This window comes from Lissotriton vulgaris, unplaced genomic scaffold (assembly GCF_964263255.1).
Source record: "Lissotriton vulgaris unplaced genomic scaffold, aLisVul1.2 SCAFFOLD_283, whole genome shotgun sequence".
In the NCBI taxonomy this organism is placed as follows: Eukaryota; Metazoa; Chordata; class Amphibia; order Caudata; family Salamandridae; genus Lissotriton; species Lissotriton vulgaris.
This window is the reverse complement of record NW_028254237.1, coordinates 577,512-642,186: the sequence shown is the minus strand read 5'-3', so window position 1 is coordinate 642,186 and position 64,675 is coordinate 577,512. Positions and strand designations below refer to the sequence as shown.

Genomic DNA, 64,675 nt, shown 5'->3' with positions numbered 1-64,675 from the left:
GCAATACTGCACTCTATGGCAATTCACTCTAAGCCACTACTCTATACCATTCCACTTTACCCTGCACCACTCCACTCTATGCGACTTCACTCTACTTGGAACAATTTGCTCTATGCGACTGCACTCTATGCCACTGCCATTACACCATTCTACTCCACTCTGCGCCACTCCAATCAACGCTGCACCACTCTACTCGAAGCCACTCTATACTATGCCACTGCGCTTTACACTACTACTCTATGCCATTGCACTCTACCCTGCACCACTATACTCCACCCTGCTATGCCACTCTACTCTAAACCACTGCACCCTACCCCAGTTCACTCTACACCACCTTACTCAAAACCACACTCTACATTACTGTACCTATGCCAATGACTTTGAACCACTGCACTTTATGCTACTACACTGTATAACATTCTATTCTATGCCACGGCACACTACATCACTCTACACCATTGGGCTCTACGTCACTGCACTCTCCGCCACTCTATTCTACTCTGGAACACTATACTCTACGTTACTGCTCTCTGCACCTCTCTACTCTTCAACACTCTGTTCTGCACCACTCTACGACACTGCAATCTACGCCATTCTACTCTGCATGGCCGCACTCTGCAGCAATGTACTCTACGCCACTGCACTCCATGGCATGCTACTGCACTCAACGAACTGTACCGCTCGACTCTATGCCACATCACTCTACTCTGCATCACTCTATTCTTTTGCTGCTAAATTCTACCCTGCACCACTCTACTCTGCGCCACTCCACTTTATGCCACTTCACTCTACGTCACTCTACTCTGCAACACTGCTCTCTCTGCCTCTATACTCTGCGCCAATCCGCTATACTCAGAAACAATCTACTCTGTGCAACTGAGTCTATGTTACTCTATTCCACTCTGCACCAGTCCCCTCTACGCCACTCCACATTAAGCCACTCAATTTTACACCACTGCACTCTACACCCCTTTATTCCAACCCAATACACTCTACACCATTGCACTCTATACCAATCTACTCTGCATCACTGCACTGTATGCCATTATACTCTACTGCACTGCACTAACTCCCTCTACACCACTGTACTCTGTCCCTTTACTCTGATCCACTTTATGCCACTGCACTCTACACCAATGCACTGTATGCCACTCTATACCACTGTACTCTCTGCTACTAAACTCTATGCCACTCTACTCTATGCACTCTATTTTGCGCCCCTCTATTCTATGTGATTGCACTCTACTCTGCAGCACTCTATGCCAATCTACTGCAGTCTGTGCCAGTGCACTCTAATCCACTACTCTATACCCCTCCACTCTACCCTGCATCACTCTACTCTACTTTTCATCACTTCACTCTACTCTGAACCAATCTACTCTATGCCGCTGCAGTCTATGCTACTCCACTCCGCTCTGTGCCACTCCACTCTACGCCACTGCAGTCAATGCTGTGCCACTCTAGTCCACACCATTCTACTCTACGCCACTGAGCTTTGCGCTGCACCACTATATTCCTTCCTGCACCAGTCCACTCTCAAACCATCTACTGTATGCCCCTGCACTCTATGTCAATGCACTCTGTCACTCTACGATACGGTAGTCTGCCCTATGCCTCTATACTCTTTATCACTGCACTCTATGTCATTGCACTCTACAGCACTTTACTCAAAACCAATGCACCCTAAGCCACTGCACCTACACCAACTACTTTGCACCACTGCACTTTACGCCACTAAATTCTATAACATTATACTCTATGCCACTGCACTCTGCGCAACTGCACACTATGTCACTCTACACCACTGCACTCTGCATCACTGCACTCTACACAACTTTATTCTGCTCTGCGCCACTGTACTCTGCATTGCTGTTCTCTGCACTCTCTACTCTGCACCACTCTGCACTGCAACACCCTACTCTGCAACACTCATGCCCCACATGCATCATTGTAGGAATTTGTGATTCCTAAATTGCGAAAATTAAGGAATCTCAATTTAGGAATCGCAAATTCCTATGCATTTTTGCGATTTCTTAATTGCGATTCCTTAATTGCGAATCGCAAATAAGGAATCGCTTTACATTGATTCCTATAAGCCTAGAGGCCCATAGGAATCAATGGGAAGGCATTCTCATTTTGCGAATTCGCAATTAAGGAATCGCAAAATGAGAATGCAATTTCAAGAGTGCAGCGTGTGGTCCAAAGGACCACCCCCCTGCACCCCTGGAATGTCACGTAAGTACATTTTACTCACACACATGTCCCAAGGGCATGTGTGTGTGTGTGTGTAAAATGTAAGTTTAAAAAATGCATTTTTTTTGCATTTTTGAAACCCTTTCGCAAATTACCATGAAGGTTTACTTCATGGTAATTTTCCCCTTCCTAATTGCGAATTCGCAAATTAAAAAATATCATGCATAGCATTTAAGAAATCTCAAAATTTGCGATTTCTTAAATGCTATCGCAATTTGAGAAATCGCAAAAAATTGCGATTTCTTAAATTGCGAAAAATGAAGAAAAAAATGATGCATCCCAAAAGAGGTTTTTGCATTCGCAAACGGTCGATTTTTGCGTTTCGCGCCGTTTGCGAATGCAAAAACTCTTGATGCATGTGGGCATATGACCCTGCACTCGGACACTCTACTCTGCATGACTGCACTCTATGCCACTGCACTCTATGCCACTACACCTCTTCAGTCTACACCACTCAATGTTATGTTATGTTACCAAGACTTAATATAGCGCAACAAATCTCCCCCAAAGGGGTATCTCGGCACTGAAGCGCAGACCTAGAGGAAGGAGGAAGAGAATGAGTGCTGTCCAAGAGACAGGTTTTGAGTAGCTTTTTGAACCAAACAAACTCAGAGCAAGCACAAATGCGAAACAAGAGTCTGTTCCAATAAAAGGACCCATATATAAAAAGGATCGGCATCCATGTGTGACAGTACGAATGCGTCGTGAGCAGAGCAAGAATTGATCCTTGCATCTCATATTTCTATTAGGCCAATAAATAGAAAGTTTGTTTTGAAGATATGCCGTCCTTTTACCTAAAAGGGATCTGTCTAACAGGCGCAGCTCACTTCCTAATAGGAAGCCAGTTCAGTGATCTGAGAATGGGTTCTGAGGAAGTTCGGGGTAGGGGCTTGAGAACAAGATAGGCTGCGGGATTCTGAACCACTAGTAGTCTTGGCAAGAGCGGTTCATTAGCTGCTACCATTAGGGCATTTTCGTAGTCTAAGCGTCTAACTACAAGAGCCTGTGTGAGGGTTGTTCTTGTATCTAGAGGCAGCCATTGGAATACTCTTCTCAACATGTGCATTATCCCAAAACAGGTGCTAGATGTAGCTTTCACCTGCTCTCTCATTGTAGGCCGTCGTCCAATAGATTATCAGCCAACCCTTTTGGGTTGAGGAGGGCTGCCTAATTTGGATGGCCCCCAATCATCAGACCGGTATTCATGGGCCTTGCTAAACAGCACAATTTCTGATATATCTCGGTTGAGCTGTAGGCAATTATTGGACATCCAGGAAGCCATTTTCCACATACGTTCCCTGAATTTCTGTTTATTAGAATCAGGGCTAGTCCCCATGTAAATGATTAATTGTGTGTGATCTGCATATGAGATGACACAAAAACCACAGGACCTTACTACTAGAGCCAAAAGTGCCATATAGATGTTAAAGAGTACAGGGCTCAATGAAGAGCCCTGGGGAACTCCTTTACCCTGTGACATACCCGAGATGTGAAGGGACCTAGATTGATAGTCTGAGTATGATTGCTGTGGAAGCTCTGAAGCCAACCAAGGGATTTACGTCTGACATCAATCTCAGAAAGTCTTTGAATCATGATGGAGTGTGGGATGGTGTTGAAACCAGCCGAGAGATCAGGCAGCACAAGCACCAGGATGGCTGGACAGCCCTCATTAAGGGTTATGGTATCAAGAACCCCCATCAGCACTTTTTTGGTACTGTGTAAAGCTCTGAACCCAGGTTGTGAGGGGTCCAGAAGAGTATTAGATTCCAGCTGCACTCTACACAACAGCACTCTACATCACTGCACTCTATGCCACTGCACATTACACCACTGCACTCTTACGCCACTCTACTCTACAGCTCTGCATTCTACTTTGTACCACTCAACTTTGCGCAACTCTACTGCATGCTACACCACTGCACTCCACACCACTACACTCTATTCCACTGCAGTCTATGACACTTCACTCTACACCACTCTACTCCACTCTGTACCACTTTACTTCACTCCACTCTATGCCATTGCACTCTAAACCACTGAAATCTACTCTGTACGACTCTACTCTATGCCACTGCACTCTACTCCACTGCACTCTATGCCAATCTACTCTGCACCACTGTACTTTACGCCACTTCACTCTAGGCCATTTTACTCCACTCCACTGCACTGCACTTCACTCTACGACAGCCCACTCCACGATACTCCTCTCCATGATGCTCTACTGCATTAAACTCTGCTCCAGTGACACTTTACTCCACTCTTTGCCACTCCACTCTACAGCACTCTACTGCACTCTATGCAATTCTACAACACTACTTCACTCTATCTCTTTATGCCACTCCATGCCACTTTACTCCATTCGATTCTATGACACACTACTCCACTCTACTCCACTTCGCTCTATGCCACTCCACTCTATGACAATCTACTCCGCTGTACACCACTCTACTCCACTCTATGCAGCACCCTCTACGCCACTTCACTCTGCTCTACACCACTACATGACACTTAATGCGATTCCACTCTATGACACTCCACTCTGCTCAACTCTGACACTGTGCTCCACTCTACACCACTCAACTCTATGCCCTTCCAAACTACAACACTCTGCTTCCTCCACAACACTCCACAGCATTGTATGCTATCCAATGACATTTCACTTCACTCCTCTCCATGTCACTGAACTCTACTGTACACTAGTCCACACTCCTCTACGCCACTCCACTTTAACCTTTTACGACACTCCACTCCATACCACTCTCCCTTACCCTACTAACTTTTACCCATGCTGAACAGCATCCACTCTGGTGTACAATATTGCAAAAACATATTGACACAGCTAATAGCTGTTTCCTAGGAGAGACCTATTGGCTTTGACAAAGCTTGTGCTTTTTAATCTAATCACAATAAAAAAAATTAACCAAATAAAACTACGCTTTAAAAGGAATATGAGGTGTAAGTGATCTATACAGAAAACTGGAATTAAATTTTTTTTAAAACAGATGGGCGAGTACTTCTGTGACAAACAGAAAACCCGTCATTATTCTAACTCTTTTGACAGACCTTCTTAGATATTCCACCATCATCCTTACTATTTTCAAGCACCATACCAAGATTCTTTGCTTTTGCCACCCTCTCAACATTCCACCAATTCCGTCCTTGACTCTAACAGCATTCCCACACACTCTGTCAATGGTCATGGACTGACCACATTTCTTGTACCCTTTTTTAGTGCAAATCTGATTTTTGATCTGTACAATGTCACCCACTTTAAAAGAAAAAATATGTGCTCTTCTTCTAGAATCAGATAAATCCTTCTGAATTTTTTGTATTATCTACATTATTCCAGACTAGACTATCAACATCATTGAATACCCCTTGTTTAACCCACTTGGACATCCAGCCTGGGCAATTTTTAGATGAAGGTTTGCGTCCTCTTAATAATTCAAAAGCTAATACTTTAGTAGTGGAATGAGGTGTTGTGTGGTTTTGTTTGTTTGTGATATTCCATAGTACACACTCAACCACCACCTGATTCATATGCTCAGCTAAACCATTTGTTTGAGAATGGTAAAGTGAACTCCTAAGGTGTTTGGCATCTCCCTGCCGGAACTGTTCATTTGCTAGCTAGACACCATTAGAGGATGTTGATAAGGATGGAAAATCTTCTCTTTCTTCAGTATTTAAGCTTCATTTTTAGATTGTGGTTCTCCCAAGAAGCAAACTTACAGCCACTTTAAATACTAATCAATTAAAAATAACATAGAATGTGAATGACCAGTGAGGGAATTAAAAAGCCAATTAAATCATCGCCCACCTTTTCCCACGGTTTAGATAGAAGCTCAATAGGTTGCAAGGGAGGAGTTCTAACTTTAATTCCCTTCTCACAACTGTTGCAAATCACACAGTCATTCACCTGCTCATCCATATGACTATCCATGCTGGGCCGCCAGAACACTTCTTGAATCCTATCAAGATGACCTTCATGAGCACCTTTGATAATCCTGTGTTGTAAACTATCTGGAGGTACACATGTTTCTCCTTGAATAAAAATGCCACCTTCAACTGAAAGATTTGTCACAAGCTTGACAAATGATTCACAAGAATAAATTACACTAGCTCTCTAGGCCAGCTATCCATGACAAATATTTTGACCTGGAATAATAACAAATCTATAGATAACTCTTCTCTCCACTAGCTCCTGGTAATAGCACACACATCTTCCAAATCAATGGCAGCAATAAAACGACTATCATAGTCTTCATCTACAACTTCTATAGCCTGATTATCAGCTGGTAATCAGCTCAGACATTCCTACTTCCCATTTTACAGGAAATGTCAAAAATGTACTGTAATAGGGTAGTGGAAAACTGGGCTATTCATGGTGGGTGATCTTTGATTGTATCACCTTACAGAATAGTAACTAATGGATTATAATCCGTGTTTATCAAAAACAAGTTGCCCCATACATACGGACTACATTTCCTTATGGTCCACCAACATGTTATGTTATGTTATGTTACTAAGATTTTTGAGCGCACAGCTGCCCCAGCGAAGGGGCGTCCCGGCGCTATAACTGGAAAAGCAACATAACAGGCAGAAACAGAAAGAACAGAAATTTTTAATAAGGCAGGGGAAAGAGATGCGTTTTAACAGCCTTCCTAAAAACCAGAAGATCTTCCAAGGCTCGAATGTGCCCAGGAAGTGCATTCCAAAGCTTGGCAGCCAATACAGTAAAAGAACGACCACCTAGTCTACTTTTTTTAAAGCGTGGAACAAGTGCTAGATTTTGACTAGCAGAGCGAAGACTGCGAGATGGCATATACAGGGTCAAAAGATGCTGGAGGATGGAAGGGGTGTCGGTTTTAAGAATTTTAAATGCGAAACACATTGTCTTAAACTCTATGCGCCTGATTACTGGCAGCCAATGTAATTTACAAATTGTACTACGGGCTGAACAGAATCGTGGCAGGCTTACCAGAGCCCTGGCAGCCGCGTTCTGCACCCGTTGGAGTCGCAGGACCTCCGCCTGATTGGCGCCTAAAAACAGTGAACTAGCATAGTCAAGCCTTGATGCTATGCTGGCTTGAATCACCAATTGGCGGGTGGGGGCATCAAAAAATTTGAGGATGGGCCTCACACCACGCAGGATGCCAAAGCATGTAGATGCCACCTTCTTAGTGTGGCACGAGAAGGTAAGTTTGGAGTCAAGCCACACGCCAAGGTTTTTGAGTTCAGAGACCGGTTTGGGTGGGGGACCCAACTCGTTGGGCCACCAACTCGCACCCCACAGATCAGGATGTTTCCCTAGCACCATCACCTCGGTTTTGAGGGCGTTGAGCTGTAGACAGTTGGTAGTGAGCCAGCTAGCAACAGCCCTCAAACCATCCGCAAAGTTGGATGCCGACTGGTCAGAGTCCCCATTAAGAACCACTGCCAGCTGGGTATCATCGGCGTAAGATACCATTGTGAGACATGCTAGTAACTCTTTTTCAGTGACAAAAAAATAGATTTTGTCACTCTTTAAGATGCGCAAATCATATCCTAAATTGTTTCCAACTCCATCCTTGACTTCTGTCAATATTGCTTCTAAATCAACCCTGCTAGCATCCGCTGTGATAATGTACTGCAGTTTTGTATCATGGGGTTGAAGGATCATTGATCCCACCATTTGCGACTTAACCCATTCAAAAGCTTCTTGGCACAATTTGTCGCCGTTAAAGATAACATTATTTTTAAAGGTTTCACATGTGAAGCATAGTTCACAATAAACCATGAGTAGAATGCACATAGACCAATACATGATTTCAGGCCTGCTTTATCTGAATGTAGTGATGCCTCAATAAAGCATTAACAAACTCTGGACCTGGTTTTACCCCATTCTCAGGCACAACATATTTTAATACCTGACACTTTTCTACTTTCAACATAATGCCATGTTCCTGCATGATACTTAAAACCGTTCCAACAACATAATTGTTTTCTTCTCTGGTGGCAGCATATATCGGAACATCATCTTGAAAAACGTTTACTCTTTTGACTCCTCTAAAAACAATTGGAACATGACCCGCTGGAATAGAGCAGCTGCTGAAGTCAAACAAAATGGCATTCTGCAGTACTGTAATGTACAAATTGGAGTTACTAATGCTGTGAGATGTCTAGACCCTGGACCAAGCACGACCTGGTGGAATGGTACAGCTACATCAAGTTTGGAAAGCAACTTAGATACCCCCTATCATGGTTAATAGTCCTTTTATCTTTGGAATCAACCTATATGGGTCTATATAGGCTCCAGCGATCTACACACTCTCTCAGCTTACCATTTTTCCTGAATGCAATTACTAACAGAGACACCCACAAAGAGGGTTCAATAATACCCTTATCACAGAGACCATTGGATTCCTTTTCTAAGTCCTTCCTGACACTAAATGGTACACCTCTTACTTTTTAGATGAACTGATATGATTCCCTATTTTACTCTTAGCTTGTAAGTAAAACCCTTAATGAAACATATTTTTTTGAGAATACTGAGGGAAAGTGTTTAACTTGATCTTCAGTGAAGTTGTTGGATTACAAAACAGACATTTGCGGCCAGATATACGACCCTTCCAATTTGCGAGTCACAAATTGCATTGTTTTGTAACTCACAATTTGTGACTGGCAATTGGAATTCACTACAGTGTCTCAGACACTGATTGGGATTCCTAATGGGGTAGCAAATTGCCTGCCTCATTAATATTCATGAGGCAGGTGCCTATTGCGACCCCTTTGGGAATGGCTAGCACTCCCAGGGATTGTGGCCTGCTAGGGTCTGCAGACCACCATGTCTGTGACAGCTTTTTAAATAAAGCAGTTTTTTTCTGAAATGCAGCCCGTTTTCCTTACAGGAAAACGGGCTGCATTTGAAAAAGAAAAATTAAACGTTACTGTTTCATGTTTTTTTTAAGTTCAAAATGATTTTATTGAAGTATTTAGTAGACAAAAGAAATAGACAAGTACAATACAAAAAGAATAAATCTTACATGCGTAAATGATTAAATGATGAGAATGAAATGCAGTGAGCCAAAAATGAAGAGGAAGGGAAAAGGGAGAAAAAAAAAGGGGGGGGGGGGTGAACATATCATAAAATCATAAAATATAGAGTCACAATTAAATTGAATACAAAAAAGATGGTAAATAAGGAGAAATTAATCACCAAAATGCATAAGAGAATACTTAATCATATCATTGCATAACATACGAATCAATAGGAGACCAAAAAGATTGAAATGACTGTGAATTGTGAGTAACGCCTTTTACTGTTTCATGTTTTAAGTGGTGGCAATGGTCCGTGGGACCACTGCCTGCTCTTAATAAATATTTTCACTGCCCGTCACAAAGGGGAAGGTGTTCCCTGGGGACCCATTCCCATTTGTGAGTGGCTTACCACCCATTTATAATGGATGCTAAACTGCAAGTGTTTTGCAGCTGCAAAATAATCTTACATTGAAGTGCAAGTCCCTATTAGGAAGGGATGCCCTTAGCACGCCCCTTCCTAGTAGCGAGTCGCATACCCTATTTTGGGAGTCAGTAATAGGTTACCGACTCGCAAAATAGGGTTTGTAAATAGCGCAGACTTTTTTTGCTGTCGCAAACAGGGTGATTTCCCGTTTGTAACTGCAATAAACGGTTTTACATCTGGCCCGTGATCCCTAGTATCTGGTCTCAGCACCATTGAGAATAGACTTTGGTGGAATCATTCAAGAATGGACAGCCCTTTAATCTCACCATGAATTTTACACAAAACTTTCACTGCCCCTAAACTCTAAAATGTCTTCACAATACCCAGCCAATACAATGTTATTTCTTTCAAAAGAAACAGGTGATATTTTCAAGTGGTTCCAGAGTTCAAGTTCAGGAATTTGTATAGCGCACTACTCACCCAGAAGGTCTCAAGGCGCTTGAGGGAGGGAGTGTGCATCACTTATCAAATAGCAGAGGCCTATCATCCAATGCTTCCAATGCTTCTTTAAATAGTTCCAGTGTGATCATTGTGATCCTAGCTTCTGAATTGATTTCTGTGTTATCGTATGAGAATGTTGGGAACTTTAGTAATAATCTTTATGCAAAGTTCTCCAAATTACACAAATTATAGCAGCATAATTTAAACTTCGGCTTTGCCTAATGGATGCATAGGAGTGTAGAAGCATGTATGGGTGTGGTAACATGAGATTTCGTGGCTGAATAGGTGACTGAGAGAATGCAAAGAAAAATGAGTGGGTGAGTGGAAGAGTGTGCATATGGCTAAATTTATTCATTAAGTATATTGTGCACTAAATGGAATTATCTGTATCTAGATGCAAGCAAAAGAGAGAAAGAGAAGGGATGTCAATTAACGTGAGTCAGAATGACCAGAACATCCACCATTTACAAAGTCTTTCAATAGTTAAACATGTTTATTTCCACATAGCAGGGGCGGCCTTAGGCATGTACAAGCTGTGCACCTGCACAGGGCCACCAAACCAATATATATCCTTAATATAATAATCCTTTGAGGATGGATACATATTTGCGTGGCGGCCGCTGGCAGGGATTTGGTGGCCTCCGGCTCTGTTCCACTTCCAAATACCCTGACCCCCCCCTCTTCACTGGCCTCTGCGCTCTGCCCGGCCCGGACCCCCTCTTCCGGGGACCCCCGACCTACGCTCCCCACCCAGGGCCACCATGAGCCTAGAGCTGCCTCTGCACATAGATTGTTAACACGGTCTAGTCCCATAGTGTAGCGCCCAATACAGAAACTCTCCTGTCACCACAAATGTATGCTTGATCAAGCATATAATTAACATAGTTCTAAACCATGAATATATTTACAGAGGGCTAAGATTTTAAAGTTCACCCTGAAGTTCATTGTAAGCCAAAATATGCGTCTGACATCTTCACCGTGCTCCACCCCACCAAGTCTTTCAATGCATAGATATTGCCAGTCCTCCCAGTTCAATGGTGCACTGTCCTATATTCTGCTGCCCTGGTGGCCTGCTGTCAGGACACCTCTCTGTACTGCCTGAGCTGTCGGGTGTCTTTTGCATTCACAGGTGCCCACACACCTGCATGTATAGCTCAACGTACCCAAAGCTAAAGAATGTGAGGCTAATTTTGTATAGGGGAAGAGAGAGCCGCCAATGTAGTCAACCCTGCATTTAGCAGGGCCATCAATCAATCATTCAATCGAGGTGCTGATTTTATCACTTTGGGTTATGGTGGACAGGCTCGTCAGTTGGCCTCCCATCCACAAACTCTTACCATCACCCAGGCTGTGTTGAGTGTGTCTCAGAAGTGTACCTTAGAGCCAGCATTTCAAGCAGCAGTGCTGCTCCTGTGTGAAGTGCAAAAACAACAGTTGATGGACAGAATGCAGAACAATGTCATACATTCACCCCTGTACAGAGATCTGGGCCTAAATCCATCGTTTTTTTGCACTCCATACCACCCCAGTTCAGACATGGCCATATGCAAATCAGATTTGATCCTGTGCCTCATGGGAACAGTCCAGCCCGAACTACGAAGCCATGTCTTCCCTTATCGGAACCAAGCATCCTAGGACCGGTTTCTGGCTATCAGCCTTCTTCAGCCTGGATAGCTTGACTCCAGTGATGTGGAGAGCCTGGGACTCACATCTGAGCATACCCAGCCCACTCGGGTGAAAATTGCAAAAAACACAGTTGATGGACAGAATGCAGAACAATGTCATAGATTCACCCCAGTATGCATCGTTTGTTTGCACTCCACACTACCCCAGGTGGTGTGGAGTGCAGAAAACTATGGATTTAGGCCCAGATCTCTGTACTGGGGTGAATGTATGACATTGTTCTGCATTCTGTCCATCAACTGTTGTTTTTACTCCTGTGTGAAGTGCAAGGTATGCGCACTTCCAACCATGCACCCATTCACCCACTCAGGGTCATTTTCAGACATCCTAGTGCACCGGGGGCCGTATTATAGAATGCAGCACATTTTCCTTGTTAGCGACGGGTGCACCTTTCAAAAGTTGCACTCTCACTAACAAATGTTTGTAATAGCATAGCGGTAGAGGGCCCACCACCATCCTGGAATCATAGTGTAATAGTTCCAATCTACAAGAAAGGAGATTGGGGTAGTCCGAAGAACTACAGACCCATCTCCCTTCTGGACACCACTGCCAAGCTCATGGGCCGACTCTTACTAGCTAGGTTGAAGCAATGGGCGCAAGAACACAATATCTTGATGCAGGCGCAGTATGATTTCCCGAAGGGGAAGGGAACTGTGGACTAATTCCTCAATCTCTCGCTCTGCATAGACAAATACACTAAAGCAAAAGGCGGGAGATCTACATGGCCTTTATGGACCTGTCAGCAGCCTTCGGCAGCGTGTCCCCCATAAGCTGTGGCCCATGATGGAGGAGATGGGGATTGACCCCCTGATTATCCGCTTCATTCGTCAGTCATATGCCAATGCCCCTGCCTGCGTTCAGTATGACATAAATGAGGAATGCACACGTTCATTTAAGATCGAGACAGTAATCAGGCAGGGATGCGTCCTCACCCCATTTCTTTTTTCCATCTACACAAACGGGGAGGAGGGGGCCCTGTCTGGCTCGTCCTTAGACGTACCTACATTCGACAACACCCCCCTCCCAACATTGGCGTATGCTGATGACGCAGAGCTCATCGCTAGGACAGGGGTAGCCCTCCAGAGCCTTATAACTTCATATGCTTCATTAGGTCTTAGCCTGAATGACACAAAATCATTCATCATTATAGCCGGAGCTGCTCGAGGAGCGGAATCCCCTTATTTCCATCTGGCCTCAAAGAAAATGGAAGTGGTTGAGTGAGTCCTTCTCATACCTGGAAGTCTTGTTTGGTAAAAACCCCTCTTGGACAAACCTGGCGGCAGCAAGAGCCCTGGGTAGGGAAAGAAGTCACCAAGCCATAAAGGGCTTTGCCAAGAAGCGGTGAGCCAGCCCTGCGGATACGATTAAAAACATCTATCATGCAAATACAAAGGCTGCGGAAACCTACGGGGCGGGGGTCTGGGGGGTGGCTCACATTGATCAACCACAGAGAATGGAAGATAGCCAGGGTCTCGCTCCCACGTTCATTCTCTAACTACACCGTAAACCGTGAACCAGGGCTACCTTACTTGTCTGGCTCCATTGGACTGGCACCAATCTTGTTGTGGCTTTCGATTGGGCTCAGAACCACTGTTAACCCAACACAAAGCATAATTGGTGCCTGCCTGAAGCTGGAGGGTCATAGCAGCACTGGCGGGCTCCCATACGTAGAGGTTGAACTGACTGCAATCGGGCAGGGAGAAGTATTCAGGGGTCCTGCCCCCTGCAGCAGAGTCCTACATGCAGAGGGCAAAGTTCGCCCGTAGGGAAAAGAACCAGCGCCAGAAGGCGTCTACTGCATATGACCAGGGGAAGCCCACCCAGCTCTCCCGTCCCACTATTGCCAGCACAGATCCGTCCTGCTGCGCTTCCGCCTGAACCTTATCGCCTTGATGCTTCGGTTCCGAGAGAGGAAATTCCAACGCGCAGCCCCGAGTCCATGTGCCCGTGTGGCAGCCACGCGCCCCAGTCGGACCTAGTATTGTTCGGCAAGTTTTATCAAACTGAAAGAGAAGCTTTTATTCTCCCAATTCTAAGGCGCTATGAAGTCAGGTGGCACTGTATTTTTTAAAGGCTCTCTGACCCTTTTGTTTGTTTTTCGGCAGCATCTTTTTTTGTGGGCTTCTATGGCAAAGAGAAAGGTGAGGGGTCTGTCGCTTTAAATGATTGTAACTATGTACAAAATGCATGTATATTAAGTGACCCTGGTCCAAGAGACGCCTAAAGCCCAAAAATATTTATAATGTTTTTGTGGTTTTAATATTATTTGTTTGATTATGACCTATTTGATGAAATTGTGCTTTTATGGTCTGTTTGTATATAGATCGATTATATATTTAATTATTATTGAACTAGTACAGACACACTGTGTGCTTTGCAAGGTGTGGAGGTTGCATGGATTTGAGCTTCCTGCTGCCACGTTTCTGGTATTTTCAGGGAAATCAAACCCTTCTTACCGGATCATAAAAAAGCAAAGCGCCAAAAAACAGGGGCCACGAGACGCTGACCTGCCAGCCCAGCCCTCCTGGCACTGCCAGCCCCGCCCTTGCCCAGCCCTCTGGCACTGCCAGGGTGCCCCATCGGCCAGGCCGGCCCTGTGAACAGGACGTACCCGGCAGCAGCCGCCTCTCCCCTTCTGCAAACACGTCCCTGTGCAAGGCACCCCGGATCTGACGCCACCCACCGGACGGGCGCACTGCCTACAAAGGTCACACCCAGTGCCTGACACACCCGCTGATCACACACTCCCCCGCACAGTGCACCTCCACGGGGAGGACACGCCCCCTCAGTGCACACATCCGTCCGGCGGACACGCCCCTCACTGCACATACCTGAGCCCTAGGTATGGGCTCCGACAGGGACACCCTCTCCCTCTCTCCTTCTCCGCATTCCTCGCCTGCGTCTCCGGCACTCTGGCACCCTGGGCTCCGCCAAGCACTCGCTCTGTGCTGTCTTCCTCCCGTGTCTACCCTTTCACGTTCACTCCCTTCCAAAGTCTTCCTTCCTTCTGGGTTTTCTTCAGACACGCACGCAGAGCACGTGCCGCACGCGCAGCAGCAGGCGAACATCCCTCACTCCAAGGATACGAAACCCGCCTGAGGCGCAAGATTCCCTGACACAGGGAGGGTCCGACCGATGCGCCACACCTCACCTCCCCCCAGGCGCGCGGAGCAGGCACGACTGTCACACATGGATGGGACACAGGTATGTCACAAAACGCCGCCCTGCAGCTCTCCCTCGCACAGACCGCCCGCAGCTGTGCAAGCTTCCCACACACACAGCACAGGCCTGCAAGCTTCCCTCACACACAGCACGGGCCTGCAGGCTTCCCTGACACACAGCAGGGACGTGCAAGTTTCCCTCACACACAGCACGGGAGTGCAAGCTTCCCTAACACACAGCACGTGGGTGCAAGCTTCCCTCACACACAGCACGGGGGTGCAACCTTCCCTCACACACAGCACGGGGGTGCAAACTTCCCTCGCACACAGCAGGGACATGCAAGCTTTCCTCAGACACAGCAGGGGCGTGCAAGCGTCCCTCACACATATCACGGGCCTGCAAGCTTCCCTGACACACAGCAGGGGCGTCCAAGCTTCCCTCACACACAGCACGGGCCTGCAAGCTTCCCTCAGACACAGTAGGGGCGTGCAAGCTTCCCTCACACACAGCACAGGGGTGCAAGCTTCCCTCAAACACGGCACGGGCGTGCAAGCTTCCCTCACACACAGCACGGGCCTGCAAGCTTCCCTCAGACACAGCAGGGGCGTGCAAGCTTCCCTCACACACAGCACGGGCCTGCAAGCTTCCCTCAGACACAGCAGGGGCGTGCAAGCTTCCCTCACACACAGCACAGGGGTGCAAGCTTCCCTCAAACACGGCACGGGCGTGCAAGCTTCCCTCACACACATCAAGGGCTTGCAAGCTTCTCAGGTCACACATATGGCAGGGTTACAGGGTACATCACAAGCACGAGCAGCGTAAACCCTCTACTCACTCACAGAGCAGGCAGAGCCGGGGCAATGCAAGCTTCCCTCACACACAGCACGGGCCTGCACGTTTCCCTCACACACAGCACGGGTCTGCAAGCTTCCCTCACACACAGCACAGGAGTGCAAGCTTCCCTCACACACATAACGGGCCTGCAAGCTTCCCTCACACACAGCACGGGTGTGCAAGCTTCCCTCACACACAGCACGGGCGTGCAAGCTTCCCTCACACACAGCACATGCGTGCATGCTTCCCTCACACACAGCACGGGTGTGCAAGCTTCCAAGCGTCTAGGTCACACATATGGCAGGGTTACAGGGTACATCACAAGCACGAGCAGCGTAAGCCCTCTACTCACTCACAGAGCAGGCAGAGCCCGGGCAGTGCAAGCTTCCCTCACACACAGCACGGGAGTGCAGCCTTCTCAGGTCACACATATAGCAGGGTTACAGGGTACATCACACGCACGAGCAGCGCTCACCCTCGCCTCACTCACAGAGCAGGCAGGGCCCGGGCAGTGCAAGCTTCCTCCACACTCAGAAGAGGCACTGCATCTACAGTAGCAGTGCAGACTTCCAGTACATACACCGCACGTGCGCATACCATGTAAAGCAGGGCAAGAGGCCACTCACTCAGAGTGAGTACTCCCAGCACAGGCTGCAGCAGTGCAAACTACACTCACACAGAACAGGCACCACACAAGCAGCCTTACACAACCTGTCAGAATGCACCTTAGCGCTCATGGTATGCACATTCATTCCAAGGCCTCTCAGTCGAGACTGTCAGAATGTTTCCTCTCCTTTGAAAGGCTTAACCCAACATTCTTCAAAACATCTCATCTCTTGGACCTCTCAACTACACTCTCTGGTAAGTGACTGCCTCCTGGCCTTTCGCGAAATCATTGTTTGATGTACTGTTTTTGGGGTTACACCGTTGCTTAATTTGTGCTGGTGGTTTCTGGTGCTCGGTACCGGCGCTTGTGATAGTCTGCCGCAAAGTGGCGCTGTGTGGCTAATTAAGAGATGACCACAGCAACAGGTAATTAATAATTCAAGATACATTAAAAGTGACTATTACCTCCCGCCCAAGCTATTCTTATAGCTTTGGGGGCCGGAAATAGTCTGACTTGTCGCACTTGTGTGATAGTAGTTAGTAGTTGTGTTGTGTTGTTATTATAATTGGCAGCACATCAGGGGCAATGTGTGGTGCAAACGGCAGTGGCCTCCTGGCAAGAGCCCGGGCACTTTTTTTTTTTTTCTACATATTAAAAGCAAACGTTTAGACTGAAGGTTGGGGAGCTTGGCATTTAAATACGTGCATACTCCGCATTCCACCTCTGACTGGCTGAACTACTGCCGCAGGAACCTCCTTCTCAGATGTTTTTCCCACCGGATGTTGGCGGCCAAAATACACCGTCTGTTATCTCTTCAACCAAATGTTGCGCTTCTTACTCTCAAACTGTGCCCCTGGACGCCACCGGTGACCCGCGAAGGGGAGACGGGGGACTCTGATTGTTGAAGGCCTTTGAGGGGCGCGTCTTTTGCTGCCAGAGTCTCGTGTACAGTGATGTTGACGTCAGCTCTTGACTCTGCCCGGATCCTGCCTGTGAAGAGAGGAATGAAGACACGATGTCACCTTTCTTCGTGAAACTGCCCAAGGCAAGTGACTTTCTTGCAAGTTGCACCCACCCCGCCCACAGGTGGATCCGCAAGGTTAACACGAGAGGGCCATGCCCCCTCTACCCCCCCAAGCCCCCAGCCCCCGAAGCCACCTGCTCTGTCCAGCTGTTAGAAACCATTAGCAGCGCTTCCTAACAATATGAATTTCGGAGATATTGCACTGTGAACCCCCTGATTATGTGATGCTCGCCTTCATTTTTTGATTGCTTTGTTGATAAATTGAGTGATTTTCCACCTATTTTGTAACCAAATATTCTCTCCTGCAGACCAGTTTGGTATACACAGCGCCAATCGCGGCAGGTTTGGGCTTCTGTATGTTATGCTATCTTACCGGGTATTTCTATAGCGCAATATTCGGCAATTGCTTGGCCTCCAGGCGCTTTACGTGAATGTTCCTAAACATTGCTGTGGGTTGGTGGCTTTGGGGTGTGAGCTATGCTCGTGGAGGTGTCCTGTGTGACCTTTCGACCTGACCCCTGTGAATGGTGTGAGTGCCAGAGGTCGGTTGTCTCTCCATGGAAGCCTCCAATAGTGCTTGGGTCTTAAGGGTCCTAAGGGTAACTTGTGTCACATAGGGCAGTGTTGTGTGCGGGTGACATATGACTCGTGTCTTCTGAGGCTACCTAGGAGGTTGTGTTTTAGGGTCTCTGTAGTGCAGGGGTCCTCAAAGTACCTCCTGGGGGGCCGCTTGACCCTCTGACCTTTACACGCGGCCCGTGGGCGGCTGCTTGCGTCACTTAGCACTGACAGTCAGAAAACTGTTAAACCAGAAATGTATTTACACATTAACGGCAGGAAAGGGAAAAGAAGCAATTGAGGTGTCCGGCACCACTTATCTCTAGAAACACCTTATGTCTTATATACATTGTGCAACTAACAAGTACAAATACGATGATGCCTCTTCAAAATTCAGAAACGTGTATTTTATTGACACATACAGAAGCGTTTCACCGTGGTGCACGAGATTAGATCTCTGCATTGAAAGGCCTTTATTAAATGTGATGTCTCAAACATGAACATAGATACATTCGTGCCTTCCTCGACCTGACCACAACATCTTTAGTTAACCAGGAGGTAAGTCAGGAGTTTTGTTCACTCTCTGTGTGGCTTAGATATTTATTTTACATGGAATAACATTATCATTTTTTAAACCAAACACAAAAGGTTTAGAATAGCAGACATCCTGAACGCATGTATTTCATAGTGTTTTCATATGTGATAATAAAGAAAAAAGCCGCATTGTGAAATAAAACAGTTGTCTAGTATCAAACAATTCGGTCAAAGTGGAGAAGCCGGGATTGATTCTAGATTTTCTGGTTTCACATTTAGGAATTCATGCACTAGATGGGTATCCCTTGGCCTCTCTCATTTTACATCAGAAGTTAACACTCTGGGGCTTTTACAAGCTCCTTGCGCCGCTGGTGCGTGACGTACCGGTGGTGCATTTTCCATCCCAATATGTACAAGGACAGGAAAGACCACCCTGCATGGCTTTACCTGTCCTTGTAAATACTACAGCCCCTTTACACGCAGCATTTTGCTTGAAAGGGGCGTTCCATGGGTATTGCTGTGGGTACCCACGCAACATCCGTGGAACCTGACGCATTGCCAGAATAATGAGAAACATGGAAATGCGTCTGAATGGGATGCCCTTGGAACGCCCCTCCCTAATAGCGAGTTGCAAACCCTATTTTGCAAGTCGATAATAGGTTACCGACTCGCAAAATAGGGTTTGTAAATAGGGCAGAACTATTTTGCGGTCACAAACTGGCCGATTTCCCGTTTGCAACCCCCAAAAAAATTTCGTTCATCCGGCCCTATTCGTGCTGGGCCATAGAGCCGCGTCACTTGAGAGGGAGTTCTGCCGTTTGACGTCTGATCCAGGAGTCCACAAAATAGAGTCATTTCTCTGAATTTGGCTTTTGTAGCAAAATGTGGTTTTGTGTTATTTCTCATTAGTTTCTTTTTTTTTACCCGAGAGCACAACTTGGCAAAGAAATCTCATGAGATACCAGCAGGAGACCCAGTCACCTGCTGGTATCCTGAAAGACTTTTATGCAAGGAGTGCCCAAAAGGTTATGGGGAATTATGTAATGCGACATTTCATTAAATGTTGCAAAATTTAGCATAATGCAGAATTTTTGCAAATTTTGCTTGGGTAAGTACAATTTTGGTCAAACCTTGCCTGATTCTGCCTTATAAACATTCTAGAGAATATCTTTGCTGCACCAGGCCCAAGAGAGCTGTCTAACTTTAGATATGTTCCCTGGCCAAACCATTACTAGGAGGTGAAAGTTGTGTACACTGTGTCACCCAAAGCCAATCTGTTTGAACCTTTAGTGGGATCTGTGTGAACCGGCTGTTGCTCTGCTCTCATATATTACGGAGAACGCTGCACCCCGGATGCTATCAATATATTCTGGTGATTGCATTTTATGTGACTATTTTGTAGTGTTTACTTTTGTGGTGTTAGATGTATCTCGTGTGAGTCGTGTTGACTTGAGGCACAACTGTGTGTATTTACTGTTGCAATGTGTATAACGCCTTATATATCAATATTACATTCTCAAAAAGTGGTCGCAAATTGTGCACTGACTTTTTTGAATTTGAATAGCAATTTGCGAACCTATTTATGTTCTAATAGGCCAGTTCACCCAATACCAAGCCTCAGGGTGTCGCAGAAGACCTGCCTCATTAATATTCATTAGGCACATCACAAGTTGGGACTCCTTGTGATTGCCTGTGGGACTCCGTGGGTCCAGTCCTGGGCCGTTCCATATTGGCACTTGTAGATTCAGTTTTAACACTGTGTTAGGAGCACGGCTTCTTTTGTGTTTGCGGGACACCACAAGTCTTTCTCCTGGGCTTGAGCGGTCGACCTCGAAGCGGGGGAACCGGGTTCGAGTCTCAGCAATGACGCTCAACCTCCTGTGATTCGGGGCAAATCACTTAATCTCCCCATGACCAACAAAAATGAATGTGTCCTTGTGTAACGAAACTGGTGCTATGTAGAGCGCTCTGATACCTGATGTCTCGGGTCTAGTTTGCGCTATATAAAACTCTAAAATAATAATAATTATAATTTAGGAAGTCATAGCTATCATTGTGTTTGTCCAGTTGGTTCAATGGAGAGATCTCTAGACCCCAATTCTCTCTTCACTGAAGCTCCAAAGAGGCCCAGCTGAATGATCGCCTCCGCCAGGAGCGCAGCGATGCTGCAGTGACAGGGATACAAGAAACTGCATCACTTACCAGTGCGGCTGGCAGCGGTGGTCCTAGAGTGGGGCAGCTGTGGTCCTAGAGTGGGCCAGCGGTCCTAGAGTGGGGCAGATGTGGTCCTAGAGTGGGGCAGCGGTGGTCCTAGAGTGGGGGAGCCGTGGTCCTAGAGTGGGGCAGCGGTGGTCCTAGAGTGGGGCAGCGGTGGTCCTAGAGTGGGGGAGCCGTGGTCCTAGAGTGGGGTAGCTGTTGTCCTAGAGTGGGCCAGCAGTCCTAGAGTGGGCCAGCAGTCCTAGAGTTGGGCAGCTGTGGTCCTAGAGTGGTGCAGCTGTGGTCCTAGAGTGGGCCAGCGGTCCTAGAGTGGGGCAGCTGTGGTCCTAGAGTGGGCCAGCAGTCCTAGAGTGGGCCAGCAGTCCTAGAGTGGGCCAGCGGTCCTAGAGTGGTGCAGCTGTGGTCCTAGAGTGGGGCAGCGGTGGTCCTAGAGTGGGGGAGCGGTGGTCCTAGAGTGGGGGAGCGGTGGTCCTAGAGTGGGCCAGCGGTCCTAGAGTGGGGCAGCGTGGTCCTAGAGACGGGCAGCGGTGGTCCTAGAGTGGGGCAGCTGTGGTCCTAGAGTGGGGCAGCGGTCCTAGAGTGGGGCAGCGGTCCTAGAGTGGGGCAGCTGTGGTCCTAGAGACGGGCACACTCTCTCCTGTCTTCTCACACACAGGTACCCATCACTTGTGGAGGAGAAGTGATGAGTCCGGTGCCCACCGCAGCGAATCACACACATGCGACTCGGCTCTGCCACACCTCTTCTTCCTATTTCCACATCTAAATGTCTGGCATGTGTCCTTTCAGCTGGTTTCTTGGCGCAGTTATTACTGGGCCATGTAAAAATTCTGCTGGAGTAATCTGGGTAATTTTAGTAATTCTGCGTTACTCTTTGATGCGGCGTTAACAATAGTTACATGATTACTCCTCCTCGTGTACTTAAGAGTCATTTGCGGGACAAATCCTACAGCAAGAACACATTTAGTGCTGGTTTTTTATCACAAAATGCATGCTCGGTCCACTTTGGATGCGAGAGTGCAATTTGTGCTATAAAAAAAGAACTAAATGTAGGAGTAAGTTGGACAATTCTACACCGAGAGCACATTTAGCGAGCGTGAGTATGAACAGACGATCCTGCTCCATGTGTGTTCTGTTGTATTTACCTCTATTTCTTGGCGAAAAATGCATCCTCGGGTCCATTTTGGATGTGAAGGGGCACTTTGCGCTAAGAAATAGCTCTGAACGCAGAATTACCCTTTTCGCGAAATTCCGCTGAATCTCACGGAATTCCGGGGTCATTTTGCATGATTATACTATACCACATTGCTCCAGTTATTCCCACCCCTACCTTGAAAGTGAGTTCAGGAATGCCCCAAGATAACACAGGCTGTCAGTAGCCAGTTGTTGTTAGGGTGAATACAGCACCTAAAATGCAAGTCAAGACTGCTTCCCTCATTGGCGGTCAGTTAACGATGCCCTAATGGAACATCACCTTAAAGTGCAGTGGAAAAGGCGTATTCTTCAGAATTGTGTCTTATTGTCAAGGTCACACATGAATTCTCACATCTAGTTCAAGAATCCACATCTGGAGTGATGTGCTCAGTTCTGGAGGCCTCCTCCTTCGGGGGCTTGCATTCACTTCTTGGAGAGTGGTGGTCAATTCTTGAATCTTTACTTAGGGTACAATCTTTAGTTTTTGTCCCTCCTCTAGAGTGCTGTGCCCTGTTAGGACTCTTCATCTGCAGAACTGACTTCAGTTCTTCGGCCTGGACAGAAATGCAGACACTGGTACAGAATAACCAAGGATGAAGCTATAGACCACTATTGCTTCAAGCTCACACAGTAGTTATGTCCACATGACATACTAGACTCCGGCACAACTGCGTGACATCTACCCACACACCCCAGCGAGCTGAGGCGGTGCCACTGGGTGAGGCAGGCTCTCTTCATATCCTCTGGCATTACAGAGTGGCACATGCATTCCAGCTGGAGTTGACCCATGCAGTAGGCATATTTATTTTGGTTTCAAAACCCTCACACTAAAATACAATAAACTGGACATCCCGCCAATGGGAGTGAAAAAGAAAAAGTTCTTCGGGCTGGGTACAATACTGACCAAGAGGCGCACAGCCATACACTTGGTGAGCCCTAGAGCGCCTACCATGAATGACAGGAAACAAGGCTCGTTGGAGTAGACCGCCACAGAAGAGTCGCATGTGAGACAGGTACGGCATGACGAGCAGCTAGTAGATGACCTTGTAATGTGGGTTGGAGATGATATAGGAGATCTCAGACCCCACAGGACGCTACTCCCAGAATCGATGTAGAGTGACCACAGAGGAGGGGTTGCTCATTTTCCTGGCCACACCTCAGGTTGGGCACAAGGACTCTGCACACGCAAGAAAGCATTTCCTCATCTTGGATTTTAAGAAACTGGTGCACTGTGGGATTGTTTACAGTAGGACAAACAGGAACTAATGGAAAAGTGGGTAAGGTTGTCCTCGGGAACTGTTACCCCATTGATTACTCAGGAGCCAGGACTTGCTCCACCTGCTAGCTAGTGAAAACCATAAATGTGGCACTCCAAGGCACCCTTCTCAGAATTTAATACTTTCTGGGCCTTTAGAAGAACAAAAGTAGGACTCGTCCTGTTGCTTGAGACCTGAAGGGCTGGACCTACTCCCGTTAGTACCCAGGACAAAGAAGTGGACTCCAGGGGTCAGTTAGCTCATCTATTGCGTGGCTGCATGGCCACAACAAGCTGTAAGAGGCCTTTTTCCTGACTTGACCACCTCACCAGTTGCAACTGGACCTGGGCTGGACCCTGCTGGTGGCTTCTGCTGGAAGGAGTTCTGACTCATCAGTGCTTTCCCTCAGGTGCTGGGACACTGGGCTGTGTGTAGCTGGACTTCTCTAACAATCTCTGAAAAATTGTGACTTAGAGACATTTTAGAGTTCCCCATGTAAAGCCGACAGTTTAGTCCCGCTATAATATTTTGACTTCCATTTCAGATACTGAGTCAAAAGGTAAAATTGTTGACCAGGATAAATCCGCGTAGCTTATCGAACCCTCTCTCCATCATGGTTGGCCTGAATTCAGTCACTTACAGGAAGTACTTTCTGTTGGTGCTTTATTTTTTTCTTGGTGCTTTTTCTTATATTTTTCTACTAAATGTTTAAAACTTCATATTTATGCACTTTTTACCCTATTATTATAAGTTGGAGTTGGATTTTTTTTTTGTTCCTTGTTTGACATTTTAACTGCTTTGGTGCTTCTAAATGCTTTACACATTTTCTGTAATTTGGCCGGTCTGCTCTGTGTCAAAGCTTCTCGGGTCAGATTCAAACCTTTATTGAAACCTTTGTCTTGACCTAAAAGGTTAGTGACTTCACTACTTGCAGTGAACTACCATCTACCCCAGTTAATAATGTACTTTCTTGCAGGGGGCTGTATTATCAAGCATATGGCATGGGTTTGTATTAGGGTAGCCACAGTGAAGAGAATACTGCTGCCAGGAAGGTAAAAGCTCAAAAGGAAAAGGTACTCACCTAGCAATTCAGCATTCAAGATAACTAACACCCAGGACATGAAAATCATGCATATGACAACATTATTCCTATAGGGAATGTGGTGTAAAGCACTCACAAGTCCACAAGATAAGACTGGAGGTCAGTAAGTTCCCCACCCACAGTTGTTGTTATAGACTCTAACTGCAATTATTCAAATGTAGGATATTCATTTTATTTATTTATTTATTTTGAAAGTTTTATCGAGCGCGAACCAGACCGTTCCGGATATCAGAGCGCTTTACAGGCAGTGAAAGTTATACAACACAATACAAAACACAAACATACCTGTACATAGTGTGCATACATAAAACAAACGAGAGAGGTAGATCAAATCTGCATCTTACGTGGAGAAGTGTGGCTCAGGGGTTAGAGGCGGCAGACCCGGAACCTGAGATCGGCCCTGGACCAGGGTTCAATTCCCCGCCTCGACAGGGGTTGGGCTCAATAATTCCACGGACTCGATAATTCTCGCCCCGGTGCCTACTCGACTCACGGGTTCACACTCTGCGACTCTGGGCAATAGCTTGCTTAATCTCCACAACGGCCCTTGCGGTGGGATGCCTGGCTTTCACCTTGTGGATACCCTGCTGGGGTATCTCACAGGGGAATACCAGGATGGGTTCCCTAAGCAAGCGCATAGATGCCTGCGATGTGGGCGATTTGCGCTATATAAATACATGTACATTTACATTTACGTTGTGCAAAATAAGATACAGAGAAAGGTGCGGGTCGAGAGAGCATCAGTGTCATGTAGATTGTCTGTTTGCACCTATATCGTTCATGGTATCTTTTGGTGATGTTCATGTGAATTTTTCCATGAGAATCGCCTTTACTTCCTTTTTGAACAATGCAGTGGATGTGGTAAGTCTGGTTTCTGGGGGTAGTGCATTCCAGATCCTAGGAGCCATCCCTGAGTAGGAGCGTTTGTAAGTTTCGACTTATTAAATCTGTGTGGCTTCAGTAATAGGCTTTATGCACTTCTTGTGGATCTCTTCACCCCAGAGATAGACAGCCTCTGAGAGAGGTAGCTGGGTGTTTTATGGTGAATTGAATGGCATAATAATTTTGGGAAATTCGCATAACAAGCTGAACTTGAAATTCCCTAAATTATGCAAATATGCCAGGGTAATTTAAATTTTGCCCGGATTTATACACATGTAGATAGAGAGGAGTTTTGATTAACACGCAAGAAGGGAAACATAGGCAACACTTAACGGACGGTAAGTAAACAATCACAGGAGGTACTTGAGAACTAAAGCAGCTAGGGTAAGAAGATGGTATACTGTAAGGTGGAACTAAGGAAGCAGGGAAGAAGGGAAGTGACTGGAAAAGGAATGTCTCCTGAAATTGGCAACTTCAAGAAATAATGATGCGCTAAATAGGTCTAGCCCATGAAAAGAGGAAATACGCAAACACTACAGGACAGGGCTAGTTAAAGGAGCAAGGAATGGGCTATGGCTCAGGAATCCAGGAATAAGGAATGTGTGGAAACACACGGCCAATCAAACAGGAGCACTGCATCAATGACCACCAGTGGACTGAAGGAGTCAGGCGCTTCCAGGAGCTCACTGTTGAAAACATGTCTCAAGCGTGATTAACCCCTTGGGCGTGCCTGGAATTCCCCTGTGGTGCTGCCGCATTCCACGTGTGCGCGGTTCGGATGGCCCATGCCCGTCCGACGCACACGCCCACCGTGACGTCGAACGGCCAGGCTCTGTCCCACGCATGCAAGGGGTTAAGCTAGCACCTGCAGCCAAAGGTGTACTGATTCCTCCACTCATCCTGGGCCTGTAGGGGTGGAAACAAAGCTGTCAGGAGCAATTTCTAGGCATTGGAGTCTTTGGCAGGAAAAGAAGATGGGGTGCCACAAAACCTGGTGTGGAACTGGAAGGTGACTTAAATCCACAGCCAATTCCAAGAAGCTGAAAATGAGTATTGGCATGCGCTTCAAGGTCAAGGGTTGTAAACGTCATAGTCTTTTTAAGGAATTCCATACTGGCTAACACCAAACCAAATATGAATCTGAAATTAATAGGAATTTCAGGTGTTTAGACAGAATATCGGAAACAAAACTAAGTGTTCGGACGGGCCGGGCTAGTGTTGCTGAGTGGCTGCAGCAGGGAGCTGTGCACTTTCAAAATGCATGTCTCATTACTAAGGTGTCTATTTGTATAGCAGGCAGATCGCCACCACCATAAGGGTGGTGGCGATCCGACCGCCATTTCCCACCGCCCGCCTACCATTTCCCCCGCCATATTACGATGGCGGGGGGGGGACCCTGGTGGACGGAAAGACCGTCCTCCGGTTTTTCACCGGTCGGACAGGCAACCGGGCAGAAAAGGGCTCCAATATGGTGGCGGTGTCTGCAAGACACGGCCAGCCATATTAGGATGAATGCGGAGACATGTCTTTTCATGGCAGCATGTGGTGTCTGCCTTAGGTGGCCCGTTGCGGACCCCAGGGTGCTTGGGGTGGGGGGTGCACTCGGGCGGTACCTATGGTACCCCTCCACATTGTCATGGACAAGGTGGCAGGCACCGCGCAGTGCCTGTCACCTTGTGCATGCCAATGCACGACGTGCATTCACAGCATTGTGGCGGGCGGTGCTGTGAGCACTGCCCGCCACAATGTTATGAATGGGGGATGCCACCGCTATGGTGTCAGTGGCATCCTAATGGCCATAGCGGGACCGCCGTACCTCTGGTGGGTGGTCCAGTTCACCGTTACGGTAAAGTCCACCCGCTATCGTAATAGGGCCCCATGTGTCAATTGGTATGAATATCAAGTGTGTACATTTTATTGTTTGTGTAATGACAGCTTGGTGGATGTAATGGACATTCTCGCCATGTTTAACCAGAGGGGAGTGTATTGGACTTTTCAGAAACCGTCTGCAATGCACTGTGTATAAGCATACTGTAGACCCGTTTATTGTTTTGACATTGCAATAAGTTTTTATTCTCTTTTTTTCTTCCTAATAAAAACCGTTTAATCAAGAAAAAATGCATGTCTCTTTGGCCGGTTGTCTTGGGATGGCCAGGCCGACATGCACATTTTAAATTTCTTTAACCTAGCTATCTCAGACAGCTGGGTTAGAGAAAGCGCAGGCCTCCAGTGCTTTTAGGAGCGCTGAGCGAGGCCGCTCAATCCAATCCTGGCGCTGCTCTCATGCTGTGAAAGCAGCGCCAGGATTGGGTAGTGCAGTTTCCTGCATCAGGAGCTTCCTGGAAGACACACGAGAGAGGAGAACGTTGTGCTATGAAGGAAGGTACGTGAGTTTTTTTTGTGTAGGCCCCCAGCCTCAGTACAAGGCAGGCGCTACTGGTAGTGAATCGTGACATTTAATAGCATCGAGGGCTCTGGACTGGGAGGTGGAGAGGCCTTTTACATTTTGATTTCTTCCTGGCCTGTAAAACAGATCAGATATAAATATTCACAGGTTACTTTTGAATAGGGCACCCCTGGCTCCCAAACTATGCTGCTTCCTTGTTGTTTTATTCTTTTCAGTTTTTGCTTCCCAAAATGTACTCCTGTTGGAAGAAAGCCCCTTTTGAAGTCACAGTCCATATGCCCAGTATATTGTTCATGTGCACTGTAATGCAATTTTCCACGCGCTATAGCCAAAGTACGCATATTTTGACATGTGCTCTGCACACTTACATTTACTCCTAACTGTATCCAAAGTAGCTGAACGGATTCATACCAGGCCAAGAAAAGGCACTAAAGATGGCCGGGCAGCCATGCCTCACAAGTGAGGTGCTCGGTCAGCTGTTTTGGAGTTCTGTGTGAAGACAATTCTTCAATGAGATATACCATTTTATTGGTAAGCAAAGCAATAGTTGGGACCCCCTCTTGTAACTTTTTAAGAGTTTGACTCATCTTCACCAAAGTGGGCACTTTTTTCGATATTATACCATTTTTTGCTTACCCAAGTTTGGCGCAGATTGGACAACCGGCAAATTTCGTAAGGATGCAATAATCAGATTTTCTTTGGAGTGAGTGACTTTACTTTTACTAAGATGTGTATGTACACAATAATATATGTGGATCTGAAAATATGAAAAATTGTGGTTGAGGTAAAATTCACTAAGAAAATAAAAGTCTTAATTCCATATTAGTTGCATTAAAAATGTAAACGGCAAATATTTTTCATGATGTTGACCAGTAACATATGTCAGGCAAAGATTTTTTCACATTATTTCTTTGTGAAAACAAGACATGAAATGTGTGGGTGATAAGGCTCTTCAATAAGGGTTTTTCTTTGTTAATTGAGCTTGATTATTAAAGTCTAATATTAAAATGTTTGATGAGAAGGTGTGGCAATAGCCTACCTTGAGTCAGGTTTATCATCACTAGCTAAAAGAGTCACACCAGATCTAAAGAGATCGTTTGTCTCTAGCCTAGTCCAATAGAGAACTCTCCATCTTTTAGTGGCTATGATATTTGTGGTGGAAAAAAAAGAAAGTGCATGGATGATGGTGCACCAGCTTTGGTGCAGACAGATCTCAAATCCAGCTGTTAAAGGAGCCTACCCTGGAAGAAAAAAGCTGGAGATTCCTATAAACAAATAACAATACCAGCTTTCTGTACAACTTGTCGATCTGATATAAAGTGTCAGCACTTGCAACAGCCTTCAACTATGTTAATTACCAATTTTCCTAGATTTCATAACTGTTAAAATTGCTACCCACTTCAGGTCAGCTCTAAAAACAATTAATCTAATAGACTACCTTTAAGGATTAAGACAGCAACTGCATAGATCTGTGTGTGCAGGGCACCATAAAGTCAGAGGTTTACATTTGGTTATGGCTGACTCACATCTTCATCCAAGGGAGATAGAAAATGAGCTGAAACAGTGACAATTCCAAAATATATTCCATCCTACCTTCCAAGCAGACTAAGGCTTCCATCTCTCTCTTTCCTTCCGTCACATCAACTGAGGCAAACAATGTGGGAGGTTTAGGCCATGCCAAACAATGAAATGCAAAAAACACCCTGGACATGATCGTTCCATGGTTGGATTGGAGTGTTCCATCCTCTGAGTGCGCCCCAGTTCCACCTATTGGAAGAAGAGGGGAAGTGATGTAATGCTCCTCTCTTCCACAAATCCAGTTCAAGAATTAAATGGTTAAGTTCTGCCCCCTTGATCGAGTAATATGTACTCTAGGGTTGTGACACTATTGCCACCAGCATTGGCAAAGCCAACAAGTCTATAATTGGCTTTATTTCTATTAATTAAGAATAAAATATTTCAAACGCATCGTGGATGACTGCAGGTGTGTGTACATGGGCAGGTGGCCATTTTTCAAATGTTTTGAAGCAATTTATCAATACTTATTTTTCCAAGGTGGCCATGTGTTTAAGGTATGTTGATCATCAGAATGGTAAAAAATGATAAAACATCCAGGACGGAGCGGCCACCCATCCATGAGCATGAATGTGCACGCATTCACACACGTTGGCAGCCATCTTAGAATTGTTTTTTCGCTTTCTTTATTATTATCATATTATTTTATATGAACCGATGGCCATTTTTGAATGGTAACATAACAATCTCATATCCACAGGATGTCGAGGTGAGTAAGCTAGCTGGACAGCATTGTGAACAATAAATTAAGGAACTTTTGTCCTGAAAGCCCTGTCGCTGAAGTTGACTTTTTATGTGAGGTGAGCACATTGTGCATAATGTTGCTACTCACACAGAATGAAGTCAATGGCTGAAAAGCGCTGACTCATTGCTCCATGCTGTATACTGTAGTGAGCAGAAGAAAAGTGTGATAAAAGTCTGGTGAGACAGCTACAGCTGTCTCAAAGACCAGATGGAAAAATAAGTTATTGTTCAACTTCTAAACATATGGTTAATGTGTTCTTTTGAATGATAGCATGGTTTAGTGAGAGTGCATTTGTCGATTGATGTTTTTAACCTTGACCTGTGTGTTTTTTCAATGATTTGTTTTTATTATATACCTCGTGCAACAATTCCCTACAATCATCTTTTAGCAGCATTTGGTCTGAATAGCAGGTTACAAGAAAAAACAAGCAATGGCAAAGCCAATAGGTCTCGCTCATGGGAGAGCTATTGGCTTTACCGATCGGATAGGGGTGGGAGGGGATAACAGAAGGGTGGGTGTTAGACACATGTTGTTATTAGTGGACGGCACAAAAAAAAGCAAATGAGAAAAAAAGCTTTTCTGTGTTTTTTGCAATCTTGGCTCCAAATTCTCTGAATTAATACAACAGATGGATTTAGTGCGATCTGCTTTGGACACTCAGGCCACCGAGCTATTTTACCCAGTTATAGAATGAAAACAGAGGGAAATATCAGGTGTGGGGTGCAGGGGGATGTTATTTTAAAGAGGTATTTTGCCCACTGTTGGACACCAGAAGGTTCTGACAAACTGTTCTGAATCTATCCTCTGGGTAGAAGGAATGGTAAGAAAGAACGACTGCTTTGCTGTCATTACAATTACACTAAAAAAGCATCACGGTCATGTTTTCTTCCCACCGGCCAGCACATTCCCGGTATGTGACAAATCAGCTGGTTGCAGCTTCTCACTAAATAGCACTTCGGAATGTATGGCCCTGTTAGGATAAACTCTGCTATTCCAAAAAAAAACAAGAGATTTTCAAGCTGTACAGGTGACATATAAACACAGAAAGCAAACAAAAAAATTAAATAGCTTAAAAAACTCAAAACACGCTGCAAACAAAAAGAAACATAATAGTTTTAAAACGCCTTGCAGATGAATAATGAAATAAAGCTTTACTTTATTATTATTATTAAGACAGTCTTATATAGCGCGTAGTTACCCTGGGGCATCCCAGCGCTTATCAGAACAAGGCAACGCTAAAGTGAGTTCAGGGTCAGCAGTTAACAGAAAAGATGAGTTTTCAGATGTTTACGAAAACGAAGGAGATAAGTCTCAGAGCGCAGGCTTGAGGGGAGAGAGTTCCAAAGTACCGCAACATTCACAGAGAACCTTCTTCCCCCTGTGCGGGCCTTTTTACCAGATGTTTTTGGTTTGAACGAAGCGTTCTGCTAGCCTTGTAAGGAGTAACCAGATTCTGCAGGATGGGAGGGCCTTTACTCTGCAAGATTTTATGTGCAAGACAGAGAGATTTGAATTTCACCCTTTCCCGGACCGGTAACCAATGCAGTGCCCTCAGTGCGGGTTTAGCCGACCGTGACATGGGGATATTATTGAGCATTCGTGCTGCAGCATTTTGAATTTGTGGTAGTTTATTCAAAGTTGCCTCGGGGGCGCCCAGGTAATTAGCATTGCTAAAATCCAATCTTGATATGATCAGCCCCTGGATGAAAAGCTTCTGAGATGGTGGGGGAAGAAGAGGCAGCACTTTGCGCACAGATCTGAGGAGGCCAAAACAGACACCTGCCATTTTAGTAGCCTGGGTCCTAAAGGAGAGGTCTTGCTCCAGCCAAATCCCAAGACTCTATTATTATTATTATTATATTTAAGTTTATAAAGCGCTCAGCTACCCGAAGGTTTCCCGGCGCTAAAACCAACTAATAAAGAGGGGAAGTCAGAGGGGAGGAGGCTACATGTTGAATAACCAATTTTTCACCTGTTTGCGAAAGCTAAGATAGTTGGGCTCTTTTCGTAACTGAAGGGGAAGAGAATTCCATAGTGAAGGGGCTAGCCAGGCAAAAGAGCGGCCTCCCATTCTGGCTTTTCTGATTCTGGGCACTGAGAAAAGGTATTGGCTAGATGAGCGCAGAGTGCAGGGGGGGCAATGGTGGTGAACCAAGGATCTCAGATAAGGTGGGGCCCGGCCAGTGTTTATTTTGTGCATGAAACAGAGAGCCTTGAATTTCGTGCGGCTTTCGATACGGAGCCAGTGTAGTGAGCGGAGGGAATTAGAGATAGGAGAAGTGTTGGGGAGTTTGCAGAGCAGTCGTGCTGCCATATTCTGGACTGTCTGCAATTTGCGGGTCACCTCTTTGCTGGCACCCAGAAGAAGAATGTTGCTGTAGTCCAGCCTAGAAGTGATTAAGGCCTGGACTACAGTTTTCTGGGTGTCCGCAGGCAGCATCCAGATGATCTTGCGCAACCACTTAATGATTGTGATGCAGGTGGAGGAGGTTTTGACCACATGGTTTTTCATTGACAGCTGGTCGTCAAAGATCACGCCTAAGTTGCGTGCTGATTTAGAAGGGGTAGGAGGAGTGCCCAATTGAGTGGGCCAGTGTTGGGGTCCCCATAGAGTGGTATTGTGGCCAAACAGCAGAAGTTCTGTTTTTCCACCGTTCAGTTGCAGTTTGTTGTCCAACATCCAGGCTGCGATGTTTCTCAATCCTGAACATAGAGCGGATGAGGGGGCAAGAGAGTCAGAGGAAAGAGAGTAGATGATCTGGGTGTCATCTGCGTAGGAGTAAATAGTGAGCCCAGCTTGCTCTGCAACAGACGCCAGAGGTCTGACGTATAAGTTGAAGAGCAAGGGGCTCAAGATGGAACCCTGTGGGACTCCATACGCAGATGTAAAAGTTTGGGAAGCGGATGATGAAGAGAAGACTTGGAAGGTTCGGTCGGATAGGAAACTGACAAGCCAGTTGAGGGCTGAACCGGTGATGCCAGATGATCGGAGGGCGTTGACAAGAATGGGGTGGGAAACCGTGTCAAATGCGGCGCTCAAGTCCAGCAGAATGAGTGCCACGGTTTCCCCCCTGTCAACACGGTGACGGAGGTTTTCTGAGACTCCCAGCAGAGTGGATTCCGTCGAAAAGCCTGATCGGAAGCCGGATTGTGACGGATGTAGGATTCCCCTTAGCTCAACGTGGGTGGACAGTTGAGAATTAATGTGCTTTTCTAAGATTTTAGAAAATACCGGAATAAGCGAGATGGGACGGAAGTTGGCTGGAATGCTGGGGTCGGCATTAACTTTTTTTAATAACGGCATAATCATCGCGTGTTTCCATGCGGAGGGTACAGTAGCTTCTCTAAGGGAGGAATTTAGAAGGTCCATAATGGGTTCTAGGGAGGATTTGTCCAGTTTTTTTAGAATTTGAGGGGGAATAGGGTCCAGTGGGGAACCAGATTTGATTTTACTGATGATGTCGGAGAGGGTCTCAATATTGAGCGGATCCCATGTGTTGATCAGCTGAGTGACCGAAGGACAGGTATCAGATGGGGGCCTAAGGTCACAGGAGGGCGTGGGTGGAGAGGGGGGGATCGATGAAAAGTGGATGGGACTATGGTCCTCTGGTGTCCCTAGATCGGAAGATGAGATTGTGGCAGGTAAGTTGGGTAGAGAGGGAAGGGGAGATGAGTTCTCAAAATTTGAATAGATGTTATCAATTTTGGCGACAAAAAATTCGGCCAGTGAGTTACACTGTACCTTGTTGAGACATGGAGGTTTGGGCTGACACAGTGCGCCCGAGAGTTTTTGTACTGCCTTGAAGAGTGCCTTTGGATGATTTTTTGCTTCAAGGATGGTATGATTGACATGGTCAGCTTTAGCAGTTTTACATAGGAAGTGATATTTTGTTAAGGCAGCTTTATAGGTTTGCTTAGAGCAGGAGTCATATTTTATGCGCCATTTGCGCTCCAGGCTTTTACAGATGTTTTTTTCTTTTTTTAAGGCTTCAGTAAACCAGGGTGCAGGTGGATGATGAAAATTGTGCGTTTGCATGTGCAGGGGTAGGCATGCGTCGGCAGCCTGTGCAAGCCAGCTGTTTATAGCGGCAGAAGTTGCAGTACTAGTATCTTCCATGAAAGGTCTAGTTTTCTCGAGACAGGAATTAAATTTGTTCAGGTCCAATTTGTTCCAATTTCTGGATAATCTAGGTTCTGTAGGGTTAGAGGGAGTGGTCGATTTCTGACCAAGTTTAATAATAAAAGACACTATGTAGTGGTCAGACCATACAATGGGAGACGGAGCCTTACAGTCAATGGCCTCTAGATTAGAAAGGATTGGGTCCAAAAGATTACCTGCTTTATGCGTAGTGCCATAGTTGTGTAAAAGAATGTTTAAAGCAGCCAGATCTTGTAAGAGATTGCTACTGATAGTACATGAAGGATCATTCAGGTGTAGGTTGAGGTCGCGGATAATGGAAAAATTTGTAGAGCTCTGGATTAGCGGTGCTATATACTCCGGAAGGGAGGCTGCCCAAGAATTCGCTGGGCCCGGGGGGCGGTAGATAAGCAGCCCAGAAAGAGTAAAATTGGGAGAAAGTGAAAGCTTGAACAGACCTGCCTCACAGTTGGGTAACACAAAGTCTTCCCATTTGCAGGAATATAATCTGTTGTACACTATGGCTATACCTCCACCTTCTTTCTTGGGCCTATTTTTCCCAACATAAGTATAGTTGTCTGGGAGAGCGGCGGCAATATCCGGGCCAGAGTGGTCTTTTAGCCATGTCTCTGTGAGAAAGAGAGCTGCAGGTTTCTCCGAGACCAGAAGATCGAATATCTCTCTCTTATGTTTGCCCAGAGATCTACAGTTTAGACTGATCAGTGTTCTAGTTGGGGTCTGGTCAGTGACTGTAGTTTTGGGGCGTAAGGGAGGGAAGTTTGAGGCGGCTATGTTGGTTGTAGAGGGGAGAGAGGTAAGAGGGAGCCCGCAGATAGAGCAGGCACAAGGGGCGCAGTGAGGTTTCAAGGTAGTGCAGTGTTCGTGCTGGGGAGGCATGAGATTGAGGAGGGTTTCCCTAGAGTAAGTGTAAGATAGCCCTGGGAGTAAAGGGGCAGGGGCCGTCAGCCCTAGTCCCGGCCCGTCGCGGACGGGCGCAGACGGGCTTGCCTTAGGCGCGCCTTCGGCGCGCAAACGGCGCTCCCGCTGCGCTCGTCCGCTGCGCTTCCTAGGGTTGCACATTTATATCTAGATCTCTTCCATGGTTTTAGGAGGCGAGCCCAGGCAGCTAGGCCAGACAGTCGAGGGAAGTGAGGGACCTTTATGACCCAACAGCATAATTTCGTTTTTTTGAGCCGTTCAGCTTTAGTGCTGACTCCCCCATCCAGGTGTGAACTTTGGATAGGCAGGAGTGCAGTACGTGGGGACTTTCAGTGGCCTGGGAGAGGGCAAACACCAGCTGGGTATCGTCGGCATAGCTCACGATTTTGATGTTAAATGGAGCCACCACATCCTCCAAGGGGGCCATATACACATTAGTAATGTGGGACTCAGGGAGGAGCCCTGCGGTACTCCACAATGGAGGTGAATGGATGCCGAACGTGCATTGCCTTCCCATACCTGAAAGGTCCGATCGCTAAGAAATGACCGCAGCCATTTCAGCGCATTCCCCCGCACCCTGACATCTGACAGCCGCTGAAGTAACAGTTACAGAGGACACACAAACACAGATACATAAAGCAAATAAATAATTGCATACAGAGAGCAAATAAAGCCAACACGCTGCAAACAGAAAGGAAAGATATATTCAAAAGTAGCTTTAAAAAAAGCTAACGCATGCTGCCTTGCAGTTGCATAAAGAAGGCAAAATAATAATAACAAGAGGTTTTAAAGCTTAATAGGCGACACGCGAACAAAGGCTAGGATTCCATAAACACTAGCATAAAGCAAAGAAAAAAGAGTGCAGAAAAGCAAACCTACAAGCAAAAAAGTGTACGGCTATAAGCAATTGGGCCATGCTCTGTGTGAGGGAGCAGCACACAAAATGGAGGAACATTTGCAAGAGAATGACCACATAGAGGCAGGGATTTACAAATGATGCTCAGAATAGAAAATAAAAAGCAATAGGCTAGCTGTAAGCCCACAGAGTATATACAACATGCCTCAAAGACCACAGAGAGAGAATTGCATGGGAACTGCTGTCCATTTGAGCACAACATTTTACTCCCTTTGAAATTCCAGATGTTTATGGGACTCAGAGTGGGCCACTTAGAAAAAGTGAAAACTGCAGTTTTAGGTGCTCATAAAAGGGAAATGTGTTATTTTTAGGGGTCTGTGAAACCACATAATATGCATTGCTGTAATTATGCAAAATGTCAGAAAAAATAGACAAATTACACTTAATTAGGCAAAATGCAAAACTGCCACTTGGTACAGTCCTTTAGTATAAAATGCATCCTCATATCGACTTTGAACATAAACATGCATTTCACTCAAACAAATGCAAAAAACCTAGCTTAACAGCATAATTTCAGGAATTTGGTGCATCAAGAGTCATGTAAAATTACTAAAACTAGGCTAAATTGTGCTGACATAACAAAAAAATTGCCGGGGCCTAGTTGTTATATAAGCATGACGGTGTTACAGGCTGAGAAAAGGGAAGCATGTCCCTCAATAGTTACCACTTATATCAAGGTGAAACCTAGTACCCATATGGGTGGCTCTGTTTGGCGTTGACGAGTAGTCTACTAGAGGAAGGATCTAGAGGTAAGAAAGCAAGCAAATTAGCAGGGAGTGCCAAGCACGAGCTGAACCATCACAAAGTTACCATGTAAATTGTGCAATAAAAGTCATGTAAACATACAAATGTGATGATCGTTAAAAAGGAGGTACAGGTAACTACTTTCGTAAGATCATATAATCTGGTCAAGCAGGAATGGTGGTATTGATTACAGTTTTTCTGATACTACATATCCTGCAGTTCAGCCACATGGTGGGTATAGCTTTCTCTGTCCTTTTTTGACACTAAAGCCAGTGATTTGTCTCTGATTACGAGTTAAGGTGCCTCTTATCGCTCCTGATAAATAATGACCCCGCAGAGCTGTTATTCAGGGAAAGACATGTGGATTTTGTTGGTTAATGCACTAAAATCTGCATGGTATAGGAAATACCATGTACATTTCCCCTGTTAGATTTTGGCAGGTGTGATCTGCCTAAATGTAACAAAGTTTGAGTGATTTAATGCAACCGATAGGTATTGAATTTATTAAATACAACCAAACTTATAATCCGGACCCGTGCGCCAACAGGGGTTTACAGAGGAGTCGGAATTCACCAACTCACTCATTATCAGGTCCTTGGTATTTAATTCTTCCAGGGGGTGAATCAGTACACTGGGTTACATATCACTTGCAGAATCAAGTTGACATAGGAAATCCTTCAAGAAGAAATTTCTCAACCTAAAATAGGACAGGGCAGAGGTGACTGGTCCATAGGGGGTACTGGAGCGGTGCCCACCAGCATCTTCAGAAAAAGAAAGGACCCACCACAGTTTGGGCTGCAGGAATGTAAGGAGATGAATTGACAGATTTCATAGTTAGTCTGATTACTGTTCCAGTGAGAAGTGCGCATGTCAGTGCACTGGGCAGGAGAGAGCAGGATTCCAGATGGACTGCGCATGTGACAAGGCATTAGACATCCTGCGCATGCCCAGTGTATAAATATAGCATCCTGCTCAGGGGTAAAGTGTTTTCGACACAGTCGCCCCATGTCCTGTCATATGCCAGGATATAGTGGTGAACAAGTGTCAGCCCCCAGTCTTATCCTGCCTTCTGGTTTGACAGTCAACATTCAGCTCCTGATCTAGAGGTTCAGGGCCTCAAGCCGCTAGTAGAGGAGAAGATCCATGAAGAGGCTGGCCTGCAGTAAGTTGACTGGAAAAGTGGAGGTCGCCGGGTTAGTACTCATGCTTCATTTCAGTTCATTTTAAGAGCTTCCTCTTTAATGACCGGGCGCATGAAAAGTACATAAAGTCATGTTAAAAGTTGCTTTTCTTTTTGGTAATGTTTTGTAAACTACAGTTAGCATTGCGTGTCTGCAAGGACCCCACTTAGCTTTCATAAAGATCTAATCCTATTTAACTTTCTTTTTAAATCAAGATTTAGTTTTTTCTATTTCCTAGAGGTCGGTGAGCCACTGAAAGTTCGAGTCTGGCTCAGGGCTGAAGCCTGGCTCTGGCTCAGCTCGAGGTCCTGTTGGCTTTTTTGTGGCTTCTGCTTCCCTCCCTCTGCACGAGATGTGGTGTTATGGCCAGAGCTGCTGACAATGGACCAGGTTCGAGTCTCTGCGTCCGCTCAACATCAAATGATTCTGGGCAACTCCCATCGGGCCCGATTATGAGTTTAGCAGTCCATGGGACCACCGAACCCGTGGTTGCGGTGCAGAACCGCTGCACCGGCAGCCAACCACCGTATTTTGAATTTGGCGGTCAGACCGCCACAGTACAACAGCAAAGCCCAGGGATCATGGATCCCACGGTGGTGGCGCAGCAGTCAGAGACCACAGTATGCTGGTGGTGCCGATGTGGCATCACCAAGCATATTACGAGTTGGCCACCGAGACCTTTTCAATGGATGTGAGCTCAGTCATGAAAAGTGCAGCGGTGAGGCAACTCAGGGGACTTTTACAGGCCCCCCTGTGGCTGGTGTGCATGGGGGTGCATGCAGGGAGGCACATGTTTGCACCCCTAGTTCCTGCACAGGAAGTAATGCATGACATGTGTGTCGCTCCAACAACACTGCCTTTCTGTGGCTCTACTTTGAGCCTTAGGAAGGCACCGACGTGGTACGGTCGCCCCAGGACCATCCGCCAGGATTACAACTCGTAATCTGGCAGGCGGACTGTCTATGGGTTTGGTGGTCTAGGAGCAGAGAGCTGGTGTGGCATCCTCATATACCTAGGAAAGGCAAGGTTTGCCTGGCACATTACAAAAACGTTTGTTAGATTTCAAGCTAATTTATGTGGAGCTTGCGCTCCAAAATGTACAATTTATCCCTATGTTTTACAAAATGTCTGCAGCGGAATACCCTCGAAGTAGGCTGTGTGCTCTTGCACTGTGAGCTTGCTTGTTCAAGTTTTAAGAAAGTATTTACATGCCACCACTTTTGAAGTTCACCAGCCGCCACTGGACAGACACCCTACATTTGAAATGGTTACTCTAGCTTCCCCTGAAAAATGAAAGAGAATGGTTTCAGGAGCAGCTGCAGATGCTCAGGCAATCGGTGAAGGCATATCTTGGAATTGTTGCAGGTCTGCAGGCTTCTTGCATTTTTGATTACCCCCGGGGCGAGGGTCAGATGGGCTGGCCCAGAAGATGCTGTGGAGCCCTGTGAAAGTGAGCAGAGAGCGATGGCAGTGGTCTTTCCAATTGCTATGTCACCCAACAGACTGAACAATCTCTAGCATAACTCTCCTTTCCGACCACTTTCACAGCACTCAGTGGGTATTCACAATGAGCCCATCTGAACCTCAGCTCGTGGGGTATTAACAAATACAGGACCAACGGGCCACTGTGCTGGCTAACGCCTCTTCTGCTGCTTGGAGAAAGAGCTCAGCAGACGCCACGAGCAAGGCTGAGCCAGGAGCCATTTATGAAAAGTGACGCATCGCTGAGTGAAAACAGCGATGCAGATCTTTTCACTGCGCCCTCCTTGCAACATGCAACATATTAACAGTATCATTCATCATGTCACAATGGAGTTACAGATACGTATGTATTTCTGACATATCTGTAGGCCCAAAAAGGACGCATTTCTGGAGTGTGTCACAAAAGTGACACAACTCCATCAATGTGTCATTACACATGGGCAATTCCCATTTCAAATGTGCCAGCGTCAGCCTTACGCCTGCTATGAGGCAGGCGTAAGATATTGATGTATTTTTTTTACCCCAAACCTACTTTGCCGACGTTTTTTTATAGCAATATAATCTTCATTACTTGCAAGAAGTTTGCTAAGTTATAAAGGGTTGAATACATAACATCTTCTCAAAGTTCGCAAAAGAAATAAAAAAGAAATTATATTTTGATACTCTACTTGGCAAAACCAAATTTGGAGCTTTAAAAAGATGAATACCAATATTAGAGCTGAGATATTATTGTTATATTCTTATTTAATTACTTGTTTCATAACCAGCTGACAGAAACATTTCAAAATGTGCCATGTGTTGCTGAGTATTGTTGTGTTACGTGCACACAATTTTGCTTTATGTTTTGCCTGGGGGTGAAATATTAACTTCCACTGGCAGAATTGGTGGCGTTTTGGCGACTCTGCATTACTCTTGTAATGCGGGTTCCAGACAAATTCTGCCAGTCGCTGTGCGGTGGAATTGTTTTGTGAGCTAAACAGTAAATGGCAAGAGAGATTTGGCATCCACTGGCGTGATTTTTGGTCGCTGGAGGAGATCTGGGTAGGTTTTTCCAACGTGGGTGGTTGCGGCCGCTCGCAGTCAGAAGGCTGCCTCCTGAGTAGAAACTCCACTCAAGAGGCAACAAAGCACCATCAGTAGCGGTGTCCTCTGGAGTGCCCTGTGGTGCCGTTCATGCTGAGTTTTCAGCATGAAATGCGTTCCCGGTGATCAATCGCAGTGTGAGTCGCATTCTATGCCTATTTATGACCATTAGCAGAACTCTGCAGAATCTCAATGAGTTTTTTGTAACTCTGCGGAATTCCGCTGCGTCAAATTCCATGACTTCCGCCCACACCTAAGAATACCTGCGACCTCAATATCTGTGCACATCAATTGTAGTGGATATGTGTGCTCCAGCTTCAATATCTGTGTACTTCAATCATGGTGGACATGTGTGACATATGTGTTCCACCTTCAATATCTGTGTTCATACAATCAAGTAACACATCTGTATATCCATTATTAAAAGGAGAAAGCAAGGTAGGGGCCACAACATACCCTTGCTGGACCCCTTTCTTCACAGTAGTTCTGGGAGTAAGTTCTGTATTTAGGCTCCCACCTGACCTAGGCATAGTTCATAAATTCAAATACATTAATGTATCTAGTAGATCAGCAGGAAACCCCAGCTCTCAAGGTGCTTCCCATAACTTACTCCGCGGCACCATATCAAATGCAGCGTGGAGATCTACAAAGCCCGGGTGAAGGCTGCCCCGTTAACGTCCACTATCTTCCATTTAATCAAAAGCATTGGTCAACCATACCTATACCTTCCTAAAAGCAGACTGAAACTGACTAAGCATGTTACTTTCTGTTAGCCAAGGTGTAAGATTGTCTAAGACTTACCTGAAACACATCTTTTGCTGGCTGTCCATTGCGCTAATCAGGCGATAGTTCCCTCAAATTGAACAATTGGCACCATCACTGCTCCTTTCCATGTGTCAGGGGTCGGAGCACATTCAAGGCATTAGAAATGGCATTTATATAGGAAACCCATATATCTGGTTTGGGCTTAAAGAGGTCAGTTGGAATTTTATCAAGCCCAGGCACCTTCCCTGACCCCTGGGCTTCAACAACTCTTCCTATATCTTACAAAGGAAATAAGCTCTAGAATTATTTGATGCACCAATATCATGGTGGGTAATATCTATCGTACAATCAGAGTTGACTGTAACCAGGCAGTCACTGTGAAGGGCTCCAACATAATTTACCCTCATATCTGCTTATATGTATACTTCTGGTCCATTGAAAGGCTGTTAGAAAGAGCCATCTATCAATCCATCAGGGGAATTGTAAGTGCGCTACTCACCCGTGAGGGTCTCATGGCGCTGTGGGGGGGGGCCCGCAGATCTGCTTAGATGAAGAGCCTGGTCTTGAGGGTCTTCCTGAAGGTGTTCACGGAGGGGGCATGTCTTATGTCTGCCGGTAGCTCGTTCCAGGTCTTGGCTGCGATGGGATAGAAGGATCTTCTACCTGCTCTGGCTCTGTGGATGCGCGGGGTTTAAGCTAGTGCGTAGTTGGTAGTTCGGGGATTTGCTTTGGGTATGTGGAAGTTGATTCATTCGTTGAGGTATTTGGGTCCGTTGTTATGTAGCCATCATAAACCCTACGGTGGTGCCTGGGTAGGCACCACCCTCATTGTAGGGATTACATCACGACTGCTAGGCCGACGGGTTCCTTGAGCCCGTCGGAATCAAAGTGGTCTTCCCCCACCTATGTAGCCGGACCAACCGCATAGTAATGAGGCGGTGTGGCGGCTGCTTCAGATGTTGGTGGGACCGACACCGACGTGACGTCGATGTCAGTCCCGCCGATATCATAGTAGGGCCCTATATTGTTACTTTCACCTTTGTTTTTTCAGCAAAATCCTATGTTTTTTAAACATTTTAAGTAATATTTAATTACATTTGCAATTCCTAACTATAACGCCACTTTACCCTTTCGTTTTTTTAGAATATCTCTATATATTTATTGGATCTTGTGTAGTGACGAGGACCGTATAGGTGGTTTTAATTTGCTTCATGGTAATAGTGGTAGATGCCTAAAGATAGTGGTTTATCAACATGAACACTTGGGAAGAGGTCATAAAAGCTGAACTAAATGAACATCAATAGATAAACAAAAGGTCAAAGTCCTGAGCAGCAGTCATGTAATCGAGCACATATAAGTCCACACAGTAGTCTTCAAAGTTGATCTTCTTTGTACTTTATTCCATAACTTGTTTGTATATAAATCAGCACTCCAATCTTCATCAACCTCAAATAGCCACAGATTAAGCCAACAAGTCTTTATGGATTTAACCATAGACCTCCTCAGGGCTAGAACAAATATATACATCAGCCACATTACAACATGTACAACCCATTTCTGGTGATTTGTCTTAAAGTGCTACAAAGGTGTAAAATAAAGTACAGGTGTGGAATAAAGTGCAAAGAAGATCAACTTTGAAGACTACTGTGTGGACATATATGTGCTCGGTTACATGATTGCTGCTCAGGATATTGTCCTTTTGTTTGTTATATATATGTGACCTGAGTCTACATTCTTTGAGACCATGGGGTGGTGGTTGTACAATTCCCTTGGAGCACTCTCATTAAGAGAAGAATCAGTGCATACTTAGCTTCATGACCTTGCGCAGTTTATACCCTACAGCCCGTTCCCTCGGATATGGACTTCAATAGATACTTGGTATTTGGTGTAGGCCTGAGTAAAGTGTAAATAATGTCAGCAGGGTTTTTAAAAAAATGAAGAAGTTCTGATGTGTTTTATCTAGGAACCCGAATCAATATTGCTATTTTATGCCCTTGTACGGCTATAATCAATAATATCCCTATAATGGCATAAGAATCAGATCCATATTTCAGTAAATCGCCCTTGCAGTCCAAGGCACGGCAAAAGCTACTTCCTTGGATTCCTAGAAAGCACAACGAGTTCTTTCAACATACCAAACCTCCAGCAACATGGGAAATCCCCACTTGCTTTGTTTTGATTTGTAATAGAACTCCTTCAAGCACTGTAAGCACCGCCAGTTCTAAGTGACATCTTTATTGGCGTCTTATGTCCAAATCTTACGTCAAACTTGGCTCCTTTCAGGTATAAATATACCAACGTTGCCTTAAGCAAACACACGGTGGTGGTTTTGGAGCAGAGCAGCAAATCTACTTGCCGAGAGCCCAGCTGATGCGAGAGCCCGCGGACGCTGCCCCTCCTCTTTGACGCGCTGAGAAAGACGCTGTATTTTTCTCCTGCCGAGAAAATCCAGCTCCGGCTTTTCCAGCCTACCCTTGCGGGTGACTGGGATATCAAGTCCTGAGAGAGAGATACCAGACCTCCTACATTCTATTCCCAAGGTACAGTGCTGACTAAACCCTTAGAGAGAATTCTTGTATCAGATTATTGGCAAAACCAACTTAACTTAAACTGCTACTTACATACTCCTTCCCACGTGTTAGGCTTAGGTCAGGTACACCGGGGTAGGCGTATTTTAGAAGCACCAGTTGAGCACGTTAGCCTATGTATATATGTATGTATATATTTTATCCATTTTAAAGTGTCTTATGGCTAAGAAACCATATCAATGCTTTTACAGTATTATTTCATAATACTCCTTTTACTGTACGCACTTTACGTTATATTAAGTGTTGCAATTGTGGCAATTCATTTCTCTTGCATGAGAAGGATGACTGTTCAATAAATAACACCTTTTATTGAAAACGCCCGTCTCTCTCTTCTCTGCACTCTGGTGAAACTAAGAACGCACATCTGACTGAGTGAAATAGCTGTCTATTGTTTTCACACGACTCTAGAGATTTACTCTTATTCTGAGGGAGCAAAGTTGTCATGTTTATGCGGTTTAGTTTCTTAAATTCAACAAGTAAGACATTTAGACAAATCTAAACATGTAGTCAATCTCCGAGAATGAGTATATGTGCATGGAGATACATAGGTAGAAACACAGTCTGTTCTTGGTGTGGACACTTATGCTTTATTGTTCCATTTCAAAACCAACACGTGTTTCATCGCAGAGAACAAGCTGCGAATCTTCAGGGCTGGATTGGAAAAACCTTTAGGACTAAATACAATCTGTGCGGATGTCTAGTCATCTGTCATTGTTAGGTAAATGAAATTTAAAGGAAATGGCCGGTCAGTGTGCTTGACTCTGTTCCGTGTCCTCGTAAGAAAAAGTTATGGTAGATGTTCGGTGGGAAAAACGCCCAGTTCGGGCGTGGCGTGGAATCTTGGTTCGGAAGTCCAAGTAATTTAGCGGGTTGTATGACATCTTGTTAATCCCCGTGTGAAGAGTTAACCGGGAGGAGAGCTACGTTGATGGTGGGCGGGTACGCCGTCTTGTCAACGTAGGCAGCTAACCTTGTAGTTGTCGATCTCCCTCTCTTAGGTTTCCCGGTTGCCGTGTACCAGATATGGACTGTGTTTCTACCTAGGTATCTCCATGCACATATACTCATTCTCGGAGATTGACTACATGTTTAGATTTGTCTAAATGTCTTACTTGTTGAATTTAAGAAACTAATACTACAATTACAATCTACTCACTGAACTGTTTGAGTGCAGGGGCATAGTTGTTTTTCTATTGTGAGTGGATCAGCTTTCTGGTCCACATTTGAGCGGTTCAGAGGTATTACGGCTCGCCTCATTGCCTAAACTTATTACCAATTAAAACAATACCCTGCGGCCACTAAGGAAGTGCGCCCAGTAATTCTGGAAAACTAAAAGACCTCTTAGCTGTTTTTATGTTTATGCGGTTTGTCGGAAGCTGAATCCCTTCTTGTCTGACCAGGGAAGCTGATCCCTTCCTATTCATTCAAGAAAGTTTCCAGTGACCTCTGAGCTAGCTGGCGCAAACCTAAATTAAGTCTAACATAGTCAGTAGAGACCTAGAAGACCTCAGTCCTACGTCTACACTGCTGTTTATGTTATTCCAATGCGCAGAGCCTATAGGGAAAATAGGAACTACACTACATGGCGCCCAACGTTTGGTAAGGCGATAAAACTAACGCAAGACGTTAGAGTAACTCAGTCGTGCTTTTTCACACAGACCCTTTTTCCCGTAAATACTCCAATAGACGTCTCTCCAGAGGATGGTTGGTGTAGGTGTTTTGTAGCTTATTGCATCGGGTTATTCTCGGTTTTAACTTGTTGCTTTGGTTGTACTCAATCATTTGTTTTGCTGGTGAGTGGGTCATGATGGATACCTTGTTGTTTGAGTGGGATGCTCTAAAGATCATTGTTGTCTAGGGCAAGGCAGATGTTTTTTTACTATGGGCCTCAGATATTGAAGGCCAGTGAAGGGACTCTTCAACTGAGCTATTAAGTGTTTGTGATATAGGGCAGGGTGGGAGAGGTGTATTGCATGAAAGGCAGCAACTCTTAAAGAAACACCCATCCAAGCCACGCCTGTGCCTAAACAACACATCTCTTTCCTTTCCAGATGGAGTCCACGTCCATTCCTGAAACGTAGCACGCTGGGAGACAACTATCCGGAGCGTTCACCATGTGAAGAGCATTCAACAAGATCATATTTTCAGAGAAAAGCATCCTTTCAAAGATATTGGGCTCTGTAACTGAGCCGGTGGTCAATGTCAGATCTGCCATGTAAAGTTTTCACTTATCAAGAAAACAGCAGTCAGCACATCCATATGTATTTATTTTACATTTTTTAGAGTTTTATATAGTGTGAACTTGACCCAAGAGGGTATATGAGCGCTTTACAAACGGTGAAGGAGGAGGAAACTGGTGTATCACATACCAACAAGACAACAACAATCTCGAGAGTGGTACAGGATGTGGCAGCTCCCAAGGAGGCGGCGGAGAACCACCTCAGGTCCCTTTCAACAAGTCAAAAACAAGGTCATAAATTTGCGAGATAAACACAGGAGTAGTCAATGCGCCATGGTGGGGTCCCGGAGAGGAGAAATCCAGAAACCAGTACCATGTGAATGAGTAGTAGAGCATCGAGAATGAAGCGTGCATGCGCTGTTGATGCACGCGCTAGATCCGTGGTTGGAAGACCTCTACACTGCTCCTCTACGCTCCGCAATACCGCGGTGTACCGAAAGGCAGGCTCATACCAGGCTGATCCAGTCATACTTTCATGTTCTCGGCTTGTTTTAAGTTGCCTGTGGACAGTTATCAATGAACACAGGCAGCTAAAGCAAGTCTGGAAAATGTGAGCTAATATCTCATGGAAATGATTTGTTAATTTGACGATGATCATTGGACGCCGACAGAACAACAAGATCTAACAGAAGTAACTACCCAGCCGTAAATCGATCAGATATTCACCGGCTGGAGGAAAGATCCTATTGAATAACAATCAAATGAGTTTATCTAGACATGAGTTAGATCTTCCATCAATGCATGAATACAAGAATAGGTATGTCAGTAAATTATCTGCGAATAATGTGATGCTGTAGCGCATTGATAGATCCGACCCGTCAGCTGGCTATGGGTGGAGGCTCTTACCCAACTAGATCTGGAGTCACCCAAGACTGCTGGAAACAGAAGCTCAGTCACCATCTGTGGTGTTGGAGGAAGGAGAAGACTGAGGTATGATGTTGCCTGTTCCTCTCCAACTCCTTTATCTCAGATGTGATGATGGCTTCCAGTCTGTTCCTATCTGGTCGCCTTACTGCACGTGTCATGTTCCATTACACCCCCGGTGACGACACAGCAGATCCTGGAAGAATAGGAATAGGAAGAGACGCAGTATCCTGTGACTGACCTTCAGATGTTAAGGCAGGGTACTGACATGTCATCCATGATCTTGAATCCTTCTGAATTGTCCATGTGTGCCGTGCTCCTCACCCCCTGTATTTGCTGCCATGTTTAGTGCATGTTATGCCCGTATGTCATGTTTCTTATTTGTTTTGGTTTTGTCACTCCATTCCTGCAGCTCTCTATTACAGTAACAGGAATGATCAGATGTAGAAGTAAATTGAAGTTTGTTTCTCTTTTCCTTCATTTATACTGTCCTGAATGAATTTCTGAAATTTTATATATATGTTTAATCACTTTTAATCACAATAAACATACACAGCCGCTTCCATGTTCCGTATGTTGCACTTTCATCTGTTACAGATCAGTATAATGAGAGGTACCCTTTCACACCTGCCCCCCTCCATCCATCCACTGTGTCATATCCCTGAACCACTATTTCAGGAAATCTGCATCCAGGCCCGGACTGGCCGTTGCGGGCTCCGGGCAATCCCCCGGTGCGCCGCAAGGGTGGGGGCCGGTTTTGGGCCGGCCCTGGCAAAGAGCGCGGTCGCATCCCCAACCCCCGGGTGTGGGGGAGGCGGCCGAGCACTTTGCCAGGTCCGGTTTTGGTTCCCTGTATGGCCCCGTCTGCGTCCTAGGCACGTTGGTGTGCATGCTCCTGGCGAGAGCTGCGATTGGCTCCAGCCCATTCACAGACAGAAAGTCGAACCAAGCTAGACCGGCTACAGTAAAGGTAACCTGGACTCACCTTTGGTGGCTTGCCTTGGCCTGGTGTCGTCACATGTTTTAAATAAAAAAAGAAAACCGGTAGAAAATCACAAAAATGTAGAAAATGTAGAAAACCTGTTATAGGGACAGTGAAGAAAAAGTCATTGAAAGAATAAGTGACGTTTAACCTACTGGTCTAAAACAGATTACACACACACACAAATATATATATATATAAACTTTAAAATAGTTCTTGGTAGAACGAAACATGTCAGGCTTGCTGAAGGAATAAAGGACAAGTGAATGCAAACTCCGTTGCGGTGAGTGGCTATTTTATTCTCTGCTGGGAGAAGGTTTGGAAAAATACAAAACGGTTTGGTTCTACCTTAGCAACGCACCTCCTGCAAGTGCGCCAGTGTCTACCTGAAAGGAACCCTCCTGCTGTTCCGTGAAAGCGATTCAAGGGTAGACAGGCGACGCCAGAGACCTGCTCTGGCAAGGATCACAGCAAGCCTTAAAAGTGGGTTTCGCAAGTGGCACGATTGACTTTGCATCACAAATGATTCCCAATGGAGGGTCAAAAAAGAAAATGGAAATAATGAGAACTATAAGCACCACAATGCTTGGCGGCTCACTGAGGGCGTTCCACCGTGGGCGCGAAAGAAAACATGCACACCTGTGCGAGGCTAAAGATCAGCAGCAGTGGCGCTTATCTCCGTGAAGCATAACCTTTGAAAAAGTTCTTGGTAGAACGAAACATGTCAGGATTGCTGAAGGAATAAAGGACAAGTGAATGTAAACTCCGTTACGGTGTGTGGCTATTTTCTTCTCTGCTGGAAGAAGGTTTGGAAAAAAAAAAATATATATATATATATATATATATATATATATATATATATATATATATATATATATATATATATATATATATATATCACCAAAAACCCTCCTCCTGACGAAAGAGCAGAGGCCACGCAGGGGAATCTTGGAAGCACTTTTTATTAAAACTGCGGCAAATGCATTTCCGCCCTTACGGCCTTCTTCAGTGCCAAAGTGATAAGGAGGCTGCCACCCGCCATGTTAAGTGAGTCCTGCCATGTTTCCATTGGACTAGAAAGGTTCATTTAATCAAGATGTAAACATGTGAAGACTCCCCATAATAATCAGTGGTATTTTACATGAATTGTAAATCTTTAGTCTCAGCCTCTACAACCCTCAAACCGAGGTGCTGCTGTGACCACACGTTGAACCTCTGAGCCTCCCCTAGTTATGTATTCACCGTAAACATACTCCTAGCTTTCCAAAGCTTCTTAGGGGTAAGTGCACAAATAATACACAATTAAACAGAAATGTGTCCTTTAAAGCCCGCGTGTGAACAAATTCTGCCCCAAAATGATCAAATGTGGATTTTTCTATACATTGATAGATAAGGTACTGGTTATTGTTGTATAACCCCTCCCGGTAATCGGTCAGTTGCCAGAAAGAAGCAGCCATGCGCTGTTTGGCATATATACCACATCTGGGACAGTGATTTTGTTCTGACTTTCTTGTCAAAATGAGGTCAAACAAAGTGACCAAGAATACCAGTAGTGACATTTGTGAAAAGACCTTTAAATCCCTCCTTCCAGGGCTCCAGGAAGAAAGCTTGTTCGACTACTTTTCCAGGGTGATATGAGCACCACTAATGATAGCAGTGGCATGTTTAATTCAGCATTTCCAATTCCACACTTAAGCTCACAGTTCTAACGGAGAATGAAAATAGATATTTAAAACAAGCATTTGCAATGCAATGGTCTCGGCATCATTAAAGGTAGAGCAATTGGCATTGCTCATGACATTTCTTTTTTTTCCTTTAAATCATAAATAAATGGCATTGTCATTTACATTGCCAATACACAGCACTCTGCACTCAACAGCACACACCACTCTGCACCTGCACTCACTGCTCTGCACACTCACTGCTCTGCACACTCACTCTGCACTCACTACTCTGCACTCACTACTCTGCACTCACTACTCTGCACTCACTACTCTGCACTCACTACTCTGCACTCACTACTCACTACTCTGCACTCACTACTCAGCACTCACTACTCACTACTCTGCACTCTGCACTCACTACTCTGCACTCTGCACTCACTACTCTGCACTCACTACTCTGCACTTTGCACACTCTGCACTCACTACTCTGCACTCTGCACTCTCTACTCTGCACTCACTACTCTGTACTCACTACTCTGCACTCACTACCCTGCACTCACTACTCTGCACTTTGCACACTCTGCACTCAATACTCTGCACTCACTACTCTGCACTCACTACTCTGCACTCACTACTCTGCCTTCTGCACTCACTACTCTGCACTCACTACTCTGCACTCACTACTCTGCACTCACTACTCCGCACTCTGCACTCACTACTCTGCACTCTGCACTCACTACTCTGCACTCTGCACTCACTACTCTGCACTCTGCACTCACTACTCTGCACTCACTACTCTGCACTTTGCACACTCTGCACTCAATACTCTGCACTCACTACTCTGCACTCACTACTCTGCACTCACTACTCTGCACTCACTACTCTGCACTCTGCACTCACTACTCTGCACTCTGTACTCACTACTCTGCACTCTGCACTCACTACTCTGCACTCACTACTCTGCACTCACTACTCTGCACTCACTACTCACACTCACTACTCTGCACTCACTACTCAGCACTCACTACTCACTACTCTGCACTCTGCACTCACTACTCTGCACTCTGCACTCACTACTCTGCACTCACTACTCTGCACTCACTACTCTGCACTTTGCACACTCTGCACTCAATACTCTGCACTCACTACTCTGCACTCACTACTCTGCACTCACTACTCTGCACTCTGCACTCACTACTCTGCACTCACTACTCTGCACTCACTACTCTGCACTCACTACTCTGCACTCACTACTCTGCACTTTGCACACTCTGCACTCAATACTCTGCACTCACTACTCACACTCACTACTCTGCACTCACTACTCTGCACTCACTATTCTGCACTTTGCAAACTCTGCACTCACTACTCTGCACTCACTACTCTGCACTCACTACTCTGCACTCACTACTCTGCACTCTGCACTCACTACTCTGCCTTCTGCACTCACTACTCTGCACTCACTAATCTGCACTCACTACTCTGCACTCACTACTCTGCACTCACTACTCTGCACTCTGCACTCACTACTCTGCACTCTGCACTCACTACTCTGCACTCTGCACTCACTACTCTGCACTCACTACTCTGCACTTTGCACACTCTGCACTCACTACTCTGCACTCACTACTCTGCACTCACTACTCTGCACTCACTACTCTGCACTCACTACTCTGCACTCTGCACTCACTACTCTGCACTCTGCACTCACTACTCTGCACTCACTACTCTGCACTCACTACTCACACTCACTACTCTGCACTCACTACTCAGCACTCACTACTCACTACTCTGCACTCTGCACTCACTACTCTGCACTCTGCACTCACTACTCTGCACTCACTACTCTGCACTCACTACTCTGCACTTTGCACACTCTGCACTCAATACTCTGCACTCACTACTCTGCACTCACTACTCTGCACTCACTACTCTGCACTCTGCACTCACTACTCTGCACTCACTACTCTGCACTCACTACTCTGCACTCACTACTCTGCACACTCTGCACTCAATACTCTGCACTCACTACTCACACTCACTACTCTGCACTCACTACTCTGCACTCACTACTCTGCACTCACTACTCTGCACTCACTACTCACTACTCTGCACTCACTACTCACTACTCTGCACTCACTACTCACTACTCTGCACTCACTACTCACTACTCTGCACTCTGCACTCACTACTCTGCACTCTGCACTCACTACTCTGCACTCACTACTCTGCACTCACTACTCTGCACTTTGCACACTCTGCACTCAATACTCTGCACTCACTACTCACACTCACTACTCTGCACTCACTACTCTGCACTCACTACTCACTACTCTGCACTCACTACTCACTACTCTGCACTCACTACTCACTACTCTTCACTCACTACTCACTACTCTGCACTCGGCACTCACTACTCTGCACTCTGCACTCACTACTCTGCACTCTGCACTCACTACTCTGCACTCACTACTCTGCACTCACTACTCTGCACTTTGCACACTCTGCACTCAATACTCTGCACTCACTACTCTGCACTCACTACTCTGCACTCTGCACTCACTACTCTGCACTCTGCACTCACTACTCTGCACTCACTACTCTGCACTCACTACTCACTACTCTGCACTCACTACTCACTACTCTGCACTCACTACTCTGCACTCACTACTCACTACTCTGCACTCACTACTCACTACTCTGCACTCACTACTCACTACTCTGCACTCTGCCTTCACTACTCTGCACTCTGCACTCACTACTCTGCACTCTGCACTCACTACTCTGCACTCACTACTCTGCACTCACTACTCTGCACTTTGCACACTCTGCACTCAATACTCTGCACTCACTACTCACACTCACTACTCTGCACTCACTACTATGCACTCACTACTCTGCACTCACTACTCACTACTCTGCACTCACTACTCACTACTCTGCACTCACTACTCACTACTCTGCACTCACTACTCACTACTCTGCACTCACTACTCTGCACTCTGCACTCACTACTCTGCACTCACTACTCTGCACTCACTACTCTGCACTTTGCACACTCTGCACTCAATACTCTGCACTCACTACTCTGCACTCACTACTCTGCACTCACTACTCTGCACTCTGCACTCACTACTATGCACTCTGCACTCACTACTCTGCACTCACTACTCTGCACTCACTACTCTGCACTCACTACTCTGCACTTTGCACACTCTGCACTCAATACTCTGCACTCACTACTCACACTCACTACTCTGCACTCACTACTCTGCACTCACTACTCTGCACTCACTACTCACTACTCTGCACTCACTACTCACTACTCTGCACTCATTACTCACTACTCTGCACTCACTACTCACTACTCTGCACTCACTACTCCGCACTCTGCACTCACTACTCTGCACTCACTACTCACTACTCTGCACTCACTACTCACTACTCTGCACTCACTACTCTGCACTCACTACTCTGCACTAACTACTCTGCACTCACTACTCTGCACTCTGCACTCACTACTCTGCACTCTGCACTCACTACTCTGCACTCACTACTCTGCACTCACTACTCTGCACTTTGCACACTCTGCACTCAATACTCTGCACTCACTACTCTGCACTCACTACTCTGCACTCACTACTCTGCACTCACTACTCTGCACTCTGCACTCACTACTCTGCACTCTGCACTCACTACTCTGCACTCACTACTCTGCACTCACTACTCTGCACTCACTACTCACACTCACTACTCTGCACTCACTACTCACACTCACTACTCTGCACTCACTACTCTGCACTCACTACTCTGCACTCACTACTCACTACTCTGCACTCACTACTCAGCACTCACTACTCACTACTCTGCACTCTGCACTCACTACTCTGCACTCTGCACTCACTACTCTGCACTCACTACTCTGCACTTTGCACACTCTGCACTCTGCACTCTCTACTCTGCACTCACTACTCTGTACTCACTACTCTGCACTCACTACTCTGCACTCACTACTCTGCACTTTGCACACTCTGCACTCAATACTCTGCACTCACTACTCTGCACTCACTACTCTGCACTCACTACTCTGCCTTCTGCACTCACTACTCTGCACTCACTACTCTGCACTCACTACTCTGCACTCACTACTCCGCACTCTGCACTCACTACTCTGCACTCTGCACTCACTACTCTGCACTCTGCACTCACTACTCTGCACTCTGCACTCACTACTCTGCACTCACTACTCTGCACTCACTACTCTGCACTCACTACTCTGCACTTTGCACACTCTGCACTCAATACTCTGCACTCACTACTCTGCACTCACTACTCTGCACTCACTACTCTGCACTCTGCACTCACTACTCTGCACTCTGTACTCACTACTCTGCACTCTGCACTCACTACTCTGCACTCACTACTCTGCACTCACTACTCTGCACTCACTACTCACACTCACTACTCTGCACTCACTACTCAGCACTCACTACTCACTACTCTGCACTCTGCACTCACTACTCTGCACTCTGCACTCACTACTCTGCACTCACTACTCTGCACTCACTACTCTGCACTTTGCACACTCTGCACTCAATACTCTGCACTCACTACTCTGCACTCACTACTCTGCACTCACTACTCTGCACTCTGCACTCACTACTCTGCACTCACTACTCTGCACTCACTACTCTGCACTCACTACTCTGCACTTTGCACACTCTGCACTCAATACTCTGCACTCACTACTCACACTCACTACTCTGCACTCACTACTCTGCACTCACTATTCTGCACTTTGCAAACTCTGCACTCACTACTCTGCACTCACTACTCTGCACTCACTACTCTGCACTCACTACTCTGCACTCACTACTCTGCACTCTGCACTCACTACTCTGCCTTCTGCACTCACTACTCTGCACTCACTACTCTGCACTCACTACTCTGCACTTACTACTCTGCACTCACTACTCTGCACTCTGCACTCACTACTCTGCACTCTGCACTCACTACTCTGCACTCTGCACTCACTACTCTGCACTCACTACTCTGCACTCACTACTCTGCACTTTGCACACTCTGCACTCACTACTCTGCACTCACTACTCTGCACTCACTACTCTGCACTCACTACTCACACTCACTACTCTGCACTCACTACTCAGCACTCACTACTCACTACTCTGCACTCTGCACTCACTACTCTGCACTCTGCACTCACTACTCTGCACTCACTACTCTGCACTCACTACTCTGCACTTTGCACACTCTGCACTCAATACTCTGCACTCACTACTCTGCACTCACTACTCTGCACTCACTACTCTGCACTCTGCACTCACTACTCTGCACTCACTACTCTGCACTCACTACTCTGCACTCACTACTCTGCACACTCTGCACTCAATACTCTGCACTCACTACTCACACTCACTACTCTGCACTCACTACTCTGCACTCACTACTCTGCACTCACTACTCTGCACTCACTACTCACTACTCTGCACTCACTACTCACTACTCTGCACTCACTACTCACTACTCTGCACTCACTACTCACTACTCTGCACTCTGCATTCACTACTCTGCACTCACTACTCTGCACTCTGCACTCACTACTCTGCACTCACTACTCTGCACTCACTACTCTGCACTTTGCACACTCTGCACTCAATACTCTGCACTCACTACTCACACTCACTACTCTGCACTCACTACTCTGCACTCACTACTCTGCACTCTGCACTCACTACTCTGCACTCTGCACTCACTACTCTGCACTCACTACTCTGCACTCACTACTCACACTCACTACTCTGCACTCACTACTCAGCACTCACTACTCACTACTCTGCACTCTGCACTCACTACTCTGCACTCTGCACTCACTACTCTGCACTCACTACTCTGCACTCACTACTCTGCACTTTGCACACTCTGCACTCAATACTCTGCACTCACTACTCTGCACTCACTACTCTGCACTCACTACTCTGCACTCTGCACTCACTACTCTGCACTCACTACTCTGCACTCACTACTCTGCACTCACTACTCTGCACACTCTGCACTCAATACTCTGCACTCACTACTCACACTCACTACTCTGCACTCACTACTCTGCACTCACTACTCTGCACTCACTACTCTGCACTCACTACTCACTACTCTGCACTCACTACTCACTACTCTGCACTCACTACTCACTACTCTGCACTCACTACTCACTACTCTGCACTCTGCATTCACTACTCTGCACTCACTACTCTGCACTCTGCACTCACTACTCTGCACTCACTACTCTGCACTCACTACTCTGCACTTTGCACACTCTGCACTCAATACTCTGCACTCACTACTCACACTCACTACTCTGCACTCACTACTCTGCACTCACTACTCTGCACTCACTACTCACTACTCTGCACTCACTTCTCACTACTCTTCACTCACTACTCACTACTCTGCACTCTGCACTCACTACTCTGCACTCTGCACTCACTACTCTGCACTCTGCACTCACTACTCTGCACTCACTACTCTGCACTCACTACTCTGCACTTTGCACACTCTGCACTCAATACTCTGCACTCACTACTCTGCACTCACTACTCTGCACTCACTACTCTGCACTCTGCACTCACTACTCTGCACTCTGCACTCACTACTCTGCACTCACTACTCTGCACTCACTACTCACTACTCTGCACTCACTACTCTGCACTCACTACTCACTACTCTGCACTCACTACTCACTACTCTGCACTCTGCCTTCACTACTCTGCACTCTGCACTCACTACTCTGCACTCTGCACTCACTACTCTGCACTCACTACTCTGCACTCACTACTCTGCACTTTGCACTCACTACTATGCACTCTGCACTCACTACTCTGCACTCACTACTCTGCACTCACTACTCTGCACTCTGCACTCACTACTCTGCACTCACTACTCTGCACTCACTACTCTGCACTCTGCACTCACTACTATGCACTCTGCACTCACTACTCTGCACTCACTACTCTGCACTCACTACTCTGCACTCACTACTCTGCACTTTGCACACTCTGCACTCAATACTCTGCACTCACTACTCACACTCACTACTCTGCACTCACTACTCTGCACTTACTACTCACTACTCTGCACTCACTACTCACTACTCTGCACTCACTACTCACTACTCTGCACTCACTACTCACTACTCTGCACTCTGCCTTCACTACTCTGCACTCTGCACTCACTACTCTGCACTCTGCACTCACTACTCTGCACTCACTACTCTGCACTCACTACTCTGCACTTTGCACACTCTGCACTCAATACTCTGCACTCACTACTCACACTCACTACTCTGCACTCACTACTATGCACTCACTACTCTGCACTCACTACTCACTACTCTGCACTCACTACTCACTACTCTGCACTCACTACTCACTACTCTGCACTCACTACTCACTACTCTGCACTCTGCACTCACTACTCTGCACTCTGCACTCACTACTCTGCACTCACTACTCTGCACTCACTACTCTGCACTTTGCACACTCTGCACTCAATACTCTGCACTCACTACTCTGCACTCACTACTCTGCACTCACTACTCTGCACTCTGCACTCACTACTATGCACTCTGCACTCACTACTCTGCACTCACTACTCTGCACTCACTACTCTGCACTTTGCACACTCTGCACTCAATACTCTGCACTCACTACTCACACTCACTACTCTGCACTCACTACTCTGCACTCACTACTCTGCACTCACTACTCACTACTCTGCACTCACTACTCACTACTCTGCACTCATTACTCACTACTCTGCACTCACTACTCACTACTCTGCACTCACTACTCCGCACTCTGCACTCACTACTCTGCACTCACTACTCACTACTCTGCACTCACTACTCACTACTCTGCACTCACTACTCTGCACTCACTACTCTGCACTAACTACTCTGCACTCACTACTCTGCACTCTGCACTCACTACTCTGCACTCTGCACTCACTACTCTGCACTCACTACTCTGCACTCACTACTCTGCACTTTGCACACTCTGCACTCAATACTCTGCACTCACTACTCTGCACTCACTACTCTGCACTCACTACTCTGCACTCTGCACTCACTACTCTGCACTCTGCACTCACTACTCTGCACTCACTACTCTGCACTCACTACTCTGCACTCACTACTCACACTCACTACTCTGCACTCACTACTCACACTCACTACTCTGCACTCACTACTCTGCACTCACTACTCTGCACTCACTACTCACTACTCTGCACTCACTACTCAGCACTCACTACTCACTACTCTGCACTCTGCACTCACTACTCTGCACTCTGCACTCACTACTCTGCACTCACTACTCTGCACTTTGCACACTCTGCACTCTGCACTCTCTACTCTGCACTCTGCACTCACTACTCTGTACTCACTACTCTGCACTCACTACTCTGCACTCACTACTCTGCACTTTGCACACTCTGCACTCAATACTCTGCACTCACTACTCTGCACTCACTACTCTGCACTCACTACTCTGCCTTCTGCACTCACTACTCTGCACTCACTACTCTGCACTCACTACTCTGCACTCACTACTCCGCACTCTGCACTCACTACTCTGCACTCTGCACTCACTACTCTGCACTCTGCACTCACTACTCTGCACTCTGCACTCACTACTCTGCACTCACTACTCTGCACTCACTACTCTGCACTCACTACTCTGCACTTTGCACACTCTGCACTCAATACTCTGCACTCACTACTCTGCACTCACTACTCTGCACTCACTACTCTGCACTCACTACTCTGCACTCTGCACTCACTACTCTGCACTCTGTACTCACTACTCTGCACTCTGCACTCACTACTCTGCACTCACTACTCTGCACTCACTACTCTGCACTCACTACTCACACTCACTACTCTGCACTCACTACTCAGCACTCACTACTCACTACTCTGCACTCTGCACTCACTACTCTGCACTCTGCACTCACTACTCTGCACTCACTACTCTGCACTCACTACTCTGCACTTTGCACACTCTGCACTCAATACTCTGCACTCACTACTCTGCACTCACTACTCTGCACTCACTACTCTGCACTCTGCACTCACTACTCTGCACTCACTACTCTGCACTCACTACTCTGCACTCACTACTCTGCACTTTGCACACTCTGCACTCAATACTCTGCACTCACTACTCACACTCACTACTCTGCACTCACTACTCTGCACTCACTATTCTGCACTTTGCAAACTCTGCACTCACTACTCTGCACTCACTACTCTGCACTCACTACTCTGCACTCACTACTCTGCACTCACTACTCTGCACTCTGCACTCACTACTCTGCCTTCTGCACTCACTACTCTGCACTCACTACTCTGCACTCACTACTCTGCACTTACTACTCTGCACTCACTACTCTGCACTCTGCACTCACTACTCTGCACTCTGCACTCACTACTCTGCACTCTGCACTCACTACTCTGCACTCACTACTCTGCACTCACTACTCTGCACTTTGCACACTCTGCACTCACTACTCTGCACTCACTACTCTGCACTCACTACTCTGCACTCACTACTCTGCACTCTGCACTCACTACTCTGCACTCTGCACTCACTACTCTGCACTCACTACTCTGCACTCACTACTCACACTCACTACTCTGCACTCACTACTCAGCACTCACTACTCACTACTCTGCACTCTGCACTCACTACTCTGCACTCTGCACTCACTACTCTGCACTCACTACTCTGCACTCACTACTCTGCACTTTGCACACTCTGCACTCAATACTCTGCACTCACTACTCTGCACTCACTACTCTGCACTCACTACTCTGCACTCTGCACTCACTACTCTGCACTCACTACTCTGCACTCACTACTCTGCACTCACTACTCTGCACACTCTGCACTCAATACTCTGCACTCACTACTCACACTCACTACTCTGCACTCACTACTCTGCACTCACTACTCTGCACTCACTACTCTGCACTCACTACTCACTACTCTGCACTCACTACTCACTACTCTGCACTCACTACTCACTACTCTGCACTCACTACTCACTACTCTGCACTCTGCATTCACTACTCTGCACTCACTACTCTGCACTCTGCACTCACTACTCTGCACTCACTACTCTGCACTCACTACTCTGCACTTTGCACACTCTGCACTCAATACTCTGCACTCACTACTCACACTCACTACTCTGCACTCACTACTCTGCACTCACTACTCTGCACTCACTACTCACTACTCTGCACTCACTACTCACTACTCTTCACTCACTACTCACTACTCTGCACTCTGCACTCACTACTCTGCACTCTGCACTCACTACTCTGCACTCTGCACTCACTACTCTGCACTCACTACTCTGCACTCACTACTCTGCACTTTGCACACTCTGCACTCAATACTCTGCACTCACTACTCTGCACTCACTACTCTGCACTCACTACTCTGCACTCTGCACTCACTACTCTGCACTCTGCACTCACTACTCTGCACTCACTACTCTGCACTCACTACTCACTACTCTGCACTCACTACTCACTACTCTGCACTCACTACTCACTACTCTGCACTCACTACTCACTACTCTGCACTCTGCCTTCACTACTCTGCACTCTGCACTCACTACTCTGCACTCTGCACTCACTACTCTGCACTCACTACTCTGCACTCACTACTCTGCACTTTGCACACTCTGCACTCAATACTCTGCACTCACTACTCACACTCACTACTCTGCACTCACTACTATGCACTCACTACTCTGCACTCACTACTCACTACTCTGCACTCACTACTCACTACTCTGCACTCACTACTCACTACTCTGCACTCACTACTCACTACTCTGCACTCTGCACTCACTACTCTGCACTCTGCACTCACTACTCTGCACTCACTACTCTGCACTCACTACTCTGCACTTTGCACACTCTGCACTCAATACTCTGCACTCACTACTCTGCACTCACTACTCTGCACTCACTACTCTGCACTCTGCACTCACTACTATGCACTCTGCACTCACTACTCTGCACTCACTACTCTGCACTCACTACTCTGCACTCACTACTCTGCACTTTGCACACTCTGCACTCAATACTCTGCACTCACTACTCACACTCACTACTCTGCACTCACTACTCTGCACTTACTACTCACTACTCTGCACTCACTACTCACTACTCTGCACTCACTACTCACTACTCTGCACTCACTACTCTGCACTCTGCACTCACTACTCTGCACTCACTACTCACTACTCTGCACTCACTACTCACTACTCTGCACTCACTACTCTGCACTCACTACTCTGCATTCACTACTCTGCACTAACTACTCTGCACTCACTACTCTGCACTCTGCACTCACTACTCTGCACTCTGCACTCACTACTCTGCACTCACTACTCTGCACTCACTACTCTGCACTTTGCACACTCTGCACTCACTACTCTGCACTCACTACTCTGCACTCACTACTCTGCACTCACTACTCTGCACTCACTACTCTGCACTCTGCACTCACTACTCTGCACTCTGCACTCACTACTCTGCACTCACTACTCTGCACTCACTACTCTGCACTCACTACTCACACTCACTACTCTGCACTCACTACTCACACTCACTACTCTGCACTCACTACTCTGCACTCACTACTCTGCACTCACTACTCACTACTCTGCACTCACTACTCACTACTCTGCACTCACTACTCACTACTCTGCACTCTGCACTCACTACTCACTACTCTGCACTCACTACTCACTACTCTGCACTCACTACTCTGCACTCACTACTCTGCACTCACTACTCTGCACTCTGCACTCACTACTCTGCACTCACTACTCTGCACTCACTACTCTGCACTCACTACTCACACTCACTACTCTGCACTCACTACTCTGCACTCACTACTCTGCACTCACTACTCTGCACTCACTACTCACTACTCACTACTCTGCACTCACTACTCACTACTCTGCACTCACTACTCACTACTCTGCACTCACTACTCACTACTCTGCACTCACTACTCACTACTCTGCACTCACTACTCACTACTCTGCACTCTGCACTCACTACTCTGCACTCACTACTCTGCACTTACTACTCTGCACTCACTACTCTGCACTCACTACTCACTACTCTGCACTCACTACTCTGCACTCACTACTCACTACTCTGCACTCACTACTCACTACTCTGCACTCACTACTCTGCACTCACTACTCTGCACTCACTACTCTGCACTCACTACTCACTACTCTGCACTCACTACTCAGCACTCACTACTCACTACTCTGCACTCACTACTCACTACTCTGCACTCACTACTCTGCACTCACTACTCTGCACTCACTACTCACTACTCTGCACTCTGCACTCACTACTCTGCACTCACTACTCTGCACTCACTACTCTGCACTCACTACTCTGCACTCACTACTCAGCACTCACTACTCACTACTCTGCACTCTGCACTCACTACTCTGCACGCTGCACTCACTACTCTGCACTCTGCACTCATTACTCTGCACTCTGCACTCACTACTCTGCACTCACTACTCTGCACTCACTACTCTGCACTCACTATTCTGCATTCTGCACACTCACTCTGCACTCACTACTCTGCACTCACTACTCTGCATTCTGCACTCACTACTCTGCACTCACTACACTGCACTCACTATTCTGCATTCTGCACACTCACTCTGCACTCACTACTCTGCACTATGCACTCACTACTCTGCACTCTGCACTCACTACTCTGCACTCTGCACTCACTATTCTGCACTTTGCATACTCTGCACTCAATACTCTGCACTCACTACTCTGCACTCACTACTCTGCACTCACTACTCTGCACTCACTACTCACTACTCTGCACTCACTACTCTGCACTCTGCACTCACTACTCTGCACTCACTACTCACTACTCTGCACTCACTACTCACTACTCTGCACTCACTACTCTGCACTCACTACTCTGCACTAACTACTCTGCACTCTGCCTTCACTACTCTGCACTCTGCACTCACTACTCTGCACTCTGCACTCACTACTCTGCACTCACTACTCTGCACTCACTACTCTGCACTTTGCACACTCTGCACTCAATACTCTGCACTCACTACTCACACTCACTACTCTGCACTCACTACTATGCACTCACTACTCTGCACTCACTACTCACTACTCTGCACTCACTACTCACTACTCTGCACTCACTACTCACTACTCTGCACTCACTACTCTGCACTTTGCACACTCTGCACTCAATACTCTGCACTCACTACTCTGCACTCACTACTCTGCACTCACTACTCTGCACTCTGCACTCACTACTATGCACTCTGCACTCACTACTCTGCACTCACTACTCTGCACTCACTACTCTGCACTCACTACTCTGCACTTTGCACACTCTGCACTCAATACTCTGCACTCACTACTCACACTCACTACTCTGCACTCACTACTCTGCACTTACTACTCACTACTCTGCACTCACTACTCACTACTCTGCACTCACTACTCACTACTCTGCACTCACTACTCTGCACTCTGCACTCACTACTCTGCACTCACTACTCACTACTCTGCACTCACTACTCACTACTCTGCACTCACTACTCTGCACTCACTACTCTGCATTCACTACTCTGCACTAACTACTCTGCACTCACTACTCTGCACTCTGCACTCACTACTCTGCACTCTGCACTCACTACTCTGCACTCACTACTCTGCACTTTGCACACTCTGCACTCAATACTCTGCACTCACTACTCTGCACTCACTACTCTGCACTCACTACTCTGCACTCACTACTCTGCACTCTGCACTCACTACTCTGCACTCTGCACTCACTACTCTGCACTCACTACTCTGCACTCACTACTCTGCACTCACTACTCACACTCACTACTCTGCACTCACTACTCACACTCACTACTCTGCACTCACTACTCTGCACTCACTACTCTGCACTCACTACTCACTACTCTGCACTCACTACTCACTACTCTGCACTCACTACTCACTACTCTGCACTCTGCACTCACTACTCACTACTCTGCACTCACTACTCTGCACTCACTACTCTGCACTCACTACTCTGCACTCACTACTCTGCACTCTGCACTCACTACTCTGCACTCACTACTCTGCACTCACTACTCTGCACTCACTACTCACACTCACTACTCTGCACTCACTACTCTGCACTCACTACTCTGCACTCACTACTCTGCACTCACTACTCACTACTCACTACTCTGCACTCACTACTCACTACTCTGCACTCACTACTCACTACTCTGCACTCACTACTCACTACTCTGCACTCACTACTCACTACTCTGCACTCACTACTCACTACTCTGCACTCTGCACTCACTACTCTGCACTCACTACTCTGCACTTACTACTCTGCACTCACTACTCTGCACTCACTACTCACTACTCTGCACTCACTACTCTGCACTCACTACTCACTACTCTGCACTCACTACTCACTACTCTGCACTCACTACTCTGCACTCACTACTCTGCACTCACTACTCTGCACTCACTACTCACTACTCTGCACTCACTACTCAGCACTCACTACTCACTACTCTGCACTCACTACTCACTACTCTGCACTCACTACTCTGCACTCACTACTCTGCACTCACTACTCACTACTCTGCACTCTGCACTCACTACTCTGCACTCACTACTCTGCACTCACTACTCTGCACTCACTACTCTGCACTCACTACTCAGCACTCACTACTCACTACTCTGCACTCTGCACTCACTACTCTGCACGCTGCACTCACTACTCTGCACTCTGCACTCATTACTCTGCACTCTGCACTCACTACTCTGCACTCACTACTCTGCACTCACTACTCTGCACTCACTATTCTGCATTCTGCACACTCACTCTGCACTCACTACTCTGCACTCACTACTCTGCATTCTGCACTCACTACTCTGCACTCACTACACTGCACTCACTATTCTGCATTCTGCACACTCACTCTGCAC

At 46.4% G+C, this 64,675-nt stretch overlaps 1 long non-coding RNA gene across 2 annotated transcripts; it reads left to right on the top strand.

The window, feature by feature from the left end:
* Positions 1-14,705: 14,705 nt before the first annotated feature.
* Positions 14,706-47,476, top strand: LOC147659621 (uncharacterized). 2 transcript variants are annotated; one of them, XR_015307200.1, is made up of 2 exons: positions 14,706-16,735; positions 45,860-47,476. It is a non-coding gene; the product is annotated as an uncharacterized LOC147659621 (long non-coding RNA). The 2 variants fall into 2 exon arrangements; XR_015307199.1 differs by having other exon boundaries at positions 14,748-15,082.
* Positions 47,477-64,675: the final 17,199 nt, after the last annotated feature.